The sequence below is a fragment of the Rutidosis leptorrhynchoides genome, chromosome 3 (assembly GCF_046630445.1).
Source record: "Rutidosis leptorrhynchoides isolate AG116_Rl617_1_P2 chromosome 3, CSIRO_AGI_Rlap_v1, whole genome shotgun sequence".
In the NCBI taxonomy this organism is placed as follows: domain Eukaryota; kingdom Viridiplantae; phylum Streptophyta; class Magnoliopsida; order Asterales; family Asteraceae; genus Rutidosis; species Rutidosis leptorrhynchoides.
Genome location: NC_092335.1, coordinates 185,758,159 through 185,830,247, shown reverse-complemented (window position 1 = coordinate 185,830,247; position 72,089 = coordinate 185,758,159). Strand labels below are relative to the sequence as shown.

Here is a 72,089-nt window from a genome sequence, read left to right as displayed (position 1 = left end):
CCCCGAAACCTTCAAATTTGTTCGCCTAGCCCTATCCTGTATGTGCCTTGGGAAAGTTCTCAAACAATGCCAATAAATGATGTCAGCTTCGCTGCCTGTATCCGTGTAGATACGGCTGATGAACTTGTTTGCAATTTTTGCTGATATAACCACTGGCTGGACGGATAAAATCCAATTTCGAACTGGTTGAAAAATGATTGGAGCATATCTCCAGCCTTCAACATTGTTGTCTGATTGCTCACCATCTTCATAGCAACTATCATTGAACCACACCATTTTGATTACCACTTTTGGAGTTGGTTCACGCTCTCCGTATTGATTTCTGTTTTCTCTTCCGACATGCTCTTCCCTTCTTCTATTCTCATCCCGACGTCCTCTTCGACCATCATTTTTCTGCCATGCAAATTTCTTTCTAGGATCATTTCTTCTGTATTGCTTTCCTGGTAACAAGTGATTTAAATCCCCTGCCTTAATCTTTGCAATGATTTCCCTCATCAAAGACTTTCAATTATCTGTGTCATGACCCCACGCCTCATGAAAGTCACACCATAGTTCACTTCTTGGGCCATCTCTTTCCTCCATAGGTGCTGGAGGATTGAAAGCGGACCGAATAGGTTCAGTGAAAAGAATCTCCTTAGGAGTTTTGGTTAACGCCATTATCAACGGATGTCTCTCTAAGGGCCTCCTGTTATGGTGAAAATCATTGGGATGATTGTTGCCTCTCCACCCGCCATTAGAATTATCATTTATCCTTTGGTTTCGATCAAAGTACCATCCTTCGTTGTGCGGTTTGGAACTATTGTTGTTATTATCAAACTTGCCTGATCCACGCTCGCCGGCTCGGACATGCTTTTGTGCAACTTCCAATGCTTGGTGCAGAGTTTTTGGCAGGTCATACCTTAACGTATGAACAAGTGCACTAAACCTTCATTGATCCAAACAGAAAATAAAACCAGATACTAGTTGGGACTCTGGACAGTCAAGTATTTTTTGTGCTTCAAGCGCGTATCTCTTCATGAAATTACTCAAGGATTCATTATGGTGCATCGTTATTTCATGTGCATCAAGATGTGTCAAAGTGCAGCTACGAAGATTTTGATATTGCATAACAAACTTTGCACGAAGGTCCAAATAACTTGTTATACTTCTTGACGGTAAACTAGCAAACCATTCCTTTGCCATTTTCTACAACACCATAGGAAACATATGACAAGCTACCTCATCATCCCAATGCTGCAACCTCATTGCACCTTCAAACATGGTAAGAAAATCTTCCGGATCTGTAGTACCATCATATACTCTAATTACCGGTATGCCAAGATTTCTGGGTAACGAATAGTTAGAAATTCGATCAATGAAGCACTGAGTGGATTCTGCCATAGCTGACGGCTTTGTAGCTTACTCTCCAGTAATTAAAGCGAAAAAATTATCTACAGTCACAGCTCGGACGGCGGGCTGTGCTAAGCGTTGCTTATATTGTGCCGGAGCTGTCTGCTTAAGGATTCCATTTAAAAGTAATGCTACTTTCTTCTCAGACATGAACTCCTCTTTCTCATCATTCTCTTCTTCAGAATCACTGCCAATATAGCTTAATTCATTATCATCTTCAGAATCATCAAGAAGACTGCCCAACTTGTCAAGTATTCTGGATAACTTGTACTTTGATATAGATTGCTTCTTCATGATTTGCTTGTCTTTACCATCCGTCGTCCGTCAAAAAGATGTAAATGGTATACATCGTCATGGTTGCATCAATGGTCATTTTTCTGGATTAAGAACGAAATTTTGACGCCTTTCTGCACTTTTGGTTGTGGTTTCCTCAATTATTGGCCTTTTCCCTGGATTAGTGGCCAAATGTTTAAGCCTTTCTGCGGTTTCAGTTACTGTTTCTTCAATTGTGCCTTCCGGTGGCTGAACAGGTGCATCTTCTTCAGGCATTGGCGGATAAGTTGTCATGCTTTCGGTTAATGGATTGTTGAATGTTTCGAGTACGCTTGTGGATGGGGCTTCGTTTATTTTTGTTCCTTTTTCGTTCCGCGTGTTCTTAACATTAGTAGATGGCGCCATTGTTGACACCTATTTCCTTAAAAGGTAAGGCTTAGTGTGTCAGCACAAATACTAGAAGTATCTAGCTAGAAGTGGGGGAATGTTGCCGATTGATATTTACCCTCAGAAAATAATCCCTGCAGACCTGGATCACAGATATAGAAATCTGTGGGGTGGCTTAATCAATCTTTGTCGCTGAGCGTTGAGCTACTAGCCGGATTACTTCTAGTGAGAGAAAATACTATGTGAGAGAGAAAGGTGAAATCTCTGGGTGTGTCTGAATGTGTAAAATGACGACCCAAGGGGTCTATTTATAGTGATAGATCCACCGGAGTACTCGGGGACACGTGTCAGATGATGCTGCGTTCTGTTATTCGTGATCCGATATTTATGCTGGATGTGACGCTCTTCGGTCAGGGCTTAAGCGCTAGGCGGCCTTCAGGGCTTACGCATGACGGAAGCAGCCTGCTCAGCGGAGAACGCTGGACGGACAGTTTCACAAAACTGTTGTTTCCAATGTTCCTGATGCTAATTTCATGCGAATATTATGCCTTTATGCGTGTATACAATAGGATACACTATTACCATCTATCTTATGCTTTCGAAAATTTTGAATAAAAGTTTTAAAAAAGACTAGCCTACCCTTAAAACAACTTCACCACCACTCCAAAATTCCTTTCCGTCATTGACAAATGACCTAGAAACTATGGTTACTACCGTTCTCACATTAGTAGCAAGGATTTGAGTCTTTCTCAAGCCTATGACGATGGGTGCTACATGACTGGCTATGAGTGAATTTATTTCTTAGATCTGTAGGGAACCCTAAACACTTGTGTAATTTGAGTGACCCGTGAAAGCTAGCCTAAGTCATGTAACCTCCTCGCATGGTTGCAGAGATAGTTTCAACTACAACATAGATAACTTACCTTACCTTTCACTCTTATAATAAAAAGCAAACCGCTTAGGCTATTAGAAAAGAAACTCTGAAAAGATTTCTTAAGGTAAAAATGAGAAGTTTGCTTAAGGACAAGCAAAGTCTAAGTATGGGATATTTGATATCGGCTAAAAAGTCACGTTTTCACCCCGGTATTGAGGCCCAAAAAAATAAAGTTCTAAACTTTATCTCCAAAATACCCGCTTCGACGGTTAAATTTGAAGATCAAGTGATTACAAAGACGGTACAAAAAGAATCAAGGTAATCGGAGCTAAAACGAAGATTCTAGAGCAAAAACGATGAAAGATAAGAAACCAAGCTACGATCAAGGAAATCAAGTTACGATCCAGTGAAATTAGCAAGTCAAACAGCCTGCCAAACGGCTTGCCATAATAGAAAATGGCCTGCCACACGACCAAGGCAAACGGGCACAAGAAACGGGCAACCTTGCAAATGGCCCCTGCAAACGGCCTGCCAAACGGTCTGCCAGCCGTTTGCGGGCCAATTTCACTTCTATTTAAAGGGTCTTTGTCATCCATTTTTACACACACTTAAATTCACTTCTTTATCTATCTTTCTACAATATTAGTTATACTTTCAAGGTCTTCGACTCCGTGTGGGAAACCTAGTACCCGGAGAAGAACGCTGAAGATTGTATTAGGAGCGGTCTGGAATTTGAAGTTGTCACTTTTGTATTCGGAACTCGTTTAATCTACTGGTACTTTGTCTTTATATAATGTTTTCCATTATTATGCTTTCTGATATTGTTGCCATGATTAGCGAGTAGTTATCTTTAGTGTATGCTATGATGTAGTCAGATATAATTCTGAAATAATATTATGGCTTGCGTGTGTTGTCAAGATGCTTTCTGATTATGCTTTAAACCCAATCGCTTTTCCAACTAATAGAACGTAGTTACTGGCTCTGTTATTGGGAAGTCGCGAACCCCAATTCAGAGTACACAATCTGTGTCACCCCTTGGTAAGAGAAGTCTATCGGATACAATGCAAGTTTGATTGAGGCACACCAGTAAGTCCACCGAGCCTTAGATTCCGACGGAGGACTCTTTCATAGTGAAACATCTTACTAGACCCCTAATACATTGTTGGTCCTAGACCATGCTAATGTAGTCACCAAGCATATAAACTTCATACGTGCACGCTCAAGCACAACGGTTGTTGTAAGCTGTACATCTGCTAAGTAAGGCCATGGAACCCGGTTAGTGCTGATTAGTACACTTCACCATTACGTGGTCTCAAGTATTGCACCCCGCTTGAGAGATTCTTGGTTAATTAAGGAACTGTTTGTTTAAACACGTAAAGGATTGGACCGTTAGGATAACCGAACGTGTTCATGGAAGTCAAAATCGACTTGGACATGGTGTTCTTTATGGTTGAACTCTTTTTAAGGGCCTATCTACCTTTTAAACCCAATCATTAATGAAAGCATCAAAGCACATCACGTCTCTTGGATACGGCATACTATTATGCTTAAGAAAGTTTAGACCTTTGTGGAATGTTAATACATCACCCAACCGAGTCGCTCAATTGGATGAGCCGTCTGAACGTGTATGCATGTAGTCAGACTGCACGAGCGTCGGGGGTAAGGGACGTTGCTGTCTATTCAGAATCTTCAAGCCTATCGCATTACCCAGTGACATGTCTTATGACAGGGGCGTTTAGGACCAGTGTAATGAATACAAATGAGCCAGCATTCCATAATCACGGCAAAGTAACTGGCGAAATCATAGTATGCGCTTGCTTTAACCTTATCTGAATTACAAACTTTATTGCATTTACTTTACTTGTCTTATAAAATAGAAAACCCAAAATTAGCTAACAAACCACTACTCCTTCACCTTATAATTATCTTAAGCTTTAACTATAGATTCGATTCTACTGATATCTTAAAAATACGACCCTAGGTCATACTTTTCTTACTCATAATAAGGAGTAGTACGATTTAGGCCCCGCTAAATATAAATTTAAAACCATTACTCCCTTTTGGTAACCGATTCTGACGTGTCCGTTTTCGCCATATCAGTTACCCGAAGAGCTTTCGGGGATCCGTAACACATTCCATGTTTTCTACCTTCGCAAGTCTCTTACGGATGTCTCAGCGTAGGTTTTGCTGAATGAAGTCACGGTAAATAACAAATTGGAGTACGTTGAGGAACTGATAACAATCCTTGATAAGAATGTTAAATAGATGCGTAATAGGCGGATTGGGACCTATAAGGTGCAATGGCGGCATCAAAAGGGGTCGGAGTTTACTTGGGAAACGGAAGAGTTTGTACTGATGTATCTTCCTTCGATACACCGCGATCCGGTCCAAATGTGGGAGATTTGTAACATTCTGATTTCAAAAACAGTACAACGGTGCGTCGCGCAGTTAGGCTGTACCAGGAAACAATCCACTTTTATAAAAAATGGTCAAGTTTTCGGTTATGGTTTCAAGTAGTTTCAGGTGTTTTGTAAAAGATTGTACAAATTGTTTTAAAGATCGTACATATAGTCATTGGAGTGTTTTATCATAAAGTTGTACATAATGCTTCAAATATTGTGTGTATAGTAATGGGGATGTTTTACAATAAGGTTGCAGATAATACTTCAAATGTACATATGGTCATGAGGGTGTTTTACCATAAGGTTGTACATAATGTTTTCCATATTGTACATTTGTTTAGCATGTTTTAATTTTTATTAAATATAATTAATTATTTTAATGAAATCGTCATGGATGTCTTAGAATTTTTTTTATTTTGAATTTTTTTTAAACTTAAAAAATGTTTTTAATGACATCATTACTGTTAACAAAAGACATAAAAAGTAGCATTGATACTTTATAATCCCTCTGTCCCAATTTAATAACCTTATTTTCCTTTTTAGAATGTCCAAGTTAATAGTACATTTTTAAAAATAAATAAAAATAACATAAGTTGCACCGTTAGTCCCTCAACTTTGTATCAAACAACACACATAATCTTTTTCTTTTTTTTACCTCGATGACCCTCATTAATTAATGTTTGACACGAATGACCCTGACACTAAGTTCTGATAGATTATGTCCGTTAAATTTGCTCACGTGACATGCATATGAGGGTAATTTTGTCAACTTATTATTATTTTAATCATGAACCCTCAACAAGTTTGTATTAAGCTGAACTAGACGTTACTTGTGCTCTAACAACCCTTCACACACTAAAAAAAGTGTTCACACAAAACCACCCTGAAACAAAAAGAACCTGCAATAGAAAAAGGTGAAACCTGAGCTTTCAATTTTCAGAATCTCATTTATATTTATTTTATATTTTATATATTTATAAATTGTAATAACGATTTATACAAATGTGTATATGTAGTTCAATCAGTCGTGCTTTTAAGATCTACTTCACATGACACACTCAATTTAAACTGTAAATTTATATTTGTTGTAACGCTGAGGCTTCCAATTAACCTCAGATTGGTTTTCTACCGGATCTATTTAGGATTTAAACCCGGTCTGCCTACCCCTCGAGATGGTTTAAGGATCGGGTTCCTACAATGCGATTCGGATTTTCTCTCGAAAGTGCGTGCGTGTGTAGCAAATGAGAATATTCGATGCCGACTGTTGCCTTTCAAGAAACATTACTTTACATTTGTTATTATGATAATTTTTATCTTTTGTGAAAGCTTATCTGATTTCACCTTTGCCAATTGTGATCTAGATTATTATTGCTGGTGTTTTAATTAATACACATGTATTATATTTGATATTGTAATTCGTTTGGTGATTTAGCTAAGATTAAAATCAAATGTTTGTTTTTTTATTTTGGATTGTGAAATTTAGATGTTGTTCTTTGTTCTTAGTTTTAATTTTTAAGATGAATTAGGAATTGGGTCTAGAAGAATAAATATAAAATAACGAAATTATCCTCACGTGCAATGTCATGTGCAAATTTAACGGACATAATTTAACAGAAGTTAGTGATGACGTCATTTGTGTCAAACATTGATAAATGAGGGTTATCAAGGTTTAAAAAAAATGAAAAATGTTACTTGTATTGTTTAATGTAAAATTAAAGGACCAACAATGTAATTTTGTCTAAAAATAATATGTTAAAAGGTTTCTTTTTACTCTTGCTTTATGTATGTAAAACAGAAAGTATGTATAAAGTAAATGGTATAACATGAAAGTGAATAAAAGTTACAAGGTGATAATAAAATTTTTTAAATTGTGTATTTTTTTATTACTATTAAATTAGAACGAAGAGAATAGAAGATAAAATAGTCCTATCAATTTGTTGTATGTTATTGAACCAATCATCACTAACTTGGAAGTAAGGAACCATCTACATCTAATTGACTACGATCAATTTATTTATGTTACAAAAAGTGGACAATTGTTTGAGAATTTAGGCATTTGTATCCACTTGAAGATTCTACAGTGTGTGAAAGATGAGATCCATGTATCCTATTTGATAGTGTATCTCCCCGTCAAGACACACGAAGCTACGCTAACGAAGGTATCACGCCTAAAGATGATAGATGACATAAGATTGGATCACAAGAACGCATATGTCAAATACAAACTAAAGGCGGGATATCCTTGAAATCAAATAATGGCGCTCAAAGGACAGAAGAAGAATGCCATCAAATAAGAATCCCAATATTCAGAGTTGGTACAAATCCACTTCCGTCATACGAAGCAATCGTAACGAAGGAACGTATTGACGAAGGGATCACGGTTACCAATGGACAGGGACCTCTCCTAAAGTCACGAGATCACCTAGACTGAAGGAGAGGAGTTAACGGGTTAACCAAACTCGTTACCAATAACATCCAAATGACAAAAGAGGAATGCTGCAGGCTAACTTTCTTGGACCAGCAGAGATGACAGTCAGCCGAAGGGAAAGTCCCCTTTGTCTCATCAGAGATTGCCTCGAAGACTGAATCTACCTAGAAAACTGATGACAAGGCTATTACCTAACTCTATATAAAGGGAACATGATCCCTAGACAAGGCATTCACACTCAGTCATAATCACTCATACATAAACACTCTCAATGAGTTACCTCCGTATCTTGGTGGCGTAAAGTACGATACCTTCGTACTACCTTCGGGGAATCGCCAACAAGCATACATCCACCATCATATCACCCCATATCATCCATTTAGTGATCAGATCCCAACTTCCTTGTTCAGCTAACAAGGTGTGCCAAGAATTGTACAAATAATTGGCGCCATCCGTGGGACACCACTTCAATACTTACTTTGTTTGAAAAACGCAAGATCATGGCGGAATCTGATCATCCACCGCCCGGTATCTCTCTACCATCTGAGGTAGATCAACCTGAAATCGGAACACGGACACCTATCACTCCTGCTATGCCAATAACTACAAACCAGAATGATTCCGAACCACCACCGCTAATCGACAAAACCTTCATACTCAACAACTATGATAACATACGTGCTGCTATCAAAAATTTGCGAGAAGAAGGGTAGTTACACAGTCGGCGAACACTGACGTATGACAGCGATGATGTCAACGAAGAAATAGAAATGGAGGCCAGGCCAGCAAGAAGTCTCCCTCTTACCAGCCAGCCTCAGATCTTACAACGGCAGTCCCTCTAAGTATCACTCTCCAGCCAATACCTTAACAGCCGACTCATTCAATGACCATCACCAGTGTCCCTCTGAGTCACTCAGGAGGACCAATTACGCAGCAGTATACCTTCGGGAGCCCATTTCCTGTTGCTCCACAGAACATACCTAACGCCAGCACTATCTTACCAACCAAGGGAATCATTCCCTTGATAACTCAGCCGAGCACTTCGTTGCCCCCAGGGTCACAATTATGGAATGGAAGTAATCCGTGGATCAGTTTGCCTCTTCAAGGTACGTACATCGGAGGTACCTCCGCAGTGAACAACCTCCACCATCCAGCTAGCGGAAATGCTGGTGGATATTTAGACCAACCTTGGAAGAGTCAGAAAACTCCTTTCGAAGAAAACGAGTATTAACCAACAGGACCGCAAATTTTTACCCGGATGCGATTTGACGCCTCTGATAGCTTGATTTGACGCAAATTATTTAGCCTGAGTGTGATTACCTTTCTGAAGCTTGATTATTTAGCCACATGATAGCTTGATTTGATGCCTCTGATCCTTGCAATTAATTACCCGGATGCGATTACCTTTCTGCCCCTACGAATTATTTATTGTTAAAATAGGGTTGAAGGGTGAAATGGTAATTTCCTGGTGCGGTTACCAAAGTAATTCTGTAATTGATGGGACGGTTGCTGCCCAAGGGTAATAAAGAGTTAATCTCTAATTTTCTCTTTCATTTTTTCCTTTTCCTTTTCTTTTGCCATTCTTCATCGTCTGATCATATTTCCTATTCCTTAAAAAAAAGGTATTGCTCCCATCTTGTTGTCTTTTTTGTTATTTTGTTATGGCTAAAGTAGGGCTTCGATCGATTTCTAGTGCCGTGACCCCCGAGCGTTATAAATGCCTCTGTAAAACCCTAGGTCTCAAAGGAGACAACATGATTTTGCCGGAATCTGGTAAGTTCGTGCTAGATTTCCTGGCGGATTACGTCGGAATGTACACGTAATTATTTACAGAGTGCAACCTTAGGTTTCCCATTTCATCATTCTTTCTTAGTGTTCTTGATTACTTCAAAGTCCATGTTTCGATTATCCACCCTCTCGCCGTTAAAAAGATCTTGGCTTTTGAATATATGTGCAAAGCTTATGGCGGTCAGCCCTCAGTTGACTTGTTTCGCTGTTTCTTTCAAACTGGTGACGCTCGGAATTGGGTTACCATTGCTAAGATCCGTAAAAAGAGGGGTAGCGTGACTGATACTCCAATGTGTTTTGCTTCTTCCATTCCTGATGTAAGGAATTGGAAGGATTCTATCGTTTATATCAAGAAATCTTTTTTCTTTCCGGATAAATATCCTAATGCCGTTGACATCAGATGGGCCACCGTTCTCAAGCAATATAGTGATCATATCCCTGAGGATGCTAAAGATGATCCTCTCTTTAGTATGATTTGTCGTCATCCTATAATTCCTTCAACTCTTCCGGATTCTCTTCTTTTTAAACTCGGCCTGGCACCTTCCTGAGAAAAAGGCGAAGCTATCCCTGTGTACTTTTGTGGGGAACGGGGTAGGTGTTATATGTCTTAGGTTTTAATCTTGTTTATGCTTTCTTGTGTTAATTTTTTCTAACCTTGCTCGCTTTTGCAGAGATGTCTTTGCGAAACGTTATCAAATCTTTTGGGGTGAAACAGATGACTGAAGCCGTCCATGCTAGTACTGTTGTAAAAGAGCTTGGCTCTCCCTCCTGTTCTGGTTTTATGGAGGTGGACATCAAACCGGAGAAAGTGGCTGAGTCAAGTGTCCCTAAGGTTCAACCCAGCGCTAAGGTGGAGTCAAGTGCCCCCAAGGTGTAACCCAGTGCTAAAGTTGCCTCAGAGCACGAACCTATTGATGTTGATGCGGAACCTGACGTATCTAAGAGCATTCCTGTTAGGGCCTCTAGGCGCCAAAAGGTTGTCAGGAAGATGAAAGAGGTTGTTTCTGGTTCACCCTTGAAGAAAGCTAAGTTTGCTCTCCATGACGAAGATACCGATGATGAAGCTCAAGTTGAAGGTTCCGATGACAACGTTCCCTTGGGTAAGCTTCTTATTTGTTAGCGTTTTTTTAATATATTAACTGCTCTTCTCGCTTGAACAAATTTATGTGCCTTTGTAGGTGATACTCCTGCTATACCTTCTTTAGAAGCTTGTTTCGATTTGTTCGATGAGATGATTCCTTATGAATTCGAAGATGCCTTTGTAGATACCTCTAAGCTCATTGATGTTTACACCACCCATAACTATCGTTCTGCTATCTATAATCATCTTGTCCTTTCTCGTTTGAAGCAGAAATTGGGCGATGTTATATGTTTAGAGAAGGAGGTGGAAGAGCTCAGGGATGTCAATGCATCTTCCAAGGAGTCTGTGAAGAAGTTACAGGAAAAATTGTTGTTGAACACATCTTGGGAAGAGGAGGTGAAATCAGCTAAGAGTGAGATTCTGAGCATGCAGGAGAAGCAGAAGCTGGATGAGAAGAGGATAGCTAACTTGGAAGAGGAGAATAAGGTTCTTCGTCAGGAAACAAAGTTACTGGCAGATCAGAAGATGAGGTTTGATAGTTTGAAGACAGATTATTCTGCTGTTATTACCCTGGTTATTCCACATGTTTGCAAGCAGGTTATCCGTAGCAAAGAGTTGAGCGCGTTGGTTGGTGATGTTGTCCTTGCTAGCAAACTTGAGGAGAGGTGTAAATTTTTGACTGAGTTGTCCCAGCAAGGCAAGCTCGAACTTAGCAGTTATCCAGAGTATACTGATCAGGCTCCAGACCTTGTTGATGCTGCGTGTGCTCACTTTGCCGATGCAGAACTTAACTATGTCACCTCTGTTGCTGCTCACTCTGATGCTAAGCCTGTAGAGCTTCTCGCCTTGGTTGCGGAGCAATGATCTTTGTAGTTTGTTTGTGTTATGACCCCCTTTTGATGTGATGATCTGTACTCTAATTACTTTATGTTAACATACTTTTACCAGGCCTGCGTGCCTATCGGTTTGGGGCTATGTTGCCCATAAACAATCTCTTTTTGGTACTATCTGGGTTATCGTACCCGTTGCTTGTTACTCTACTTATTATTTAAGCAGGTCACCTATTTTGGCGTTATGATTACCTTTTGTTTGTCTTAGTTTGGCCCTCCTTTATTCAAGCACAAGCACTTATTTATTTGTAGAATATGCCCTCTCGTATATTTCTTAAATTCGATAAGTGTTCCCTCCGGGGGTACTTTGCAATAGCTTCGGTAATCTCTTGGGTTACCTTTGGCTTATTGCTAAAGTTTTATGGGTATTCCTCTTGGGAATATCTTGCAATAGCTTCGGTATATCTCTTGGGTTACCTTTTGCTTATTGCTAAAGTTTTATAAGTATTCCTATTGGGAATATCTTGCAATAGCTTCGGTATACCTCTTGGGTTACCTCTTTCTTATTGCTAAAGTTTTAAAAGTATTCCTCTTGGGAATATCTTGCAATAGCTTCGGTATACCTCTTGGGTTACCTCTTGCTTATTGCTAAAGTTTTATAAGTATTCCTCTTGGGAATATCTTGCAATAGCTTCGGTATACCTCTTGGGTTACCTCTTGCTTATTGCTAAAGTTTTATAAGTATTCCTCTTGGGAATATCTTGCAATAGCTTCGGTATACCTCTTGGGTTACCTCTTGCTTATTGCTAAAGTTTTATAAGTATTCCTCTTGGGAATATCTTGCAATAGCTTCGGTATACCTCTTGGGTTACCTCTTGCTTATTGCTAAAGTTTTATAAGTATTCCAACACTTAAGATTGATGTTTCCATTATCCGAAACGATTTCTTGGGGTATGCCAAACCGACACACGATGTGTTCCCAAACAAACTTTTCTATTTGTTTCCCAGGCGTGGTGCTTAACGGTTTTTCTTCCGTCCACTTTGTGAAGTAGTCTATCACAACCACCAGCCATTTGTAACCTCCTGGTGCTTCTGTGAGTGGACCTATTAGATCAATGCCCCACTTTGAGAAAGGCCATGCTGATAACACTGATATCATGTCTTGCTTTGGCTGATTCTGAACTTTAGCGTGGATCTGACATGGCTCACAGGTTCATAAGAGCGTGACTGTATCTTCGTGCATGGTTGGCCAATAATACCCCATCCTTAGCATTTTTGCCACTATTAACCTTGGTCCGGAATGAAGTCCACAGATACCTTCATGCATTTCTCTGATGATCATCGAAGCTTGGTTTGGTCCGACATAGCGAAGCCACGGGGTGAGGAAAGATTTCCTGTACAAGGCTCCGTTCATTATCTTGTATGGCGGTGCTTTGATCCGGATCTTTCTTGCTTCTTTTTTATCCTCGGGTAAGATTCCGAGCTCCAAATATTCCCTTAATGGCTTCATCCACGTGTTTTCTTCTTTGATGATTAAGTCGTGGACTTCTTGAGCTTCGATAGATCTTTTTTCTAATACTTCGACCAACACTTCCTTCGCCAGGTGTGCGAAGGTGATAGAAGCTAATTTGCTCAGAGCATCTGCTTTCTTATTCTGACTTCTTCTTACATGCTCTATTGTGAAGCTTCTGAAGCTCTCTACAAGTTCCCTGACCTTTGACAGATAAAGTTGTATGATTGGCTGTCTTGCTTCGAAGATACCTAGGACTTGGTTCGCCACTAGTTGTGAGTCTACGAAGGCTTGTAAGTGCTCAATTTTTATCTCCTTTGCTATTCTGAGCCCGGCGAGCAGAGCTTCGTATTCTGCTTCGTTATTAGTTGTGCTGAACTCGAAACGAAGCGTGTAAGTAAACTCTTGTCCCTCTGGGTTGATTAACATAAGTCCTACGCCTGAGCCATCAGAGCTGGAAGCTCCATCAATGAACAGTTTCCATTCCTTCGTTTCAATAGTCGGGGTGATAATTTGCGCGAAGATGGAGTTATTTTCTTCGTCTGTCTTCTTTGTTTCTGACATGAAGTCTGCTAGTACTTGAGCTTTGATTGAATGGCGAGCTTGGAAATTGATGTCATGTTCCCCGAGCTCTGTTGCCCATTTGGCCATTCTGCCCGACTTTTCTGGCTTCATAAGAACCTGTCTAATTTGCTTGTTAGTTAACACAATGATAGGATAGGCTTGGAAGTACCTTCGTAGCTTCCTTGCGGTGTGGACTAGGGCAAGCGTGAGCTTTTCGAGCTCTGGGTAGTTGACTTCTGCACCCTGTAGAACTCGGCTTACGAAATATATCGGGACCTGTATCCTTTCACGTTCTGCCACTATCACCGCACTGATGCATTCCTTGGATGTTGCTAGGTAGAGATATAGTGTCTCTCCCATCTTTGGCGATGTCAGGGTTGGCAGATTAGCTATGTGTGCCTTCATTTCAATGAAAGCCTTTTCGGCCTCTTCAGTCCATGATATTTTCTTTGCTCCCAAGCATCCTTTCAGAACTTTGAGAAAAGGCAATTGCCTCTCAGCTCCCTTGGACAGGAAACGACTTAATGACGCTAGCTTCCCGTTTAAACTCTGCATTTCTTTGACCGTGGTTGGTGTTTTGAGTTGTTGGAGCTTGTCTACTTTCTCTGGGTTTGGTAAGATTCCTTTCTTAGTGATGTAATACCCAAGGAACTTTCCTTCCTCTACCCCGAATGAGCACTTTTTGGGGTTTAGCTTCATATTGACCGTCCGAAGAGTGTCGAAGGTTTCTTGAATGTCTTTCAGCAAGGTGCTTTCCTCCGGACTCTTGATTACCATGTCATCAACATAAGCTTCCAAATTTCTCCCTATTTGCTTGTGAAAGACTTTGTCCACCAACCTTTGGTATGTGGCTCCAGCATTCTTCAATCCGAAGGGCATTTTCTTATAGCAATATATCCCCTTTCTTGTGAAGAACGACGTCTTTTCCTCGTCTTCTTCGGCCATTTGGATCTGATGGTAGCCTTTGTAGGCATCAAGAAAACACTTATACTTGTACCCGGTTAGGGATTCCACCTTCCAATCGATCTCCGGCAGGGGGTAGCAATCCTTGGGGCAAGCTTTGTTGATATTCGTAAAATCGACGCACATCCTCCATCCTCCATCGGTTTTCTTCACCATGACGGGGTTTGCAACCCAGGTGGGGTATTTCGCTTCCCGGATTATGCCAGCCTGGAGTAGTTCTTCAACCTCTTTGCAAGCAGCCTCATCCCTTTCATTAGCGAAGTTTCTTTTCTTCTGATTGGCTCTAAGTGCTTGTATTCGTTGAGCTTGTGTTCCGTAGAGAAGGTAGTTCCGTCGATACTGAGCATTCGAGGAATGCCTGTCATATCTCCGTATTCCCAAGCGAAGATGTCGATGTTCGCCTGGAGTAGCTTGCGAAGCTTTTTCTTCGTTTTCGAAGGTAACGAACCTCCGATAATTACTTATTGATCGGGGAACAGAGGGTTGACGGAGATTTTGTCTTCGTTCGAGCCGTCTTCTCTGGTTTCGAGGATGCATTCACCTGGTCTTTCCTCCGTTTTCCTGAATGCCATGATAACCTTTTCTCGATCGTAGGTTGAAACTAGAGTGCCAATCCCTTCGGATGTGTAGAACTTCACCAATTGATGTACGGTAGACGTAATTATCCCCATTTTCATCATGGCTACTCTTCCTAGTAGGATGTTGTGCTGTGAGACGGCCCGAACCACTACAAAATCTAGCGTTTTGGTTCTGGTCAGTGGTGGCTCTCCGATGGTGAAGTCGAGGTCAACCTCTCCGATTGGCCAACATCTTTCTCCAGAGAACCCAATTAGCGGTACCCTCGGTGGGTTCAGGCGACCCTTAATGGTGGGGCTAAGCTGGTCAAAGCAATGTTCATACATGATATCGCATGCACTGCCACCATCCAAGTACACTCGGTGTACCTCTCTCTCGAAGATTCACCCATTGATTGTGACAAGTTTGTCGGAGGGAGTGATCGTGTCAAGTGCTGGGAAAGATATCTCTTCCCAATCTATTACTCCAATCTTTCTTTCCCTCTTGTAGGTTCTTAGCTTCTTAATTGCGAAGCCTTCTGCGACCGTAAGTATGGCGTTGTCCATATTCGGTTTCTTTTCTTTGGTTCTGGGCTCTTGCTTCGATGCCTTCGGGTTGCGTATGCCCTTTACTAAATGTGTTAGTTTCCCAGATCTGAATGCCTCTTCGATAGCTTGCCTTAAATGTATGCAGTCGTCTGTTTCGTGGCCGAAGTCATTATGAAAGTCACAAAATTTACTTGTGTCTCTCATTTTTCCTTTACTATTTAGCTTTGGTGGAGTTTTGAAGGCTTGGGCGGCCTTTTCGGTAGCTAGGATTTCTTTAGGTGACTTTACCAGGGTTCCGAGGATACCATGGGCAATTTCCCTTCTATAAGGGGAGAACCTATTTCGCTCATTTCTTCTTCCGGACTTCTCTTCACGGTGACTTGGTTTTTCTTTTCGCTTGAAGCCTTGAGTTTCTTCGTACACGAAGCTATTCGCAGTGTCTTTCGGGTCAAGCCAAATGTATGCTTTGTCTAGCAATGCTTCGTAAGTGTCAGGGAGATCCCGATTGAGATGTTCCACCAATGCTCGGGTCCTGCAACCGTATAAGAGTCCCGAGATCCTTTGTGACTAGGGGAGCCCTGGAGTCTGCTGGTTTCGTCCATATATCGAACGAGAAAAACCCTCGAAGCTTCACCATCTTTTTGCTTGAAACTGTGGGCAGCGACGTGATTCTTCTTGTATTTCTTTTGCTGGCTAAACTTCGACCTAAAAAGTCGATTAAGGTCCTCGAAGCTGGAGACGGAATCTTTTGCTAAAGAGTCGAACCAGATCCTTGCATCACTTTTGAGCACGTATGAGAACGCGTGACAAGCCACAGCTGTATCACATCTCGACATTCGAGCCGCACCTTCGAAGATATTTATAAAATCATCGGGGTCGTCTTTTCCTTCGTAATACCCCGGGTGGGATGGTATCTTCATCCCGATGGGTAGCAGGTGGTTTTGTATTAAAGATACGAAAGGAGTTTTCTAACTCTTCCAAGGTTGGTCTAAATATCCACCAGCATTTCTGCTAGCTCCGTGGTGGAGGTTGTTCATTGCGGAGGTACCTCTGATGTACGTACCTTGGAGAGGAAAACTGACCCACGGATTACTTCCGTTCCATAATTGTGACCCTGGGGGCAACGAAGCGCTCGGCTAAGTTACCAGGGGAATGATTCCCGCGGTTGGTAAGATAGTGCTGGCGTTAGGTATGTTCTGTGGAGCAACAGGAAATGGGCTCCCGAAGGTATACTGCTGCGTAATTGGTCCTCTTGAGTGACTCAGAGGGACACTGGTGGTGGTTATTGAATGAGTCGGCTGTGAAGGTATCGGCTGGAGAGAGATACTCGGAGGGACTGCCGTTGTAAGATCTGAGGCTGGCTGGTAAGAGGGAGACTTCTTGCTGGCCTGGCCTCCATTTCTATTTCTTTGTCGACATCATCGCTGTCATACGTCAGTGTTCCTCGACTGTGTAACTGCCCTTCTTCTCGAAAATTTTTGATAACAGCGCGTATGTTATCATAGTTGTTGAGTATAAAGGTTTTGTCGATTAACGATGGTGCTTCGGAATCATTCTGGTTTGTAGTTATTGGCATAGCAAGAGTGATAGGTGTCCGTGTTCCGGTTTCAGGTTGATCTACCTCAGATGGTAGAGAGAAACCAAGCAGCGGATGATCAGATTCCGCCATGATCTTGAGTTTTTCAAACAAAGTAAGTATTGAAGTGGGGTCCCACGGATGGCGCCAATTGTTTGTACAATTCTTGGCACACCTTGTTAGCTGAACAAGGAAGTTGGGATCTGATCACTAAATGGATGATATGGGGTGATATGATGGTGGATGTATGCTTGTTGGCGATTCCCCGAAGGTAGTACGAACGTATCGTACTTTACGCCACCAAGATACGGAGGTAACTCATTGAGAGTGTTTATGTATGAGTGATTATGACTGAGTGTGAATGCCTTGTCCAGGGATCATGTTCCCTTTATATAGAGTTAGGTAATAGCCTTGTCATTAGTTTTCTTGGTAGATTCAGTCTTCGAGGCAATCTCTGATGAGACAAAGGGGACTTTCCCTTCGGCTGACTGTCATCTCTGCTGGTCCAAGAAAGTTAGCCTACAGCATTCCTCTTTTGTCATTTGGATGTTAGTGGTAACGAGTTTGGTCAACCCGTTAACTCCTCTCCTTCAGTCTAGGTGGTCTCGTGACTTTAGGAGAGGTCCCTGTCCATTGGTAACCGTGATCCCTTCGTCAATACGTTCCTTCGTTACGATTGCTTCGTATGACGGAAGTGGATTTGTACCAACTCCGAATATTGGGATTCTTATTTGATGGCATTCTTCTTCTGTCCTTTGAGCGCCATTATTTGATTTCAAGGATATCCCGTCTTTAGTTTGTATTTGACATATGCGTTCTTGTGATCCAACCTTATGTCATCTATCATCGTTAGGCGTGATACCTTCGTTAGCGTAGCTTCGTGTGTCTTTACGGGAGGATACACTATCATAGGTGAAACAAAATTAGGTGTATGTGTGTGCTTATAGAATATACCCTAAAGCTATAATAACACCTCAAGAATGTCGTTGAGATGTGAAAAACACTTTGCTTAACCCAAAATAACAAATACGTGAGAGAGTTTTAGTATATTAGGAGTAATTAAATCCTTAATTACTTAGGGGACTCAACTTTGTTATGATATCTCGAGAATTTTTTTATAGTGATAATTTTTAATATTATATTTTATATGTATTAGAAAATTAACGTTTATAATGCTTTATTTAAATTTTAGCATGGCGTCTTCTAAATTTTCGGGAGAACCCTATATATAATGATGTATTATGTATTATATGCATTTAATAAGGTACATTTTGTGATGTGCATAAAAAATTTTAAGGTGTATAAATAAGAGTTTATCACCTATCTACATCATTCCTATATTTGTAATTGAACTGAAACTTAAATGGATACAACATCATATAATTATATATTTCGTCTCATATTAATAGTCATGTTTTAAATTTAGAGGTATTTTCTGTTCAACAATGACTTTAAATTATTTTTTGTATGTTATAGGACACTTGATAAACATTATACCGATAAAAATATATTCAACAACCAATCTAGTGCTGTAAATTTTATCGATTAATATTTAACACAAACAAAAATATTTAAAGTCAATGATGAAAATAAAAAACCTATAAAGTCAAAATATGACTATTAATATGAGATTGAGAGAGTATTGTATTTAGATTAATAATAATAATGATGATAATAATATTATAATTATAATCATATAAAAATAATAGTTATAATTAATTGTAACAATAATAAATATAATCATAATAATAATAATATAAGTTAACACATTTTAATTTGTACATTATTAATATTATACACCACTTCTTTCACTTCCATTTAGTGATTGCTACTGGTGATGATGAAGAAATTGAATCGACGACATCGAACCAAATTAAACATAAATGAAGAAGAAATTAAATCGACGACATCGAACCAAATTAAACATAAACGAAGGGGCATACCCTACCTCAAGCAACTAAACAAAGAACTCTAAGACACTTTCGGTGCTCTAAAATAAAGAAATTAACATGTGAAGATATAATAATAACAATTATCATAATAACGTTATTATTATTATTATTATTATTAATGCTATTATTATTAATGTTATTATTATTATTATTACTCCATTATACTAAAAGAAATGAAGTTCTTGGTCGTTTTGAGTACTCAAACGTAGGAGTGTTTACGATCCAGTTTGGTTCGGCTTTGACTAAATCGTAAACCAAAGTAACATCTACGGTTTTAACTAGGGATGACATCGGGTCGAGTTTGGACCGAGTTTAGGTAATCCAAGACCTGAACTCAATTAAGAAACGTTGTCCCAAACGAGAACTCATACCCGTCGGGTCCTCATTTACTTACTAACTGTCGGGTTATTCGGGTTTTCAGCGGGTAAACAAGGATCCCCATTTACTTACTAATTCTCGAGTTACCGGGTTTTTCATGGGTATTGAATATCTCCGTTGTTAGTCATTTTCAGTCTCCGTTCATCTATCTTTATTTCAATAATGCTATTAAAATGAGTAATAAATCTAAATGACTATATATAAATATTGAACAATAGTGTACTAGCACATTGTAGCTTATATTATTATTAATAACTAGGGGATGGTCTGGCCCAAATTTGGGCCTAATTACATGTTAGTTAATGGGACTTTTGCTATTATTAGTAATAGAAATTTCTATTGTTCTTATTAATGAAATTAAAATCTCCTTCTAGTAACGGATGCAGATTTATGGGTCAGGTATGCAGGTTTGTATCAAAACACATTGAAATCATGTACATACCCGGCCTACGCCCCAATACCCGGACCTGGACCCGACCTAAAGGTGTCGATTTTTGGGTTTATTCCTCGGGTATAAGTCTTTTTGCCATCCCTAGCTTTAACATATATCAAACCTATTCAGACCGAGTAAGCTCTCTTGATGGACAGTTTGGTCCGGTTTGATTTGACTCGTTTAACGATTCTAAGTTTTTTTTCCTTTCTTTTATTTTTCAAATAGATATAGATATATAATATAGATATTGATAGATATAGATACTTTGATTTGACTTCCATGCATTAATTAGTTGCAAGAAATATTTGTTGTAAACAAATCTTTTCATTTTTTCTTCCCCATACAATGACATAATAATCTTTGCAATTGTAATCCAACCAGTTAGCTCAAACTTAGTCTACAATAAATAAATAAACCCTTATTTCTTGAGAAAAAATTTAATTGCAAGTTCACAAATAACTACTCCCGCTGTTTCAATTATATTATCAACCATTCATATTTTGGATATATCAAATTAATTGTTTACATCCTAAAAGGAAAATAATAATGTGATAAAGTTCTTTTTCCCTACTTTATACATATAGATAAACAGTTAGGAATGGTTAATGGTTCAATCTAATTTTAACAGTTAGCTTTCTTTCTCTCAAAATGTAGCTGTGCCAAATAATCCGATTTGGCCAAAATTTAAACTGTCGGACTCAAGTTTAACAACTCAATTAGGCCAAACTGACCCAAATACCCCAGTTTGGCAGGTTTTAATAGTTCGATGAAAACCCCTACTTAAACAATACTTCACGTTTCTTTTTTTTTCTTTTTTTTCCTTTTTAAGCATTTTCAAAAGTATTATTTTATTTATTTATATATTTATTATATTTTTGTAACTTTTTATTTTTAACCTTTTAGGAATATATATATATATATATATATATATATATATATATATATATATATATATATATATATATATATATATATATATATAAATTTACACTTTTGTTCTTACTTTTCACTTAGTAAACGGTTTAGACCAATCGTCAATGTACATAATGTAATTATAATTTACTGAAACAATGTTACGGTATAGAGTGAAACTACTTACTGCAGTAACAGCCGAGCATCTCTCTGCTCTTAAATTTTTTAATTAAAACATTTCCTATACACACACAGACATATAAATATTTCTTATTTTCATTTAACAAAAAATTGTGACAATTGTCGATCTGTGTATCGATTTTTTTAATGTAATTAGTTTCAACCTTCTTTTATAAACTTTTTGTGGAGTATATATATATATATATATATATATATATATATATATATATATATATATATATATATATATATATATATCTTATTTTAACTTTTTATTTGATAAAATGTTTATACCAATAGTGGATGTGCATATTGTAGTTATACATTACTAAAATAATGTTATGGTGTAAGATCTTGATTTTTCTCAGTTGGTTGGGAAGCCGTCCAACCTGTGGGACGCCATCCAAGTTCAAAGGGCTGGACGCCGTCCAGTATTCTGGACGCCGTCCAGATGTACTGGCGGGCTAGCTGTTCTATTTTAGATATTTTAAAGGGGGTAACTTGGTAATTTCACATGGAGGATGACTTTAAGGCCCCAAAGATCAGTTGGTGGGTGCCTTTACTCCATTTCCATCTACATTATCCTCTTCCACTTCAAGTTAGAAAGAGAGAGAGAGAGAGAGAGAGAGAGAGAGAGATTCCTTGTGTGAGAAAGCTCAAATCGAGAAGGAAGGAGCTTGTTTCGGGTTTAAGCTCGAGTTTTAAAGTTGTTCCTCTTGTCACTAGCTACGTTGTGATTGTGTGGTAAGTCCTAATTTTAACTTCCTTACTTTAATTGGTTCAAGGGTTAGGGTTTGGGTTAGTGATGAACATAAAACCCATTTGATAACTATTTGGGGGTTTTTGGGTAAGTTTGGGTCATAAGGACTCAAAGATACCTAACCTAGGGTTTCAAGGTGTTCATTGGTGGTAATGAGTCCTAAATGGTTAGTTAATCACAAGCACACCTTGATATTTAGTAAGTGGGTGTTATTCGGGTTGTTGATGACCCAAATGGGTGTGTTGACCTTGAAATGGGTCAAGATGACCCTAGAATGGTGAGTGAGTTGGTTGACCAACTTGATTGTGTTGATTATATGCATAATGTAATAGGTACGTCGCGTTGAAGGTTGCGACCTTGATTAACTCACCAAAGGCGTTAAGGTGAGTGGAATAATTAGCGTATATGTATATGGCGTGTTTATTTATGAATGATATGGTTTGAACCACGAGCCGGTAGTACCATAGCATGTATGTGACGAGTGTTGTGATGTGAACCACGATCCGGTAGCATCAAGTTTGAACCACGAGCCGGTAGCACTATAAAATCATGATGTGAACCACGCGTCAGTAGCATCGAGTGTGAACCACGAGCCGGTAGCACTATAAAATGAGGTGTGAACCACGAGCCAGTAGTGCCAAAGTGTGAACCATGAGCCGGTAGCACTATAAACGAGTGAGACTCAAATGCGTAGTGGCGTGAACCACGAGCCGGTAGCATCATAGCATTACGTATGGTGTGAACCACGAGCCGGTAGCACCATAGCGTTTATGGTTAACCATATTATGTGTTGGATATTGTTTAGCATTATATATATATATATATATATATATATATATATATATATATATATATATATATATATATATATATATATATATATATATATATATATATATATTGTGTTGAGTATATGCTAATGTGGTGTTGTGATAGTGTACGAGTTGTTAGCATATTGAGTATGATGGCATGCTATTTGAGTTATATTTTCGTATGAGGTATTTGGTGGGTGCTATTGCAAATAGATAGGTTATATATGTGTATGTATAATTATTGTACTCACTAAGCTTTGCTTACCCTCTCGTTGTTTACTCTTTTTAGGTTCCGGTGTGGACAAGGGTAAGGGTGTTCGGTTGGATTAGTGGCCTCCCGCTTTGTTTTGATAGGGGACGCATTTGGAATGTTTAGCTTTTGAATTTTGGGCAAGATGTGGGTAGTTTAACCCCAAACACCATGCTCTAGGTGTCGTTTGGAACTTAAACTCTTATGGTCGAACTTGTATTTTTGAACGAAACTCGTAAAACGGCCGATGTGGGCCCGATGTTGTAAAACTTGGTTTTATGGTGGAAACTTCTTAGTTTAATTATGTTAACATGTTGTAAAAAGGGTTCCGTCTAAAAGTGTCGGGAAGCGGGTTTTCCGCTCACGTAAGTTGGACCCCGTGATCAGTCCCTGGTAGTTCATTGGGACGCCGTCCCAAAAGGCTGGACGTCGTCCTGGCCTTCAGATCTGGACGCCGTTCAGAATGCTGGACGCCGTTCAGAATGCTGGACGCCTTCCAGATGTACTGACCCAGAAAAAAAAATTAAGGCGTGTTTTTGGGTATAACGAGGGTTGGGTCGTTACAAGTGGTATCAGAGCATGGTCTAAGGGATTTAGGCGACTTGAGATAGGTGCCTAGACTTAGACTTTATTGAGTGTGCATTTTATGCGGGACTTGTAGGAGACGGGTCGGACCGGGGGATTGGTTAGTGCCTAGGTTTAGGTGGACTAACTATGCACTAATTGTTTTGTGTTGTGTTTTGCAATCATCAAGCAAGATAGACATTGTACTAGCGAGTTAATGCGACGTGCTGGCGTAACAATGATTAGCTACCATTGTTACGGGTTCAAATCGTGTCAAACAAGCAATGTACGACGATTGTTGAGCAAGTTGGGGTGGTGAGGTGAATATGTATTTGTGTCATGTCTTTTCGTTCGTTGTTTAATATTTTTCGTTTTATAGAATAAAGATGAGAAATGGACACGATACCAATGAGGGAGGCACGAGCGAGGACGTCGAACTCACAGCCAAGGTTGAGGCCATCTTTAAAAGCTAAAAGCGGAATTTCTCAACGATGTTCGAAAGGTTTTCCAAGAATCGGTTGATGGGCAAATAACCGAAATGATCAATGAACGAATGAATGCCTCGATCGAAGAGGCATTAGATGCTAGAAATATTTATCCTCATGGTGAAGGAGGTTATGGTAACGGTGGACATGGAAGGCGAGACTTCCACTACAAAAATTTCAAGGATGCTCAACCTCCTATGTTCAATGGGGTGAGGGATCCGTCGAAAAGCACATGTTGGATCTCCGACATCGAGGAGGCTTTTCGTACCGCCGAATGTCCTTCGGAGAAGAAGACGAGATACGGTTCTAGCATGTTACGTGAAGAGGCCAAGTTGTGGTGGGACGATAAAATTAAGTTTTATGGTGAACAGCAATGCATGAGTTTGACGTGGGAAGAGTTTAAAAAGGAATTTTTCAAAGAATACCGAACTCCTTCCGACCTTGATAAAATCCGGGACGAGTTGCACAATTTGTGACAAGGTTCAATGGACTTATTTACCCTCAAGTCGACCTTCTTGGCAAAGACTTGTTTTTGTCCGGAGTATGTTGGTGATGATCACAAGTTGATGTTAGATTTTTATCGTACACTAAGCGATGAGTTAAAGCGTAAGATTAGTCGGGGAATGGCTAAGTCTTTTGAGGAATTGTTTGAGTTAGCCCGGGGCTTCGAACCGGAAGTTCCAAAGCAAAGCGATTTCTCTTTCTCTAAGAGAAAATTTGAAGGTTCGAGTTATTTCAAACTTTTCAAACAAGAAGAGCAAGAAGGGTTCCGCTAGCGTTAATAGTGTGAAGAAAGGTGGTTCCTTGAGTTACGGACCCACGTGTTTTAATTGTAATCAAAGAGGGCACATGGCCTGTGATTGTACCAAGGCGTCGAACAAACTTACTTGTTACAATTGTGGTAAAGAAGGGCATCGAAGGACGGAGTGTCCCGATTTGAAGACCGATCATGTTAAACGGTTAGAAAAGGCGGCGGGTACGGCTAGGGGTCGCAATTATTTGATGACTAATGACGAAGCCAAGCAATCAAATGAAGTTGTCTCAGGTACTTTCATGGTTAACTCTAATCCGACAAGGATCCTATTTGATAGTGGTGCTAACTTATCGTTTGTTTCTCCAAGATTTGTGTCTAAGCTTGATAAACCGCTAGCTAAGTTATCTCATCCGGTAGAAGTTGAAATAGCGGATGGTAAGACGGTGCTAGGGGTTGATGTTTGTAATGATTGTGATATTATGTTTGGTTCCGAAACATCTAAAATTGATCTTATCTCGATGACCTTGGGTGAATTCGATATTGTCGTTAGTATGGATTGGCTCGATCGTTATAGAGCCGATATTGCATGCCATGAAAAATCTATTCGTGTGAAGACCCCAAGTGGGGGAGAGTTAATTATTCATGGCGAGAGATGGAGAAGACTTGTGCCATTATGTACTTACGCACGAGCACGTCGTTTCCTTGTTAGTGGTGGCATGGCTTTTCTTGCTCATGTAGTTGATACTCGTGAAGAGCCACCATCCATTCGTGAAATTCTGGTGGTTAGCGAATTCGAAGACGTTTTTCCAGACGAATTGCCGGGTGTTCCAGCGGAAAGACAAGTTGAATTTCGCATTGAGTTGGTTCCAGGGGCTACTCCCATTGCTAAAACTCCTTATCGTTTAGCACCGACGGAAATGCAAGAGTTGTTAAATCAAACCCAAGAGTTTCTTGAGAAGGGTTTTATTCGACCGAGTGCTTCGCCATGGGGCGCTCCAGTTTTATTCGTGAAAAAGAAGGATGGTAGTATGCGGATGTGCATCGATTATCGGGAGTTGAATAAAGTGACGATAAAGAATCGTTATCCATTGCCTCGGATTGATGATTTGTTTGATCAACTCCAAGGTGCAACTTATTTCTCTAAGATTGACTTACGGTCCGGCTATCACCAAATGCAGGTCCGTGAGGAAGATATTGAGAAAACAGCCTTTCGAACACGTTATGGGCATTTTGAGTTTGTAGGTATGCCCTTTGGTCTTACGAATGCACCGGCGGCATTCATGGATCTTATGAACCGAGTGTGCCAACCTATGTTGGACAAGTCGGTTATTGTGTTCATTGACGACATACTTGTCTATTCGAAGAGTATGAAGGAGCATGAACATCATTTGCGTGGTGTGTTGAAGACGTTGCGGAAGGAGAAGTTTTATGCAAAATTCTCCAAATGTGAATTTTGGCTAAGGGAAGTTCAATTCCTTGGCCATATTGTGAACAAAGATGGTATTCAAGTAGATCCGGGGAAGATTGAGACGGTGAAGAGTTGGGGATGACCGACTACGCCTACGAAAATCCGAAGTTTTCTCGGATTGACCGGTTATTATCGTCGGTTTATCCAAGACTTTTCCAAAATCGCTTCTCCTTTGACAAAGTTAACGAGAAAGGACGCTAGATTTAATTGGGAAAACGAGCAAGAAATTGCTTTCCAATTGTTAAAAGAGAAGTTATGTCAAGCTCCGGTTTTAGTGTTGCCGGAAGGTGTAGAAGACATGACGGTTTATTGTGATGCTTCTTTAAATGGGATCGGTTGTGTTCTAATGCAATGAGGTAAAGTCATCGCGTATGCCTCTCGACAATTAAAGGAACACGAAATAAGATATCCGACTCATGATCTTGAGTTGGCGGCGGTTGTTCATGCGTTGAAAATTTGGCGCCATTACTTGTATGGTGTCAAGTGTACGATTTATTCGGATCACAAGAGCTTAAAACATCTTTTTGATCAACGAGATTTGAATTATCGTCAACATAGATGGATGGATGTGGTGAAAGACTATGATTGTGAAATACTTTATCATCCGGGTAAGGCGAATGTGGTCACGAATGCGTTAAGTCGAAAGGGTCAACATCCGGCGATACGAGTAGGATCGTTACGCATGATTATTACTAACGATTTTCTTGTAAAGCTTGGCGAGACTCAAATCGAAGCTTTTGTTAACAATAAGCATGAGGAACGAATTGGGGGACAAACGAAGTTTATTACCTTAGGTCCGCATGGTTTGTTATCTTTTCAAGGAAGAGTGTGGGTGCCTAAAATGGGAGATCATCGACGAGTGCTACTTGATGAAGCACATAAGTCAAAGTATTCTATTCACCCGGGCGCGACGAAAATGTATCTTGATTTGAAGAAAGAGTATTGGTGGCCGGGCATGAAACGTGATGTTGTAAAGTATGTTGAACAATGTGTCACGTGTTTGCAAGTTAAGGCCGAGCACCAAAAGCCGTATGGTAAGTTACAACTGTTGAAAGTCCCGAAATGGAAATGGGAGCACATTACCATGGATTTCATTACAAAGCTACCAAAGACGGCGAGAACCCAATTTGATACGATTTGGGTGATAGTTGATCGGTTGACGAAAAGTGCCTTGTTTCTTCCCATTCGGGAAACGATATCGTCAGAGACTTTGGCTAAATTATTTATCAAGGAGGTGATATCGAGGCATGGGGTTCCTATATCTATTATCTCAGATCGAGACACTCGTTTCACATCTCGGTTTTGGAATAAGTTTCATGAAGATATGGGTACACAATTGAGAATGAGCACGGCGTACCATCCTCAAACGGACGGTCAAACCGAACGTACGAATCAAACTTTGGAGGATATGTTACGGGTGTGTATTATTGATTTCGGCGGTAGTTGGGATGAGCACTTACCATTGGTGGAATTCTCGTACAATAATAGTTATCATACTAGTATCGGGATGCCACCTTATGAGATGCTTTATGGGCGGAGGTGTCGAACTCCGATTTGTTGGGGTGAAGTGGGTCAAAGAGAAATCGAAGAGCTTGCGGGGATCCATAATACATTTCATGTTTCCCATCTCCGTAAGTGCCTTGCGAATGATTCTTCATGGATGCCATTAGACGAAATTGAACTAAACAACAAGTTAGAGTATGTTGAGGAGCCGATTGCGATACTCGACGAAAAGGTAAAAAGGTTGAGGAATAAAGAGGTGAGAACTTTTAAAGTTCAATGGCGTCGTAGTAAAGGTTCCAAGTTTACTTGGGAGCCCGAAGAGTTTGTGAATGTTTATCTTCCTTCTTGTCATGCGGCTTGGATTGCGAGGGCGCAATCCGGTTCAAGTGGGGGAGAGTTGTAAGATCCTGATTTTTCTCAGTTGGTTGGGACGCTGTCCAACCTGTGGGACACCGTCCAAGTTCGAAGGGCTGGACGCCGTCCGGTATTCTGGACGCCGTCCAGATGTACTGGCGGGCCAGCTGTTCTATTTTAGATATTCTAAAGGGGGTAACTTGGTAATTTCACATGGAGGACGACTTTAAGGCCCCAAAGATCAGTTGGTGGGTGCCTTTACTCCATTTCCATCTACCTTATCCTCTTCCACTTCAAGTTAGAGAGAGAGATAGAGAGATTCCTTGTGTGAGAAAGCTCAAATCGAGAAGGAAGGAGCTTGTTTCGGGTTTAAGCTTGAGTTTTAAAGTTGTTCCTCTTGTCACTAGCTGCGTCGTGATTGCGGTGGTAAGTCATAATCTTGACTTCCTTACTTTAATTGGTTGAAGGGTTAGGGTTTGGGTTAGTGATGAACATAAAACCCATTTGATAACTATTTGGGGGGTTTTTGGGTAAGTTTGGGTCATAAGGACTCAAAGATAACTAACCTAGGGTATCAAGGTGTTCATTGGTGGTAATGAGTCCTAAATGGTTAGTTAATCACAAGCACACCTTGATATTTAGTAAGTGGGTGTTATTCGGGTTGTTGATGACCCAAATGGGTGTGTTGACCTTGAAATGAGTCAAGATGACCCTAGAATGGTGAGTGAGTTGGTTGACCAACTTGATTGTGTGATTGATTATATGCATAATGTAATAGGCACGTCGTGTTGAAGGTTGCGAGCTTGATTAACTCACCAAAGGCATTAAGGTGAGTGGAATAATTATGTGTATATGTGTATGGAGTGTTTATTTGTGAATGTTATGGTATGAACCACGAGCCGGTAGTACCATAGTATGTATGTGACGAGTGTCGTGATGTGAACCACGAGCCGGTAGCATCAAGTGTGAACCACGAGCCGGTAGCACTATAAAATCATGATGTGAACCACGAGTCAGTAGCATCAAGTGTGAACCACGAGCCTGTAGCACTATAAAATGAGGTGTGAACCACGAGCCGGTAGCGCCAAAGTGTGAACCACGAGCCGATAGCACTATAAACGAGTGAGACTCAAATGCGTAGTGGTGTGAACCACGAGCCCGTAGCGTCATAGCATTACGTATGGTGTGAACCACGAGCCGGTAGCACCATAGCGTTTATGGTTAACTATATTATGTGTTGGATATTGTTTAGCATGCTATATATATATTGTGTTGAGTATATGCTAATGTGGTGTTGTGATAGTGTACGAGTTGTTAGCATATTGAGTATGACGGCATGCTATTTGTGTTATATTTTCGTATGAGGTTATATATGTGTATGTATAATTATTGTACTCACTAAGCTTTGCTTACCCTCTCGTTGTTTACTCTTTTTAGTTTCCGGCGTGGACAAGGGTAAGGGTGTTCGGTTGGATTAGTGGCCTCCCGCTTTGTTTTGATAGGGGACGCATTTAGAATGTTTAGCTTTTGAAGTTTGGCCGAGATGTGGGTAGTTTAACCCCAAACATCATGCTCTAGGTGTCGTTTGGAACTTAAACTCTTATGGTCGAACTTGTATTTTTGAATGAAACTAGTAAACGGCCGATGTGGACCCGATGTTGTAAAACTTGGTTTTATGGTGGAAACTTCTTAGTTTAATTATGTTAACATGTTGTAAAAAGGGTTTCGTCTAAAAGTGCCGGGAAGCGGGTTTTCCGCTCACGTAAGTTGGACCCCGTGATCAGTCCCTGGTAGTTCATTGGGACGCCGTCCCAAAAGGCTGGACGCCGTCCTGGCCTTCAGATCTGGACGCCATTCAGAATGCTGGACGCCGTCCAGATGTACTGACCCGGAATTTTTTTTTTTAAGGCGTGTTTTTGGGTATAACAAGGGTTGGGTCATTACATATGGGTATGGAGTGAAACTATGTCTCGCAGCAACGCACGATGATTCTCTACTCGTTATTATACATATACTAATAACTGCACAATTGTTTGTCGTGCTCAAACATACGGCAATGTCCTTTTTTTTTCCTAAAAACTCCTTTTGTTTGTTATTTATTTAAATTTTGTTAGAAAAAAATTTCATTCTTTTATCTACCTTATAAAATCAAATAGGGCACATGACCCGAAAATTAAGATAACACAAGTTATCCAAATTAACAACAAAGGAAGTATCACTTTTGATGATTCAAGAAAACGATTGCGTACTTACATTTAACCTGAAAAAATCGTGATATCAAAAAGTGTGAAATGAAGTAATATTGTCAAATTCACTAACGCTTTTATCATTCTCACATCATTTTCTGTAGTAATGTACGGACGGAGTGGTCCGTAGCTAGTTATTACTACGTCCGTCCCAATTATATAGTCCTGTTTTTCCATTTTTGGATGTCCCAAATTAATAGTCCACTTAAAGGAAAGAGTATATTTGATTGGTGGATCTGGAGAGAGAAAATATTTCATTGGTGGATAAATGAAGTTAGTTGGATTTCCTAAAATTGTGTGCCCTTTTATCTGTGGACTATTAAATTGGGACGGAGGGAGTATTAGTATTAGTATTAAAATTAGAATAGGATAAATGCAGATTATGGTGGGACTTGGGAGCATTGAGAGACATAATTGCTTGTACGGACAAAGCAAGTTTCCCAATTGCAACCAACTTTAACTTTACTAATGCCACTTCCCTATCTAAGCATGATAACAACTACCTTCATTTAATATTAAAAAATATTAGCTTAACATAAACAATATAATATCTAGCTAAACCCTTTATCCTCTTTAAGTATTGAATGCTCTTAACGAGAACTTTGAAATACCTATAGATTACTCTATCTTATAAGCAATGATGGAATGGAATGGAATGGAAATTGAAAAATATATTTTGGGGGCGAAATTCATTTTCGCATATAAGGGTGTTGTTTGTTTTCATGTCTGCAGACCTTATTATGTCTTATGTCTGCGCGTCTGCAGACGTGTTTACTGCAGACAGTTTGTTTTTCTGAATACATAAAATAAAAATTATGTCTTATTATGTCTGCAGCCTCGCAGACTTAGAAATGTGTTTCTAAATGCTGCAGACAAAATTAAGTTATATTGTATACCTAAAAACAAACAGTCTTCATTATTCAGCATACAGCATACAGACCTTCAGACCACATCTTCTTTACAGACATGGTCTGCAGATCTTCAGACAAAAACATCTTAAAAAACAAACAGCACCTAAATGTCCACTACTTTGGAAATAAAATAGAATTATAATTTTTAATTTTAAAAATAAGAGCATAGTTAGTACTACTTCGTTGTTATAAAAACGAATGATTAATCACCTTGATTGAAACTATATATATATATATATATATATATATATATATATATATATATATATATATATATATATATATATATATATATATATATATATATATATATATATATATAATAACAACAACAACAATACCTAATTTCGCGTATGCGAGGTATGATGAAGGTGAAATGTTGACAATCATTTATCTACCCTAAAATAAAAGAGAAGTTGTCTCTCTAACAACGAGTTGAGAAGAATTCTCCACCCACCGAAAGAGAAAATCATCCCCGTCTCTACTCCAGGGTAGAGAGATTGCTTCCGATAGGACGTCCGGCAAAAAAAGGTGAAATAAATAAAACTAAAAATAAAAAAAGACGCCATGAAAATGGTGGGATCAAATTTTCATGGGTTTTAAAACCTGTCTGGGATTCAATTTAGGCCCCACGCGGCAATGAAGTCGCAATAAATCGACGCTTGTTGGTGCCTCAATAAATAGAGCCAAAATTTGTTAAAAACATAACTCGAAATGCATGACATGTGAAAGTTGTTGCGCAAGCAAAGAGCCAATCACCGGTAACAAACCAAACACAACTCATGCACCTTTACGGTCGACATCTCCGAAATCACACAACTAAGTGAAAAGCAACCAAGCTCAGGGGAAAAGAGGGTCGTCCTCAGCAATAGTGGCCCCAAGATGCACCGAACGATGTGGGGCACCTAATCATTCATACATACATACATACATACATACATACATACATACATACATACATACATACGTCGATAAACATACCTGCATACATACATGAAACATACATACGTACATACAAACATATAACCATACATACATACCTACGTAGGCAAACCTAGATAAACAAAAACATCCATATACGTAGATACATACATAGTAATACATAAACCTATGAACAAAAACATAAATATATACCCCCTACAAACAAACAATATATATATATATATATATATATATATATATATATATATATATATATACATACATAGTAATACATAAACCTATGAACAAAAACATAAATATATACCCCCTACAAACAAACAATATATATATATATATATATATATATATATATATATATATATATATATATATATATATATATATATATATATATATATATAGTGAGGATCCAACGAGAACCTTTATAATAAGATAACTTTAAGAACTCACATTTCTACCAAAAGTTAGGGAGGGCACATATTTTAGGCTTATTTAGAACATGTTCGAATTCCTTCAATTTTGCTAGAACTGCTCGATTTTTGTTAGAACTACTCGAATTTTTTTTTTTTAACTCGATTAGAGTTTAAGGTTTAGGGTATATAAACTCTAAGCCCTAAATTCTAAATCGGACTAAATTTTGGAAAAAAAATAATTCAAGTAGTTGTAACAAAAACATAGTAGTTCTAACAAAATTTGAGGAATTCAAACATATTCTAAATAAGCTTAAAATGTGTGTCATCCCTAATTTTTATTAGAAGTGGGAAACCATCTCTTATTAAAAAAAAGTTCTCATTTAATCTTTGCAATATATATATATATATATATATATATATATATATATATATATATATATATATATATATATATATATATATATATATATATATATATATATATATATATATAACTTCTATTAAATCTCTAAAATGATGATGTCATCATTTCACAATCTAACTCTTTATTTTGCTAAAACTTGCCATTTATAAATGTATGGATGATGTCATTAATCTTAACTAATTTAGAATTAAAATATAAGTATTTACTAAAAATATATCTATAGTATCTGATAAATCACTATAATGATAATGTCATAACTAAAGATTATTCAAGCTTAAATAAAATTGAAAAATAAAGAGAAAAATTCTAAGACTCACTTGAAGATATTTTTAAAATAATTAATTATATTATATTTAATAATAATATTAATGTGTTAATTGTATAATACGTGAAGGATTATCTACAACCTTATGATAAAACACCTTCATAACCATATGTACAATATTTTAAACATTATGTACACTCTTATAATAAAACACCTCATGGTCATATGTACAATATTGGAAGCATTATATACAACTTTATGATAATACACTCTTATGATCTATGTACAAACTTTGTAACAAATTGAATAATCTTTTACAAAACACCTTATGAACATATGTACAAACTTTGAACAATATTGTACAACCTTTATATAATAGTTGTATTTTAATTTTTTCAATAATTTCAAGAGTCATTTGCTATTACTAATAATTATTATTAAAAATATAAATACTTCATTTTCAAGCAAACTTTATTATTATAATTATAACTATAATTATTATATTATCATTATTGAAATACAGGTTTTCTCTACGAGATTAATTACGGTATATATTTATGCGAAATACATGTTTCAATAAAAGGTTGTAATGTAGGCTTTTATGACAAAGAAAATAATAATTATAATTAATGAAAATTGGAAGAGAATGGTGGGAGAATAAATGTAGTTCATTTATCTTGACTAAATTAAGTACATCAGTCGAAATCCGTGGTTCCACGGGTCATTAAAGTAAATACCTTTAATATCTACATTCACTTAATACCTAAAACATATCATTAAACTATTTCGTTTAAACAATCCCGTGATTTCACGGGTCATTTCACTAGTATATATATATATATATATATATATATATATATATATATATATATATATATATATATATATATATATATATATATGGCTAATCAAGAAGGGCTATTGGTCTACACAAGACATTGAATAGTGTCTAAAGCAGTAGGTGAAAAAGAAGGAATTAAATTATTATTATTATTTTTTATTTTAAAAAAAAATTGTTAGTTATGAATGTTAAGATCATGTAAAAATTGTGAAGATTTAAAAAAACACATTTAGTGATGAATGTATTATTTTGACCATAAAATGTTCGAAGAGTAACATTTTTCGCGATGAATATTATACCTGACATCATCGGTAATCGGTAATAACATTTATAATGATGAATGTTATTCTTCGAGCGTTTTCTGGTAAAAAATAATAACATTCGTCACAAAATGTCATTTTTTATATGTTCCATATTTTCACCCGATTTTAACGTTTTTGAAACTTTTTTAAAAAGGTTAAAAAAATATGTTCCATATTTTTATTTTTTATACAGTATTTTTTTAAACGTTTATATTTTCATCTGATCTTAATATTTGTGGAAAAAAATTTAAAAATTAAGAAATAATTACTACATTAGTTTACTTTCTAAAATCTAATACACTCTTGATTAAAGAGTATATATGTGTGTTATCAAACGATTATCTCATATTAGTGTACAAATAAATTTTGGACACAATTTAGTTAGGTAATTTTCTCATACAGATATCTACTTGTGAGACGGAAAATATAAAATTTATAAATCTAAATCATTTAGTCAACTTAACCTTTTTTCTTCTAACAATGCTACTCGCTTTTACATACCTACCAGTTTTATACCTTTGTTACAGATAAGACTATTACTAACATAGCACTAATTTAAAAATACATATATACATACTGTATAAAAATGCGAAAAACATGAATTACTTGAATTAAAATTACTACATAAATGTTTCATCCTATATTTGTGTTCAGCTTTACATTCTACTCCGTATGTGATAAACTTACAGGCTTTAGTGCTTTACTTTCTGAAAATTAAAAATAAAAAAGCTTTAAACATAGCTTCCCTTCTGACATTTTCCGTCCTGCTTCTGCCCTTCTGCTTCTTCTGTATCTGCATATATTGATATATACATATATACATATACACATATAGACAATATATACAAGATATACATACACACCACTTGTATCTATATATATGTTTGTGTTTAGATATAGGTCTACAAAAGCCAAACTAGTCATTATTACTGCAATACATAAAACACCCTACCACATCTGTCACTCACACACACCATTACTATTTTCTCTTTCTAAAAAATATATACCATTCTCTTTCTAGATAACATTTTTTGTTTTTATTTTGTTATGATATGAAAGCTTGGTATGGATGTGGATGAAATTCAAAGACAGGTGTCTAAATTCCAAAGAGTTTCTTCAAATGGCAGTACAACCACTACTGATACTTCACAAAAATTAGCTACTAATTTTGACCTACAGAACACCGTCGATGACGGCAACGGCGGCGGAGGAGGAGGAGGTGGAAGAAGAGGAATTGACGTCGTTGTCGGCGGTGGTGGTGGTGGTGGCGGAGTTGCGAGGCTATGCGGTTGGCCAGCTTCTCGAATAGTTAGGGTTTCTAGGGCTTCCGGTGGAAAGGATCGACACAGTAAGGTTTTAACGTCGAAAGGACTCCGGGACCGCCGTGTACGGTTGTCGGTAAGTACGGCTATTCAATTTTATGATTTACAAGATCGATTAGGTTATGATCAACCGAGTAAGGCAGTTGAGTGGCTGTTAAAAGCTGCTTCGAGCTCGATCGATGAGCTGCCGTGTCTAGATCCTTCGTTTTCAGGCGTAATTTCAGATAATTATAATAATAATAATAATTACTTGGATCATCAAGCTGAAGAGAGGAAATTAGTTAAATCTATTGATTTTGAAGATCCGAATGATATTTCGAAATCGCCAGTAGAAAGTAGTACATCTGAAACGAGTAAAGGTTCGGGGCTATCGTTGTCTAGATCCGAAAACCGGATTAGAGCGAGAGAACGTGCGCGTGAATTAGCTTCGAAAAAGGATAAGGAGAAAGAAATCGTAATGAATCAAACGATGAACATCACGGAAGATTCGTCGTTCACGGATCTACTTACGTCCGGAATCAACTCCAACTCCAACACCGGTACGCATTGGATCAGAACGGCGGACGCGCATGTCCGCCGTTCTAATCCAGATTACCTTTTCACCCGCCCACAAAGTTACCCTAACCAATTTATCCAAATTCCTCAATTCAATATCACAAGTGACGACAACCACCACCAAAACCATAACCACCACCATAACCATAACCACCACAACAATCAACAACATCAATTCTCGTTTTTACAAGATAACTTTGCAACAACCACGTCAGGTGGTGGTGGTGGTGGTGGTGGTGGTGGTGAGGGAGAGAGTTATAACTTAAATTTCTCAATTACGTCATCAAGTGGTGGTGTTACAACAGCCCTTGCTCCGGGATTCAGTAGGGGGACCCTTCAGTCCAATTTACCTTCATCGATTTTGCCACATCATCAGCGGTTTCAAGCGTCGTCTATTGACGGATCAAACGCCACAAATCTGCCGTTTTTTATTGTGCCAAACAATGTCCCAGATCATATTCCGGGCGGTTATCATCTTAACTACGGCAACGGTGGAAAAAATAATAATAATAATCATCATAAAGAGAAAACAAAGAACTGAATGTTTGCATCAGTGGGCTGTTTCTTCATCTCCAAATCTGGTAACTTTCTTACCAAATTTTTCATTTCTTAATCTATATTTAGCTATTTTTTGCATACAATTACATATAAGTATTTTCACCTGGAAATTTAACTCACTTGACTATTAATAACCCCAACCAATCGGATGTTATTTTTGGGTAAAATTTACTCCATTTCTAAAAATTGCAATTTGGACATCTGTTTTTGTTAAGTTGGGTTCACCTTGTTTCTTGTAGTTAAGATAGTTTCTGAGTGTAAAATATGAAGTGTTTGAAGCTAGTAATTATTAATTGTTAATTATGTGTTTAATATACTAGTAGTAAATTATTAAGGGAACAAGCTATTTTTGCTTTCTGAATTGATACATGGATGGTATATTGTGATTTTGGATTTATAATGTGGATTGTTATTAAGAGAATTATTAAGAGTTGCATATATTTGTACTTTATCTTAAACTGAGTACATAAATTGCATATTTTTTTAATTAATTAATGAATTAGGAGAAATCAAAATAGGTACTGAACAATTTTTTTTGTTACTGTCGGAAACAAGTATGTTAACCTGCTCGTTGCAGTTGAATTTGAAAAAAGTTACCAGGATGAACTTGCAACATCACATTCATTATAGCAACAGGAAGCACCAAGCCAACAGCTAATTCATATTCAATTCACCTTTTCATTTCTTAAATATAATATAATAAATAATAAATATAATATATAAATATATTTTCAAGGGGCAAAGTCTCTTGTTTAATTTGTACTGTATAAATTTACTTATAAAGTTCACATCTAAAAAGATTCTAGTAAAGTACAAAATTCTTTTTGGGCATCTTGTGATGCATAAATTGTGCTTTTATAATTATTAAAAAATAAAAATAGTGTCCTTTATTTTGTTGCAACATTTTAAATGTAAACATTTATTAAATATTTATCAACCTTTGTTGCAGTTTTTACAACTTCAATAAATAACATATTTACACTCAATAATCAAACATGAACATCCCTTAAATCTTATGCCATACATTCTTCTAATTAAAATTTAAATCTATAAAAATCACATTAATAAAGATTATCGCTTAATAAATATAAAAAATACCACTAATAATCAGCCTGTGTGTAAATAATAAAATTTCCTTTAAGAGTGGCAACCTTTTATCTGTATATATTCCATAAAAAATTGCATGGATTAGTGTGGGTATTTTTAATTACTTTATTAATATGGTTAAACCTAGTTTGATTATGATAAGATAAAGATAACTTATGTTTGTTTTGCTGGGTTTATGGATTCATATAATGTATGTTACCTTTATTTCAAGCATGTCTTTATGAAAAGACAGGTGTTAACCATACACCTTATTATTCATAATCAATATCCACCCACTTCCAATTAAATTCCGACAGATTCCAGATATTTAAATCCTCTAATATTTTTAAATTGCCCATTGGCATTATGTTTCACTGAACCCGAAATTTATTTTTAGTTGCCGGGCTGGGCCGTTTTTGAGCAGTGGGAAATGGCACGCACCTCACCATTTTGCTTTAGGGTTGCTTTTTTTATAGGTGTGACCCACATGGCTTATATATTATTATATTCATGCACGTACGGATGGTTTCTGATTGGTCCAAAAGTAATATGATTTAATAACAAATTATTTTCACACTTTGCGTGCTTGTTTTTTTATTTGGTTTTCACTATCCCAATAATTGTTTTATTTGTAAGTTTCGTATGAATAAGGTATAAATGGATTACTGATTGTTTTATGTGTCGTTCTACATGAATATGAATTAAGTATAAAAGGACTTGGAGTTCTGATTTGTGTATTGTCGATATTTTTTTAGTAATATCAAACACACATTCTTTTTGTTCAAAACATGACTCGAAATTACAATTACTACGTATAAAGTTAGTTTCTTTGATATGCTAGACCATAAACACATTAGTTAAAAGTTACTCCTATAAGATTTAGTATGAAGGTCATAATTTCAATATTATTTTTCACAAATAAAGTTAATTTCTTTGATATGCTAGACCATAAACACATTAGTTAAAAGTTACTCCTATAAGATTTAGTATGAAGGTCATAATTTCAATATTATTTTTCACAAATAAATAGTAGTGTGTTTGGTCAAAAGTACTACTGCATATTATTGACTTTATTGTCCTTAAAGAAATACTTTTGGAGAGAATATATATATATATATATATATATATATATATATATATATATATATATATATATATATATATATATATATATATATATATATATATATATATATATATATATATAGGGGGCAGGATCAATGGGGAAGTAATTAATCGGGGGGAAACGGGGGGAAGCAAAAAAAAATCGTTTTTTTTTTGAAATTTTTTTTCAGGAATCAAGATCACGCGAAAATATGAACATTTAGAAAAGACACTTCGTGATGAATGTTATTATTTAGGCGGGAAAACGATCGACAAAAATAACATTCAAGGTAATATTGTTCGTGAAGAATGTTAACGTTTTTTTTTTTTTTTTTTTTTTGATGTTTTGTGAAGTAAAATTTAGCTCGATTTAGGGTTTAGGGTTTGGTGTTTTGGGTTTATTCCATAAACCCAAAACACCAAACCCTAAACCATAAACCCTAAACCCTAAACTCTAAACCGTTCGTGTTAAAAACTTAATCTAAATCCTAAATCTAAACCCTAAATCTAAACCCTAAACCCTAAATTTCTACACCCTAATATCTAAACCCTATAAACCCTAATATCTAAACCCTAACATCTAAAACCTCAACATACGCTCGAAAAACACGATAATTGTTATATATTAGTTCTTCGAGCGTTTTCCCACCAAAATAAAAATATTTATCATAAAGTGTCTTTATTAAATGTTCATATTTTCATCCAATCTATAACGTTCGTGAACAAAGTTTTTTCAAAAAAACGAAAAAAAAAAAGATTTTGCTTCCCCCCGCTTCCCCCCGATTGGTTACTTCCCTCTTGATCCTACCACTATATATATATATATATATATATATATATATATATATATATATATATATATATATAGTAGAGGGATCAAGTGAGAACTTTTTTTATGTAAGAACCCTGAGAACTCGAAATTCGAACAAAAATTTTTGGCGGACGAACAATTTGGGCTGAGGTCGAACAATTTTGTTAGATGCAACAAAATTGATTTATTCTACATTCACACCCATTATTAAAATCCATTCTATTTCATCTTTCTCGAATACTCCATGTACTCAGCTAAACATAATTCCATTTCTTACTCAAAATCAAACCATATCCACAAATCAATTTCTTTATTATTTTCGACAATAACCATGGTCTCAATTTGTGCCCTAACCCCCAATTTATTTACAATTCATCAAATATGTACTCAATTAGGAGTAATTTTCTGGAAGGAGATAGACTACTCAATTAATTGTAACAATACATACGAGTAAGTTTATTGTTTCGACTTTAAGATCTCCAATTTCTTCTGCAATTGCTACCAACCACAAGTAATTTAGTTACATTGATTCGTGTATCAAAGGAGATACCTTGTATACAGAGATTAAACATAAAAAGGTATTTGCTAACTGCTAATTAATGAAGAAATTGGTGAAGTGAATATAGGTTTGTTGTGGTTTTTAAGTTCCCTCAGGCCTCCAAGAAGAAATTGTTGTGGTAATTGATTTTGATTTTGTTATTTTTTAAAGATGCACAGAAGATGCATCTCTGTGCATCTATGTTTCTACATGAGGTCAAACAAAAAAATGTGTTGTTCAAACAAAAAATGCTTTTGTTCGAACAAAAAAAGATTAATTCGAACAATAAAAGCTCAATTCGAACAAAATTGGATGAAATCAAACATGTTCTATAACTTTTTGTTCTACAACTTGTTGTTCTAAAAAAAGGTGATTTCATATGCATCTATTTTTTTTGTTCGACTGTACTAAAAATTGCTCAATTCGAACAAAAATTGTTTGTAGAACAGGAGCGTAGAAGTGGAATGTAGAATAGAGGTGATTTCATATGCATATGCAATTTTGTTCGACCCATACTGAACATTGTTCGGCCTCCAAAAAATTTTGTTCGACCACCTAGTTCTCATGGTTCTCACGATTGTGGAGTTCTCACTAGATCCTCTCCATATATATATATATATATATATATATATATATATATATATATATATATATATATATATATATATATATATATATATATATATATATATATATATATATATATATATTCGATTGAGTGTTTTCATATATTAATATTATTTATAATTTATGTAATTGATAGTCAAATGCACTTAACTATTTTTTTTTTCATTATTTATATCTGCTTATTTAAGCAACTTAATGAATATTCATTATATAAAAATAAAAAAATAATGTAAATATCAACTTATAAATTATGTTAAATGAAATTGACATCAATACATAACGGCTTATACAATCAAAATTTAGTTTATTTTTGCTGAGTTTGTTTCCGCTATAGACTATTAAAAGCCAATATATTAACCACGCAGGGGGTGTGCCCAAAGGGTGCGCAAGGGTGCGCATAATGCGCAGTTCACTCGGTACCAAGTCTCGCGCTCAGATGGCTTGATTACCCGAAGATTTACCTTCTACGGATGAGCTAATGCGCTCTTTCATAGGAAGAGTTTCCTCTCTTACCAAAAAAATAAAAAGTAAAAAATAAGCCAATATATTAGTACAATTAAAAGTCATAGTGTTCTACTTGATATATGACTGGATAAATTGAGTATTTTTAAGGCATGTAAATACTTGATTGTCGTTGAGTAAACTCATACATGTTCTTTTCTCACCGTTCGAGTTACCTATTTTTAGGTAATATGATGACAATGATGATTACTTTGTGCTTTTGTGTTTTACTCCCTCCATACTAAATAGTTCTATTTTTTTTTTTCTTTTTAGGCTGTCTCAAATTGATAGTTCACTTTTATAAATAGATTAGCATATTAAAAAAGAGTTCTTCTATACCCCTATTTTATATACTTTATACACGTAAAACAAAAAAGTAGGTAAAATTAGGAGTAAAAATGTAAACTGAACAAAAAAATAGCTAAACGACATTATGTTTTGTTTACAATTGTAATAGGTGTTTCGTATGTAAAAGTGAATCTCTTAGGTTATGTTAAGCTTATTAATTTTAAATTTTTTTTTATTGAAAATATATAGTTAGATGCTACAAAAAAGTTTTATGTATACAACAGAGCGGTGGCACCCACAACGAGCGACTGACCATCATGCTTGTTAATATAATTTTATATTGGATGTTTAACTACACGAACGAGGAAAAAATTAACTGTTTACTACACTGTAAGGGCATTAATTCATGGTTAGTAGCAGCAATATATACAACCACATAATTGAGTGACGAGTTTATCTTTTCTTGAAGTTATCTTAAAATTTAATAAGCGGTGTCGTACCAGGATTAGTGAGAGTCGGGGCGGACCTATTATAGGTTGAGTGGTGGCACGGGACACCAGTATGCGATATAGTGGGAAACGTTTAAGTTTTTTACTAGTGACACCAGTTGATAGTGTTAATTTTTTTGAGTTACACCATTGAAATAGCCATTTAGTAGGAAAAAATTGAGTTTTTAACCACCGACACTATTAACTACCAGTCCTAGATCCGCCATTGAGTGAAAGTGATGCCAGATAGAATAATCAACTACCTAAATACGCTCTATGATAACTAGGGATGGCATATGGTTTGGGCCTAGTTTAGGCAACTCCAGATCCAAACTCGATTAAAATAAACTCGTCTCAAACCCGGACCCAGACACGTCCGTTCCTTATTTAGTTACTAATTATCGAGTAAATGAGTTTTCCACCGGTATTAGGGTCCCCATATACTTACGAACTATCGAATAAACGAATTTTCCCACGAGTATTTCTAGTATTTTTTCGGGTGTACGGCCGGGTAATCGGGTATACGGGTCGAATAATCGGGTATACGGGTCGAGTAATCTGGTTTATGGGTCAGGTATATGGATTCGGGTCTTTTTTCGGGTATACGGGCCGGATAATTGAGTTTGTGTCTAAAACCATTCCCGGAACCGGACCTGCAAAAAAGTTAAAAACAATTCTCATACCCGATCCTAGACCCATTTACCTGCCTAAACCCGGCATAAAAGATATTGAGTTTCGAATGTCCCCATCAAGTGCAGATTTTTTTGCGATCCCTAATGGCAACTATGACCAATTTGTCCTAACCCTTCCATGATCCGATTACTGAATAGAGTCGGGGTGGTGGCATTGGGGACCATGTATTTGCTGCACGGTGAAGAAACTTAGTCAATGCTCTAGAGTCATGATTTATTGTCCGTCAAAATTGGTTAAGGTTGAAGTTAGTTCAACTTTTTATTACATTATGATTTAATATTATGGTTCTAAATCCATAAAACAAATTGACCAATTATGTTTAAATTTCTAAACAATGATGTTTATGTTTATGTTTTTTATATATTTACAAATACAATTTTAAAATTAATTAGTTAGATATTAAAAATATTCAATTTAAATACTCTTCAACTCGGTCGAGGGCACCTCGTTGTTGGAATGAATATAGCCCAAACTCGATTCCCACACAAAAGCTTAAGAGTCACTTAGTACTGATAGAAAACTAATTGGTAGTTAACGTTCCGTAGATTTATATGCACGCATTTGTTTTTTTCCATATCTGATGTAGGAGTTTGGTTTGCACCTAACACTCGTATAGCTATTTGTACAACCTAGTTAACATCTGTTCTTGATTACAAACTATTGGGGTACTATGTTTACAAATACAAATTATTTTGTTTATAAAAATATTTAATCCTATAGTCTTGTTATGATTAAATTAAGTATGTGATATAACCATTAGCTATTATTTAGGTTTTCTTACAAGATATAGAGGATTATACAGGCTCATTTTATCTGAAAATATGAAACTTATAAGGCTCTTTTCAAGGGGATTTAGCATTTTGATCAAAATGACTAACTGAGGACCGTAACTAGCGAAAAGTTAGACAATATACTACCCCTGAGTTTTGCATTAGGACCATTGCAAATTTTTCATTCGTGTTGAGGGTCGCTTTGAATACATACCGTGCTATAGTTTTGTACTGAAATTTGTTGCATAGTTAATTTTCCCAATAGTTTATTTCCTTAATTAGGGGCTCGAGAAGACTATCTATTCTTTACTGAAAAATGTTATTGTACATAAGTAATTTTCCCAATAGTTTATTGCCTTGGGGGCTCAAGAAGACAGTATCCAAAGGGTTAAATTGTAACGTTGGGATAGTCTTTCTATAATGAATTGATGATTAAAGGTTTCTGATTTTATAACTCTATGTATGTATGTCCATTATATTTCATCCATATGTGGATAAAATTTTCCAAGTTATCATACTATTAACTAGGCCTGGATTAAGCCAAACCCTATGGACTTTGTTTGGTTTTAAGGGTATGAGAATGGGAAATGAGAATGCAAGTGTTTGTGTTGAGAGGGAATGGGTATCAAAGGTGATGAGTTATGTTAGATCATTTTAAAGAGTAAACATGTATAGGCAAAAGCAGTCAAAAACAAAAAGTGACATGATTGTACTTTACATGAGGACTATGTGGTGTTTCAGATTTTTATTTGACTATCATGCCAGAAGATATATATATATATATATATATATATATATATATATATATATATATATATATATATATATATATATATATATATATATATATATATATATATTGGTAGGATCAAGAGGGAAGTAACCATGCGGGGGGAAGCAAAAACTTTTTTTTTTTTTTTCGTTTTTTGAAAAAACTTTGTTCACGAACATTATAGATGAGATGAAAATATGAACATTTAGTAGAGACACTTTGTGATAAATGTTTTTATTTTGGCGGGAAAACGCTCGAAGAAGTAATATATAACAATTATCGTGTTTTTCGAGCGTATTTTGAGGTTTTAGCTATTGGGGTTTAGATATTAGGGTTTATAGGGTTTAGATATTAGGGTTTAGAAATTTAGGTTTTAGGGTTTAAATTTAGAGTTTAGATTTAGGATTTAGATTGAGTTTTTAACACGAACGGTTTAGTGTTTAGGGTTTCCCAAAACACCAAACCCTAAACCCTAAACTCTAAATCGGGCTAAATTTTACTTCACAAAACATGGAAAAAAAACGTTCATATTCTTCACGAACAATATTATCTTGAGTGTTATTTTTGTCGATTGTTTTCCCGCCTAAATAATAACATTCATCACGAAGTGTCTCTTCTAAATGTTCATATTTTCGTGTGATCTTGATGCCGGAAAAAAAAATTTCAAAAAAAACGAATTTTTTTTTTTTTGCTTCCCCCCGCTTCCCCCCGATTGGTTACTTCCCCATTGATCCTGCCCCTATATATATATATAGATAATGAATGGATATAGAGAGAATTAAGAGTGGAAGAGAACCCATAGATTAAGCTCAATCTACACACAGATTGAGTCAATTTGGCACAGATAGAATCAATCTGCACCCAAATTGAGCTCAATCTGCACCCAGATGATTTATATGCGAGATGGATAAACACATGAAGATGATTTATAGTGAAACAATATTACTCTTATCTAACATTTAGATTGTATTTTAGTCAAGCCGGTAAAACTCGATAGTCGTAGGCTAGTCGGTCAGGATCTTGTAGGGACATTAAGATTAGGGGTGTGTTTGGCACACCAGCTTCTTGGAGCTTATATGAGTTTGAGCATATAATTTTAACAAGCTCCAAGTCATAAGCTTTGTTTGGTAGAAATAAAGAGTAGAACTTATGAAAATCATAGCTCTTAAAAAAATAAGCTACTCATAGTAGCTTATGAGAAAATTAAAGTAGAGCTTATGAATTGAAAAATAAACTCCAACTAGTTTACCACACACTTATAAAAAACAATAAGCTCGACCTACCAACTTCAATAATAAGCTCCAGCTCCAGCAATAAACTCCCGCTCCAGTTAGTTTATTCAAACACACTCTAAGTTGGAGACTAGCACTACAAGAATATTGATAAATGGTCACAACACTTTCCCAGACGACACATGTCTTCCGGGAAATTAGGCTACACGACTATAGTCTTACATTGACCAACTTTGAATTTAACCTACTTTTACCTATTTTGATAGTATAAATCTAACTTTGACCCGTCTAAATGAATTGGACATTTTACAACGTTGACAAGTTAGATTGGCTAATTTGGCATGGTACTTCAATATCCTAGTTAGTCGGAGGACTTTTACGACCATGAATTTTTTTATTTTAGTTTGTTATTTTTTGTATGTCGTATGCAACATGCTCAATCTCTCTTGAAACCAAATGCTCCGTAATACTTTAGCAACTATTCGCCTCGCATTCTTATAAATATATTAGTTTTGTCGGTAGCTAGGTTTTCAAACGATTCACTAGCAGAACTTCATATATGGATGCATTTGTCATGTGTACATATATATAAAAATTGCAGTTTATGTATTATTAAAATAAAAACTAAATCTATGTAAAAACTTGATAAATTGTCCTGATCATGAAAATAATGTAACAGCTCCTCCATGTTAGATACCGAGAATTCTGGCTACTTTTTTGACACCTTCTCATGTATATATTGAGAGATAGTAGAACCAAAGAGTAATGACTGAAATTGCAGGCTCATTAATTTTACAATGTGTAGTCAATTTCATTCAGAAAATGGTTCATGCATGTTGCATCCAAACCTTATTATGCAGACAGTTTAATTACACAAGTATAACATTCAAAACTCATTGCCCAGTTTAATTTTTTGTTTCCATTTAGTTCATGAAAGCAATATGCCTTTGGTTATAATAATTCAGATTATTAAGAGATTTTGTCTAAAGTAATTGAAATTATATGGTGTTTTGCAATTTACAGGTACTGAAGATGGAGAAAGGGTGATTGCAGGTTCATGGCGTGCGATTAATCTATATATATGATGACAATAAATTTAATTTTTATTTAGGTGATGATGATGGTAAGTAAGTTGCAGTTGCATTTGCAGTGGAGGAAGGCAAACATTCTTCCTTAAGTTTGTAGTTTTAAACTTTTAATTATAATTGCTTGCAATGCAATGGCTTGCTTGTGTGTTTTTGTGAGATAAATGTGATGATCGAAATTCTTTTCTTAATATATTCTGTTTTATTATTTGCGTCATGACTCATGATATCAATCATCATGTATTAATCAAACCCGTTTTACGTTTTTATTTTTACTTAATTTTTCATTAAAGTCGTGTGATAGCAGTTGACTAGTTGCAGTTATTAACATAAATTGATGAGTACGCATGAAGCTTAGTTGGAGGTCCACATTTCACAAAGTTACACAAGTCTCCTGCTTGCATGGTCTGTTCCATTTCCCATGCTTCCATTTTATTGCAAGTAGTATTTAATAGAATATTAGTGACTTAGTCTACATTTCACGTAGAAGTTGTAAATTTTATTCCCTCCCTTCGTTTTTTAAAATAACTGTGTTCTGTTTGACTTACCAAAGTCTTTTTTTTCTTCTAAATTTTGACTTTAAATATTTTAATTTATACTTTATAATATTTGAAATTATATGAATTGATTCGATTTTAAAATCTTTTTTCATTGATATAATTTTCATCAAATATTATATAACACAAATTAACATATTTAAAGTCAAAGTTATTTAAGAATGACTCACAAAGTCAAAGTGGGACAATAATTATGAGACGGATGAACTATTTATCTAGTATAAATATTGTATGTTGGCTTTTGAATGGAATTAAGAAAAAGAAAAGTTGCTAGAAGCATAGTCTCTTCCCTCTCTATCTTTTTAAGTTTGCGGTCGACTTGAATAGGATGTATCATCTTGCATAAAGGGTAAACATGACATTTGACATTCATAAGAAAATAATCTTTATATAATTTACTTAAAATTGCGTGTTAGTCATGAATGAGACATTTTCATTGTCCACTAAGTTACTAATACTGCCGTTCCGCTGTTATGTTCATGCCTCACCCGTAGTCGAGTCTATTCGGGTGGATTCGATGTCGTTGTCGACGTGCGTTGACTTTGTCAACCATGGTAAATTGATGTTTTCTGAAGTAGTTCTCTCGGGATCCTTTTTTCCGCTCGAACGGGGATTTGATCTTACTTGACGAGCATGTAGTTCTCTGGTTAGGAGTATTATGTGGTTCTTCGGTGCGAGAGGTTATTTTGATTTGCAGGTCTCGGGTTAGGTGCTGCTGGAGTGTCCGGTGTTCATTTTGGTGTGCGGCTTTCGAGTTGTGTTGATCGCGATGTTGGATACGTGCCCGGTTTTATATAGTTTTAGATTTAGGTTTGGTGGTCATCCGCTTGTAATGTCATTTTCATTTTCAACGTGCTCGCTCTCTTTCAATCAATGTTCTCGTCCAATGTTTGTAGGACGATTAGAGCGAGCCCTTTCAATTTCAATCATTGTCGTTTGTATGTACTACCGGATCTTTACGATCTTTATATTTATATACTAATATTTTTGTCGTAAAAAAAAAGAAAAAAAAATTACTAATAGTGCATCACTGAAAACAAGCATTAGGGTAGTGATATCTACACAACCAATTTTTACAAATATACAACCAAACATGTTTTACAGTGTTGTACTGTACAACACTGTAAAGCATGTTTGGTTGTGTATTTGTAAAAATTGGTTGTGTAGATATCATCACCCCAAGCATTACCACCATATCTTAATAAATACTAATGTAAATATTTAGCATATGTTGAATTTTCTTGTCTGGAAAAACATTGGGATTATCACCAAAATGCCTAAATATTTTTCACCCCTTGCACTAGAGCCCAAAAAAAAAAAAACTTGACAAAATGCCCTCGCAAGGCGCAAGGTACCTTGCGACCTTGCGACTTTACGTCTTTTTCTAAAAAAATTACGGTTAAATGACATCTTTAAACCTGGCACTCCACACTTTCATCCGACTTCGCAAACACGCAAATAAACACTAACACGGGCGATCCGCAAAAACACAAGCACAAACGCAAACCCTATTCATCGCTTCGATTACTACTACCAGATTCTCCTCCTTCATCACCTCCATCACCACCTAACCCCTCTTGCCACCACCGTCACTTCTTATACTAGCCTACAAGGGTTTTCACGAAGTATTAGGGTTTTCACGCAAAAGAAATCGGGTTTTCACGAAGTAATCAACCAAATAACCAAGGAATCAACCTTGCAACGATGGCGAGCACCCATGTTAGTGATTACTTTGTTGTTTATGTGTGTTTTATCTGTTTATTTTGGGTTCGATGCGAATTGTATAAATGTACACACCAACTGCTCGATGAAATATCTGATTGAGGTGTATTTGTGTTTAATGAAGTACAACCGTTGTTTTATGACATGCAACTGTATTTTGGGTTATTTGTTCGAGTGAAACATACATTAACAGCTCGTAAAATTATGGAAATTGACCAGACGCAAGACCTTGTTTGCGTGCTTGCGTACGCAACGCTAGTGGACGCAAGGTGTAATGACCCGGACTTTTTCGATCAATTTATACTTATAAGATTAATATTTACATAAATTAAACCTTACCAACATGATAAGCATTCCAAATTGTTGAAACTTATGTTTTTGAAAAGAGTTTTACACAACGTTTGACCGTCTAGTTGACCGATGATATCATGAACTATATAACATATGATAATTATACTTTGTGTATATATATGTATATATACATATTTAACATGATTTATGGATGTTTTAATATCTCATTTTGTATTAATAACAATAAGTTATAAGTATATTTTGAAACTACTAACTTAAGTTTTCAAAACAATAACCATACGTAACGTTATTTGACATAAATACTTATGACCTATAATGTTTATACATATATCGTATAAGTAATGTATTTAATCACTTTTTAAGGATTTAAATACATAAAACAATATAAGTATATTCACAAAAGATAGCTATATTTGAATCCTCGTTCCGTTTTCACAAGATTTCTATACGTATATCTAGAGTATATGTACCCGTATCATACCTAGCTTCTATACGTATTTACTATTGGTACATACACATCAAATCACCACCAACCAGCCCTTGTTCATGCCTTATATATAAGGTAATTACTTTTGTATGATTGCTTGACTAATTACATAAAAATACAACATGAAAACTTGTCTTTGTCTCCCTTGATTCACGTTTTTAAGACCATGGGGGGGATCATCATTTGATTCAAATTCTATCTTCATTTCTTAGTTAAACACCCACACACTTATAAGCCTTAAACCCTTAATCAATTCAGCAAAGTTACCATGAAGATCTAGCTTCAAAAACATCACTTAATCACCATAAGAAAACCCTTACAAAAACACTTCAAGAATCCTTCCAAGAACACAAGTTTACTTTCAATCTTTCATCCAACTCCATCACTCTTTTGGTTCTAGATTTTTACTCCTCTTTTACAGCAATCTTGTCCAAGTAACTTGAGGTAGTAACTTTGTTCATAACCTTATTCGATTCATATATATATATAGCTATCTTATTTTATGGTATAAAATTTTAACAACAAGAACATAGTTTGAATGTTTTCAAACTTGTTTGCAAACTAAATAGATTCTTCTAACTTAACTTTTAAAATACTTCAAGACCTGTAATATATCATAAATATATGCTAACTTAACAAGGTAAAACTTGGTTTTTCAAAGAACACCTTAAAAAAACTGAATTTACGACGTCGGAGTGCAACCGGGGGCTGTTTTGGGTTGGATAATTAAAAACTATTTTGAACTTTGAATTGGAGGCTTATTTTCTGGAAAATTGATATTTACTATGAATATGTTAATACATAAAAATTTCATGATTTAACTCAAAGTATAAGTATTTTTAGAAAAATAATCATTTAAGGTTGTTTACATGATGGAAAATGATCAACTTCATGAGTTTCACTAAAGTTTGACCTATGACCTGTGATTTCGAATACAAACTAAGGTATTTACAGTTCATATTCTTAAAGAAGGACTCGATCCAAGGAAGTGGCAAGTTGAACCAACGAAAACGGAGTTGTAACGAAGAAACTATGACCAAAACAAGATCGGATATCCAAAACTAGTTTAGCCACGAATATAATTGGAGAAAAATTTAATAAATCACATCTTTTTAAAATAACATGATATTTTATATATATGTACTCATAATTTAATTTTATATATTTCAGGATCACCCGTAAACAATACGAGAATATTAATCATAAGATCCCATGATTGTACGCAACACGTCATTTGACAACACCGGTACCGTGGGTCAAGATTAATCCCGACCAATATGAATACAATGGGGTTTTATTTATTTCGATGGGGGTTTTATTTATTTACTAAACACCTAAATATGAACCATTAAAATTGAATTGCTAACTACGGAATAAGAAGACATTAAAAGTATTATAAGTATATATATGTGACGATTGTTTAAAATGAAAATATATTGATATATTATATATGGATAGGTTCGTGATATCAACCGGAGACCAAGTCAAAATATATATATCTTCAAGGCAAAGTGAGTATATAGTCCCACTTTTAAACTCTAAGTATTTCGGGATGAGAATACATGTATTTTATGTTTTACGTTATGGACACAAGTAACTGAAAAATATATTCTACGTTGAGTTGTACCACTGGCATACTTCCCTGTAGCTTGGTAACTATTATTTACAGCGGTATTGTAAACGCGAATCCTGTTGATAGATCTATCGGGCCTGACAACCCCAACCGGACTGGACGACCAGTATTCAACGGTTGCACAGTACTTCGTTTCGTGACTACACTTGGTACGGTGTAGTAAGATTTCATAATAAAGGGAATATGCGACGTGATTAAATGTTAAGTATGGTTACCAAGTGCTCAACCACTTAGAATATTTTTATTAAAATGTTTACATATGAAATCTTGTGGTCTATATTTATACCGCTGCTGGCATTAAACCTATATCTCACCAACTTTATGTTGACGTTTTAAACATGTCTATTCTCAGGTGATAACTAAAAGCTTCCGCTGCAACATGTTGAATTTAAGCAAGATCTTGAGTATGCATATTTGTGTCAAAAATAAAACTGCATATTCGAGAAATTGTAATGTAAAATATGCTAGAAATCGTATTGTTATCATCACATGTAAAGTTTGTAAGTCTAAGATTATCGCTAAACGATAATCATCTTTATATTGTCTAAAGCTTGTATTAACATAAGAGTTATGGTTTGTAATGTAAAATAAATGCAGTTGTTCTTTTAAAAATGTCGCATATAGAGGTCAATACCTCGCAATGAAATCATACGTTATCTAACTCGTTCTTATGGTTAAGGACGGGTTATGACATGTGGTATCAGAGCGGTGGTCTTAGCGAACCAGGTTTGCATTAGTGTGTCTAACTGATAAGTCGTTAGGATACATTAGTAAGTCTGGACTTTGACCGGGTCTGATTTAAAAACCATTGCTTATCATTGTTGGTTAAAATTTATATGTAAATATTATGTAGTACTAATGGGTTAGTTGTTGTGTGATAGATGCCGGGCTCAAAACTTGTTATCACATTCAGCGACTCCGAACCAGAATCTTCAGATGGTGTTCCAGTCATTAACCTATCCGATGACGAAAATAATATCTTTGGGGAAGACTCACAAATTCCGGATGAACCGACTATAGAGAACCCGGAAAGTGAACCCGAGGAGGAAAGTGAACCCGAGGAGGAAAGTGAACCCGAGGAGGAAAGTGAACCCGAGGAAGAAATACAGGAAATTACAAAAGACAAGTTCGAACTAGGAAAGAAACGAAAGGCTAATGAATTAGAAAATTCAAATCCCGAGTTTAGTAAGGATGATGTGGCACCAACTCCACTAGACACTACCACCCCTATTCCCGCTATTCCTATTCGTTCTATCCCGGCATCCAGTTCTTCAGTCCCACAGCCAAAATATAGGCAGACAGCTAGGATAAGCGTTAGGCGATTCATTGAACCTAAACGTCCTAGAAAATAGACCAAACGATGCGCTGCCGTATTAAACCATGAGATCATATAATATTTTGTATAATATTATTAGTGTGGTTTGCTTAATGTTCGATGTAAGATAAGCATATGTAAAATAGTGAAGTATGAAATGCAATAATTTTCCATGGTTAAGTATTATTTAGATGGTAGTAATTGGTTCTGTACTAAGCTATTAAGTATGGACATTAACGGGTAGGTACTACCCTAGATATAATTATAAAACGCTAATAAGAAGAAAAGGCTTTTATAATAATACCTGGTTCATATTATTAATAAGCTATAATGTACTGTAAATATACACTACATCTATAATATTCCATGTGAATAATTATTTTCTTTTCATTCTTATAGAAGAATATGGCACGATTGAATCGAATGACGGAACAAGAAGTCGAGGAATTCATCAACCAGCGAGTGAACGACAGAATGTTATGGGTCGAGGCTGCAAGAGCTGCTGCAGTTAACCCAAATCCTCGTGTAGGATGCACCTACAAAACTTTTCAAGCTTGCAAGCCCTCATCATTCAGTGGAACAGAAGGACCGATCGGTTTAACCCGATGGATAGAAAAGATGGAGACTGTGTTTAAAATCAGTGGTTGTGTTGAAAAGGACATGACCAAGTATGCATCGTGCACTTTACAAGATAGTGCACTCACGTGGTGGAAAAATTATGTGAAGGCTGTAGGAGGAGATGTAGCTTATGATACTCCATGGGAAGAATTCAAAATAATGTTAATCAACGAGTATTGTCCAAGGAATGAGGTTAGGAAGTTGGAAGATGAATTACGAAGCCTGAAGGTTGTTGGTACTGAAATCACCAACTACAATTAGCAATTCATGGAATTAGTTTTGCTATGTCCTGAATTGGTTCCAACCGAAGAACGGAAGATTGAAATGTACAAAGATGGTTTGCCCAAAAAGGTCAAGGCAAATGTTACAGCATCGAAACCTAAGACAATTCATGAAGCTATAACCATGGCAAACGAGCTAATGGATCAGGTCATCATGGATAAGAAAGTATCCAATACTGATGTGAAGGTATCAGGTAACAAAAGAAAGTGGAATGGAAATTATGATCGAGGTAACCAACAACAATCTTTTAAGAAACAAGAAATCACGCAATGTGCGGGTAGTGGTTTAAGCTTTGGTTATAAAGGACAAAATCCTTTATGCAACCGATGCCACAAACATCACTCTGGTTACTGTAATGTGGTATGCAACAAATGTAATCGAAAGGGTCATCTTGCTGAAGATTGTAGGGCTCTCGTTACAAATACAAATGGTACCAAGACTCCTGCCACTAATGCAAATAGAACTACTTTGGCTACTGTTACTTGTTATGGATGTGGGAAACAGGGTCATTATAAGAGCCAGTGCCAGAATCCAGAGAAGAATATCGGACCTGCACGTGGGAGAGCATTTGTTATTAATGCTAGAGAGGCGTGTGAAGACCCGGAGCTTGTTACGGGTACGTTTACCATTAATAACTTATCCGCATCTATTATATTTGATACTGGTGCTGATAGAAGTTATGTGTGTAGAGACTTTCACGCTAAATTGAATTGTTCATCATTACCTCTAGATGCTAAGTACATGATTGAGTTAGCTAATGGTAAACTAATTAAAGCCGATAAAATTTGCCGTGATTGTAAAATAAATTTAGCCGGAGAAACATTTAAGATTGATTTGATACCCGTAGAATTAGGAAGTTTTGATGTAATAGTCGGCATGGACTGGATGTCCAAAGTAGGAGCTGAAGTTGTGTGTGCCAAGAAGGCAATTCGCATTCCTTGTAAGGATAAAATGCCGGTGATGATTTATGGAGAGAAGGGTAACTCAAAGCTAAAACTCATTAACTATTTGAAAGCCAAGAAGTATTTAGAAAAGGGATGTTATGCTATTCTAGCACATGTTAATAAAGTCGAAAAGAAAGAAAAAGAGAAGTGCATCAACGACGTGCCTGTGGCAAGAGATTTTCCTGAAGTTTTTCCGGAAGAGTTGCCGGGATTACCTCCATTTAGATCTGTAGAATTTCAAATAGATTTAGTACCAGGAGCTGCACCAGTTGCCCGTGCTCCATATAGACTTGCACCGTCCGAGTTAAAAGAACTTCAGAGTCAGTTAAAAGAATTACTGGATCGTGGATTCATACGACCAAGTACTTCACCGTGGGGAGCTCCAATTTTGTTTGTTAAGAAGAAAGATGGATCTTTTAGGATGTGTATAGATTATCGTGAATTAAATAAGTTAACTATCAAGAATCGGTATCCACTATCGAGAATTGATGACTTATTTGATCAACTGCAAGGATCATGTGTTTATTCGAAAATCGACCTAAGATCGGGCTATCATCAATTACGTGTCAAAGAAGAAGATATACCGAAAACTGCTTTTCGGACACGTTACGGTCATTACGAATTTTTGGTTATGCCATTTGGATTGACGAATGCGCCAGCTGTATTCATGGACCTCATGAATCGAGTTTGTAGTCCATATTTAGATAAGTTTGTTATTGTTTTCATTGATGACATTCTTATCTATTCCAAGAGTGAGCAAGAACATGAGCAGCATTTAAGGTTGATATTAGGGTTGTTGAGAAAAGAACAGCTATATGCTAAATTTTATAAGTGTGCTTTTTGGTTGAAAGAAGTGCAATTTCTTGGCCACGTTGTTAGTAGCAAAGGAATTCAGGTTGATCCAGCAAAAATTGAAGCCATTGAAAAATGGGAGACTCCTAAGACACCAATGCAGATACGCCAATTTTTGGGTTTAGCCGGTTATTATAGAAGGTTTATTCAAGATTTTTCCCGAATAGCTAAGCCGTTGACAGCGTTAACGCAAAAAGGGAAGAAATATGAATGGACTTCTGAGCAGGAGAGTGCATTTCAATTACTGAAAAAGAAGTTGACTACGGCGCCTATTTTATCGTTACCAGAAGGGAACGATGATTTTGAAATATATTGTGACGCTTCGCGACAAGGTTTTGGTTGCGTTCTTATGCAACGGAAGAAAGTTATTGCATACGCATCCCGACAATTGAAGATTCACGAGCGGAATTATACGACGCATGATCTAGAACTGGGAGCAGTCGTGTTTGCATTGAAGATATGGAGACACTACTTGTATGGGGTTAAATGCACTGTGTTTACTGATCATAAAAGCCTTCAACATATTTTTGATCAGAAACAGATGAACATGAGGCAACGTAGGTGGGTCGAGTTAATAAACGACTATGATTGTGAAATTCGTTATCATCCCAGGAAAGCGAATGTGGTGGCTGACGCACTAAGCAGAAAGGAACGAGAACCAATTAGAGTACGAGCGATGAACATAAAAATTTGCATGAATCTCAACTCACAAATCAAAGAAGTTCAACGAGAAGCACTTACTAAAGAAAATATAGGAAATGAAATAATGAAGAAGTATGAGAAGCAACTCGTTATACGGGAAGATGGAATTCGATATTTTGTAAATCGTATTTGGGTACCAAAGTTGGGAGGATTAAGGAAGTTGATATTGAATGAGGCACATAAGACAAGATACTCGATACATCCTGGAGTTGGAAAGATGTATCAAGATCTTAAGACACATTATTGGTGGCCTAATTTAAAGACAGACGTTGCAACATATGTTGGGGAGTGTTTAACTTGTTCCAAAGTCAAAGCAGAACACCAGAAGCCGTCAGGGTTACTTCAACAACCAGAAATCCCAGAATGGAAATGGGATGGTATTACCATGGATTTCATCACGAAGTTACCAAAGACTGCCTGGGGATACGATACCATTTGGGTAATTGTTGATCGTCTTACCAAATCTGCACATTTCTTGCCTATAAAGGAAACGGATAGAATGGAGAAACTATTACGATTATATGTAAAGGAAATTGTTTCAAGGCATGGAATACCTATTTCCATTATATCTGATCGTGATAGTAGATTTACCTCAAAGTTCTGGCAATCACTACAGGAGGCACTAGGAACTCATTTGGATATGAGCACCGCATATCATCCGCAAACCGACGGGCAGAGTGAAAGAACGATTCAGACTCTTGAAGACATGCTCAGGGCATGTGTGATCGATTTTGGAAACGGATGGGATAAATATCTACCATTAGCAGAATTCTCGTATAATAATAGTTATCATGCGAGCATTAAAGCTGCACCATTCGAAGCATTGTACGGAAGGAAGTGTAGATCTCCTATTTGTTGGAATGAAGTAGGAGATCGACAATTAACTGGTCCCGAGATCATACACGAAACAACTGAGAAGATAGTACAAATCAAGGAGAGGTTGAAAACAGCCCGTAGTCACCAAAAGAGCTACACCGATGTCCGAAGGAAACCATTAGAGTTTCAGATCGGTGACATGGTTATGCTAAAGGTGTCACCTTGGAAAGGTGTAATACGTTTCGGTAAAAGAGGTAAACTGAACCCAAGATATGTAGGCCCGTTCAAGATCATCGAACGCATTGGACCGGTAGCTTATCGACTCGAGTTACCGCAACAACTCGCCGAAGTACATAATACCTTTCACGTCTCAAACCTTAAGAAGTGTCTTGCAAAGGAAGACCTCACCATTCCTCTTGAAGAAATCCAAGTTGACGAGAAATTACAATTCGTAGAAGAACCAGTCGAAATCATGGACCGTGAAGTTAAACAACTCAAGCAGAGCAACATACCGATCGTTAAGGTTCGTTGAAATGCTCGAAGAGGTCCTGAGTTTACTTGGGAATGAGAGGATCAGATGAAACAAAAGTATCCACACTTGTTTCCCGATGATGCAAAATAGGTACAATTTTAAAATTTCGGGACGAAATTTATTTAACGGGTAGGTACTGTAATGACCCGGACTTTTTCGATCAATTTATACTTATAAGATTAATATTTACATAAATTAAACCTTACCAACATGATAAGCAATCCAAATTGTTGAAACTTATGTTTTCGAAAAGAGTTTTACACAACGTTTGACCGTCTAGTTGACCGATGATATCACGAACTATATAACATATGATAATTATACGTTTGTGTATATATATGTATATATACATATTTAACATGATTTATAGATGTTTTAATATCTCATTTTGTATTAATAACAATAAGTTATAAGTATATTTTGAAACTACTAACTTAAGTTTTCAAAACAATAACCATACGTAACGTTATTTGACATAAATACTTATGACCTATAATGTTTATACATATATCGTATAAGTAATGTATTTAATCACTTTTTAAGGATTTAAATACATAAAACAATATAAGTATATTCACAAAAGATAGCTATATTTGAATCCTCGTTCCGTTTTCACAAGATTTCTATACGTATATCTAGAGTATATGTACCCGTATCATACCTAGCTTCTATACGTATTTACTATTGGTACATACACATCAAATCACCACCAACCAGCCCTTGTTCATGCCTTATGTATAAGGTAATTACTTTTGTATGATTGCTTGACTAATTACATAAAAATACAACATGAAAACTTGTCTTTGTCTCCCTTGATTCACGTTTTTAAGACCATGGGGGGGATCATCATTTGATTCAAATTCTATCTTCATTTCTTAGTTAAACACCCACACACTTATAAGCCTTAAACCCTTAATCAATTCAGCAAAGTTACCATGAAGATCTAGCTTCAAAAACATCACTTAATCACCATAAGAAAACCCTTACAAAAACACTTCAAGAATCCTTCCAAGAACACAAGTTTACTTTCAATCTTTCATCCAACTCCATCACTCTTTTGGTTCTAGATTTTTACTCCTCTTTTACAGCAATCTTGTCCAAGTAATTTGAGGTAGTAACTTTGTTCATAACCTTATTCGATTCATATATATATAGCTATCTTATTTTATGGTATAAAATTTTAACAACAAGAACATAGTTTGAATGTTTTCAAACTTGTTTGCAAACTAAATAGATCCTTCTAACTTAACTTTTAAAATACTTCAAGACCTGTAATATATCATAAATATATGCTAACTTAACAAGGTAAAACTTGGTTTTTCAAAGAACACCTTAAAAAAACTGAATTTACGACGTCGGAGTGCAACCGGGGGCTGTTTTGCGTTGGATAATTAAAAACTATTTTGAACTTTGAATTGGAGGCTTATTTTCTGGAAAATTGATATTTACTATGAATATGTTAACACATAAAAATTTCATGATTTAACTCAAAGTATAAGTATTTTTAGAAAAATAATCATTTAAGGTTGTTTACATGATGGAAAATGATCAACTTCATGAGTTTCACTAAAGTTTGACCTATGACCTGTGATTTCGAATACAAACTAAGGTATTTACAGTTCATATTCTTAAAGAAGGACTCGATCCAAGGAAGTGGCAAGTTGAACCAACGAAAACGGAGTTGTAACGAAGAAACTATGACCAAAACAAGATCGGATATCCAAAACTAGTTTAGCCACGAATATAATTGGAGAAAAATTTAATAAATCACATCTTTTTAACATAACATGATATTTTATATATATGTACTCATAATTTAATTTTATATATTTCAGGATCACCCGTAAACAATACGAGAAGATTAATCATAAGATCCCATGATTGTACGCAACACGTCATTTGACAACACCGGTACCGTGGGTCAAGATTAATCCCGACCAATATGAATACAATGGGGTTTTATTTATTTCGATGGGGGTTTTATTTATTTACTAAACACCTAAATATGAACCATTAAAATTGAATTGCTAACTACGGACTAAGAAGACATTAAAAGTATTATAAGTATATATATGTGACGATTGTTTAAAATGAAAATATATTGATATATTATATATGGATAGGTTCGTGATATCAACCGGAGACCAAGTCAAAATATATATATCTTCAAGGCAAAGTGAGTATATAGTCCCATTTTTAAACTCTAAGTATTTCGGGATGAGAATACATGTATTTTATGTTTTACGTTATGGACACAAGTAACTGAAAAATATATTCTACATTGAGTTGTACCACTGGCATACTTCCCTGTAGCTTGGTAACTATTATTTACAGCGGTATTGTAAACGCGAATCCTGTTGATAGATCTATCGGGCCTGACAACCCCAACCGGACTGGACGACCAGTATTCAACGGTTGCACAGTACTTCGTTTCGTGACTACACTTGGTATGGTGTAGTAAGATTTCATAATAAAGGGAATATGCGACGTGATTAAATGTTAAGTATGGTTACCAAGTGCTCAACCACTTAGAATATTTTTATTAAAATGTTTACATATGAAATCTTGTGGTCTATATTTATACCGCTGCCGGCATTAAACCTATATCTCACCAACTTTATGTTGACGTTTTAAACATGTCTATTCTCAGGTGATAACTAAAAGCTTCCGCTGCAACATGTTGAATTTAAGCAAGATCTTGAGTATGCATATTTGTGTCAAAAATAAAACTGCATATCCGAGGAATTGTAATGTAAAATATGCTAGAAATCGTATTGTTATCATCACATGTAAAGTTTGTAAGTCTAAGATTATCGCTAAACGATAATCATCTTTATATTGTCTAAAGCTTGTATTAACATAAGAGTTATGGTTTGTAATGTAAAATAAATGCAGTTGTTCTTTTAAAAATGTCGCATATAGAGGTCAATACCTCGCAATGAAATCATACGTTATCTAACTCGTTCTTATGGTTAAGGACGGGTTATGACACAAGGTTATCTTTGCGTCCTTGCGTGTTGCCCAGAAGCTTGTCTTTGCGACCTTGCGTTTGAAATGTCCCGTTCTTATTGATTAAAAACGTTCCATATTAATTGATTTCGTTGCGAGGTTTTGACCTCTATATGAGACGTTTTTCAAAGACTGCATTCATTTTTAAACAAACCATAACCTTTATTTCATCAATAAAGGTTTAAAAAGCTTTACGTAGATTATCAAATAATGATAATCTAAAATATCCTGTTTACACACGACCATTACATAATGGTTTACAATACAAATATGTTACAACAAAATAAGTTTCTTGAATGCAGTTTTTACACAATATCATACAAGCATGGACTCCAAATCTTGTCCTTATTTAAGTATGCGACAGCGGAAGCTCTTAATAATCACCTGAGAATAAACATGCTTAAAACGTCAACAAAAATGTTGGTGAGTTATAGGTTTAACCTATATATATCAAATCGTAACAATAGACCACAAGATTTCATATTTCAATACACATCCCATACATAGAGATAAAAATCATTCATATGGTGAACACCTGGTAACCGACAATAACAAGATGCATATATAAGAATATCCCCATCATTCCGGGACACCCTTCGGATATGATATAAATTTCGAAGTACTAAAGCATCCGGTACTTTGGATGGGGTTTGTTAGGCCCAATAGATCTATCTTTAGGATTCGCGTCAATTAGGGTGTCTGTTCCCTAATTCTTAGATTACCAGACTTAATAAAAAGGGGCATATTCGATTTCGATAATTCAACCATAGAATGTAGTTTCACGTACTTGTGTCTATTTTGTAAATCATTTATAAAACCTGCATGTATTCTCATCCCAAAAATATTAGATTTTAAAAGTGGGACTATAACTCACTTTCACAGATTTTTACTTCGTCGGGAAGTAAGACTTGGCCACTGGTTGATTCACGAACCTATAACAATATATACATATATATCAAAGTATGTTCAAAATATATTTACAACACTTTTAATATATTTTGATGTTTTAAGTTTATTAAGTCAGCTGTCCTCGTTAGTAACCTACAACTAGTTGTCCACAATTAGATGTACAGAAATAAATCGATAAATATTATCTTGAATCAATCCACGACCCAGTGTATACGTATCTCAGTATTGATCACAACTCAAACTATATATATTTTGGAATCAACCTCAACCCTGTATAGCTAACTCCAACATTCACATATAGAGTGTCTATGGTTGTTCCGAAATATATATAGATGTGTCGACATGATAGGTCGAAACATTGTATACGTGTCTATGGTATCTCAAGATTACATAATATATAATACAAGTTGATTAAGTTATGGTTGGAATAGATTTGTTACCAATTTTCACGTAGCTAAAATGAGAAAAATTATCCAATCTTGTTTTACCCATAACTTCTTCATTTTAAATCCGTTTTGAGTGAATCAAATTGCTATGGTTTCATATTGAACTCTATTTTATGAATATAAACAGAAAAAGTATAGGTTTATAGTCGTAAAAATAAGTTACAAGTCGTTTTTGTAAAAGTAGTCATTTCAGTCGAAAGAACGACGTCTAGATGACCATTTTAGAAAACATACTTCCACTTTGAGTTTAACCATAATTTTTGGATATAGTTTCATGTTCATAATAAAACTCATTTTCTCAGAATAACAACTTTTAAATCAAAGCTTATCATAGTTTTTAATTAACTAACCCAAAACAGCCCGCGGTGTTACTACGACGGCGTAAATCCGGTTTTACGGTGTTTTTCGTGTTTTCAGGTTTTAAATCATTAAGTTAGCATATCATATAGATATAGAACATGTGTTTAGTTGATTTTAAAAGTCAAGTTAGAAGGATTAACTTTTGTTTGCGAACAAGTTTAGAATTAACTAAACTATGTTCTAGTGATTACAAGTTTAAACCTTCGAATAAGATAGCTTTATACGTATGAATTGAATGATGTTATGAATATCATTACTACCTTAATTTCCTTGGATAAACCTACTGGAAAAGAGAAAAATGGATCTAGCTTCAACGGATCCTTGGATGGCTCAAAGTTCTTGAAGCAAAATCATGACACGAAAACAAGTTCAAGTAAGATCATCACTTGAAATAAGATTGTTATAGTTATAGAAATTGAACCAAAGTTTGAATATGATTATTACCTTGTATTAGAATGATAACCTACTGTAAGAAACAAAGATTTCTTGAGGTTGGATGATCACCTTACAAGATTGGAAGTGAGCTAGCAAACTTGAAAGTATTCTTGATTTTATGAAACTAGAACTTTTGGAATTTATGAAGAACACTTAGAACTTGAAGATAGAACTTGAGAGAGTTCAATTAGATGAAGAAAATTGAAGAATGAAAGTGTTTGTAGGTGTTTTTGGTCGTTGGTGTATGGATTAGATATAAAGGATATGTAATTTTGTTTTCATGTAAATAAGTCATGAATGATTACTCATATTTTTGTAATTTTATGAGATATTTCATGCTAGTTGCCAAATGATGGTTCCCACATGTGTTAGGTGACTCACATGGGCTGCTAAGAGCTGATCATTGGAGTGTATATACCAATAGTACATACATCTAAAAGCTGTGTATTGTACGAGTACGAATACGGGTGCATACGAGTAGAATTGTTGATGAAACTGAACGAGGATGTAATTGTAAGCATTTTTGTTAAGTAGAAGTATTTTGATAAGTGTATTGAAGTCTTTAAAAAGTGTATAAATACATATTAAAACACTACATGTATATACATTTTAACTGAGTCGTTAAGTCATCGTTAGTCGTTACATGTAAGTGTTGTTTTTAAACCTTTAGGTTAACGATCTTGCTAAATGTTGTTAACCCAATGTTTATAATATCAAATGAGATTTTAAATTATTATATTATCATGATATTATCATGTATGAATATCTCTTAATATGATATATATACATTAAATGTCTTTACAACGATAATCGTTACATATATGTCTCGTTTAAAAATTATTAAGTTAGTAGTCTTGTTTTTACATATGTAGTTCATTGTTAATATACTTAATGATATGTTTACTTATCATAGTATCATGTTAACTATATATATATCCATATATATGTCATCATATAGTTTTTACAAGTTTTAACGTTCGTGAATCACCGGTCAACTTGGGTGGTCAATTGTCTATATGAAACATATTTCAATTAGTCAAGTCTTAACAAGTTTGATTGCTTAACATGTTGGAAACATTTAATCATGTAAATATCAATCTCAATTAATATATATAAACATGGAAAAGTTCGGGTCACTACAGTACCTACCCGTTAAATAAATTTCGTCCCGAAATTTTAAGCTGTTGAAGGTGTTGACGAATCTTCTAGAAATAGATGCGGGTATTTCTTCTTCATCTGATCTTCACGCTCCCAGGTGAACTCGGGTCCTCTACGAGCATTCCATAGAACCTTAACAATTGGTATCTTGTTTTGCTTAAGTCTTTTAACCTCACGATCCATTATTTCGACGGGCTCTTCGATGAATTGGAGTTTTTCGTTGATTTGGATTTCATCTAACGGAATAGTGAGATCTTCTTTAGCAAAACATTTCTTCAAATTCGAGACGTGGAAAGTGTTATGTACAGCCGCGAGTTGTTGAGGTAACTCAAGTCGGTAAGCTACTGGTCCGACACGATCAATAATCTTGAATGGTCCAATATACCTTGGATTTAATTTCCCTCGTTTACCAAATCGAACAACGCCTTTCCAAGGTGCAACTTTAAGCATGACCATCTCTCCAATTTCAAATTCTATATCTTTTCTTTTAATGTCAGCGTAGCTCTTTTGTCGACTTTGGGCGGTTTTCAACCGTTGTTGAATTTGGATGATCTTCTCGGTAGTTTCTTGTATAATCTCCGGACCCGTAATCTGTCTATCCCCCACTTCACTCCAACAAATCGAAGACCTGCACTTTCTACCATAAAGTGCTTCAAATGGCGCCATCTCAATGCTTGAATGGTAGCTGTTGTTGTAGAAAAATTCTGCTAATGGTAGATGTCGATCCCAACTGTTTCCGAAATCAATAACACATGCTCGTAGCATGTCTTCAAGCGTTTGTATCGTCCTTTCGCTCTGCCCATCAGTTTGTGGATGATAGGCAGTACTCATGTCTAGACGAGTTCCTAATGCTTGCTGTAATGTCTGCCAGAATCTTGAAATAAATCTGCCATCCCTATCAGAGATAATAGAGATTGGTATTCCATGTCTGGAGACGACTTCCTTCAAATACAGTCGTGCTAACTTCTCCATCTTGTCATCTTCTCTTATTGGCAGGAAGTGTGCTGATTTGGTGAGTCGATCAACTATTACCCAAATAGTATCAAAACCACTTGCAGTCCTTGGCAATTTAGTGATGAAATCCATGGTAATGTTTTCCCATTTCCATTCCGGGATTTCGGGTTGTTGAAGTAGGCCTGATGGTTTTTGATGCTCAGCTTTGACCTTAGAATACGTCAAACATTCTCCTACGTATTTAGCAACATCGGCTTTCATACCCGGCCACCAAAAATGTTTCTTGAGATCCTTGTACATCTTCCCCGTTCCAGGATGTATTGAGTATCTGGTTTTATGAGCTTCTCTAAGTACCATTTCTCTCATATCTCCAAATTTTGGTACCCAAATCCTTTCAGCCCTATACCGGGTTCCGTCTTCCCGAATATTAAGATGCTTCTCCGATCCTTTGGGTATTTCATCCTTTAAATTTCCCTCTTTTAAAACTCCTTGTTGCGCCTCCTTTATTTGAGTAGTAATGTTATTATGAATCATTATATTCATAGATTTTACTCGAATGGGTTCTCTATCCTTCCTGCTTAAGGCATCGGCTACCACATTTGCCTTCCCCGGGTGGTAACGAATCTCAAAATCGTAATCATTCAATAATTCAATCCACCTACGCTGCCTCATATTCAGTTGTTTCTGATTAAATATGTGTTGAAGACTTTTGTGGTCGGTATATATAATACTTTTGACCCCATATAAGTAGTGCCTCCAAGTCTTTAATGCAAAAACAACCGCGCCTAATTCCAAATCATGCGTCGTATAATTTTGTTCGTGAATCTTCAATTGTCTAGACGCATAAGCAATCACCTTCGTTCGTTGCATTAATACACAACCGAGACCTTGCTTTGATGCGTCACAATAAATCACAAAATCATCATTCCCTTCAGGCAATGACAATATAGGTGCCGTAGTTAGCTTTTTCTTCAATAACTGAAACGCTTTCTCTTGTTCATCATTCCATTCAAATTTCTTCCCTTTATGCGTTAATGCAGTCAAGGGTTTTGCTATTCTGGAAAAGTCTTGGATGAACCTTCTGTAGTAACCAGCTAGTCCTAAAAACTGGCGTATGTGTTTCGGAGTTTTCGGGGTTTCCCACTTTTCAACAGTTTCTATCTTTGCCGGATCCACCTTAATACCTTCTTTGTTCACTATGTGACCGAGGAATTGAACTTCTTCCAACCAAAATGCACACTTTGAAAACTTAGCGTACAATTCTTCCTTCCTCAATACTTCTAACACCTTTCTCAAATGTTCACCGTGTTCTTGGTCATTCTTTGAGTAAATAAGTATGTCATCAATGAAAACAATGACAAACTTGTCAAGGTATGGTCCACACACTCGGTTCAAAAGGTCCATGAACACAGCTGGTGCATTAGTTAAACCAAACGGCATGACCATAAACTCGTAATGACCGTAACGTGTTCTGAAAGCAGTCTTTGGAATATCATCTTCTTTCACCCTCATTTGATGATACCCGGAACGTAAGTCAATCTTTGAATAAACAGACGAGCCTTGTAGTTGATCAAATAAGTCGTCGATTCTCGGTAGTGGGTAGCGGTTTTTGATGGTAAGTTTGTTCAACTCTCGGTAGTCGATACACAACCTGAAAGTACCATCTTTCTTCTTGACAAACAAAACAGGAGCTCCCCACGGTGATGTGCTTGGTCGAATGAAACCACGCTCTAAAAGTTCTTGTAATTGGCTTTGCAGTTCTTTCATCTCGCTGGGTGCGAGTCTGTAAGGAGCACGAGCTATTGGTGCAGCTCCTGGTACAAGATCTATTTGAAATTCAACGGATCGATGTGGGGGTAATCCCGGTAATTCTTTCGGAAATACATCGGGAAATTCTTTTGCAATGGGAACATCATTGATGCTCTTTTCTTCAGTTTGTACTTTCTCGACGTGTGCTAGAACAGCATAGCAACCTTTTCTTATTAGTTTTTGTGCCTTCAAATTACTAATAAGATGTAGCTTCGTGTTGCCCTTTTCTCCGTACACCATTAAGGGTTTTCCTTTTTCTCGTATAATGCGAATTGCATTTTTGTAACAAACGATCTCTGCTTTCACTTCTTTCAACCAGTCCATACCGATTATCACATCAAAACTCCCTAACTCTACTGGTATCAAATCAATCTTAAATGTTTCGCTAACCAGTTTAATTTCTCGATTCCGACATATATTATCTGCTGAAATTAATTTACCATTTGCTAATTCGAGTAAAAATTTACTATCCAAAGGCGTCAATGGACAACTTAATTTAGCACAAAAATCTCTACTCATATAGCTTCTATCCGCACCCGAATCAAATAAAACGTAAGCAGATTTATTGTCAATAAGAAACGTACCCGTAACAAGCTCCGGGTCTTCCTGTGCCTCTGCCGCATTAATATTGAAAACTCTTCCGCGGCCTTGTCCATTCGTGTTCTCCTGGTTCGGGCAATTTCTAATAATGTGGCCCGGTTTTCCACATTTATAACAAACTACATTGGCATAACTTGCTCCGACACTACTTGCTCCGCCATTACTCGTTCCGACACCATTTGTTCCTTTCGTTCTATTAACCCCTGGTCCGTAGACATCACACTTCGCCGCGCTATGACCATTTCTTTTACACTTGTTGCAAAATTTGGTGCAGAACCCCGAGTGATACTTTTCACACCTTTGGCATAGCGGCTTCTGATTGTTGTTGTTGTTGCGATTATTATTGTTGTTAAGATGATTGTTGTGGTTGCTGTTGTTGTTGTTGTTGTTGTTGGGCCGTTTGTTGTAGTTGCGATTGATGTTGCGATTGTTAGGATAGTTGTTGCGATTATTGTTATAATTGCTGTTGTTGTTGTATTGGTGATTCTTATCACCGTTTTCCTCCCACTTTCTTTTGACTTGCTTCACATTGGCCTCTTCAGTAGTCTGTTCTTTAATTCTTTCTTCAATCTGGTTCACTAGTTTGTGAGCCATTCTACATGCCTGTTGTATGGAGGCGGGCTCGTGTGAACTTATATCTTCTTGGATTCTTTCCGGTAATCCTTTCACAAACGCGTCGATCTTCTCTTCCTCATCTTCGAATGCTCCCGGACACAATAGGCACAATTCTGTGAATCGTCTTTCGTATGTGGTAATATCAAATCCTTGGGTTCGTAACCCTCTAAGTTCTGTCTTGAGCTTATTGACCTCGGTTCTGGGACGGTACTTCTCGTTCATCAAGTGCTTGAATGCTGACCACGGTAGTGCGTACGCATCATCTTGTCCCACTTGCTCTAGATAGGTATTCCACCATGTTAACGCAGAACCTGTGAAGGTATGCGTAGCGTACTTCACTTTGTCCTCTTCAGTACACTTACTTATGGCAAACACCGATTCAACCTTCTCGGTCCACCGTTTCAATCCGATCGGTCCTTCGGTTCCATCAAATTCCAAAGGTTTGCAGGCAGTGAATTCTTTGTAGGTGCATCCTACACGATTTCCTGTACTGCTAGATCCAAGGTTATTGTTGGTATGTAGCGCAGCCTGTACTGCGGCTATGTTTGAAGCTAGAAAAGTACGGAATTCCTCTTCATTCATATTCACGGTGTGTCGAGTAGTCGGTGCCATTTCCTTCAAAATAGTTAAATGGAACAAGTTAATCATACAGAATATTAAGAGTAGTTAATAGTATTTCGTAGCATAATATGAACTCATTTATAAAAGCTTTTTCTTCATATTAGCGTTTTATAAGTTTAAATTCGGGTAGTACCTACCCGTTAAGTTCATACTTAGTAGCTAATATACAATTCAACTACTACAATTCTATATGAAAAACTGATTATAATAATATTTCGCGTTCAAACTTTTATACAATATTTTACAAACTTACAATACCGCTTATTTTACATAAAGCATGAAATATAGCACACAATAACTTTGATACAAGATAGTTGTGAAGACAATTCTAGCTAGTACACAAGTCGTTCAGCAAAGGCAATAAAGACACGTAATTCATACGTCCAGAAACAAGTCATGCATTCTGGTTTTACTAGGACTACTTCCCATCCTTGGTCTTGTGCAACATAACCGTTATGGCCGTTGATAAGACAGCGTGTTGTAACGTCATCAAAGGGACGAGGGTTACGTAATGTCCAACAGTCCCGTAATAATCTAAAAACCTCATTTCTTACCCCAATTACCGACTCCGTCACTTGTGGAAACGTTTTGTTTAATAGTTGTAGCCCGATGTTCTTGTTCTCACTTTGGTGAGAAGCGAACATTAATAATCCGTAAGCATAACATGCTTCTTTATGTTGCATGTTAGCCGCTTTTTCTAAATCACGAAGTCCAATATTCGGATATATTGAGTCAAAATAATTTCTTAACCCGTTGCGTAAAATAGCATTTGGGTTCCCCGCAATATATGCGTCAAAGTAAACACATCGTAACTTATGGGTTTCCCAATGTGATATCCCCCATCTTTCAAACGAAAGTCTCTTATAAACCAAGACATTCTTGGAACGTTCTTCGAATGTCTTACAAACTGATCTCGCCTTAAATAGTTGTGCCGAAGAATTCTGGCCGACTCTAGACAAGATTTCATCAATCATGTCTCCGGGTAGGTCTCTTAAAATATTGGGTTGTCTATCCATTTTGTGTTTTTAAACTGTAAAATAGACAAGAGTTAGATTCATAAAAAAAATACTTATTAATACAAGCAATTTTTACATATATCATAAAGCATAAGAACACTATATTCCATATATTACACCACACGAATACAACTATCTTATTCCGACTCGCTCGTTTCTTCTTCTTCGGTTTTGGTTCGTTTTGCCAAGTTTCTAGGGATATATGATGTTCCCCTAATACGAGCCGTCGTTGTCCACATTGGTTTAGAAAAACCTGGTGGTTTAGAGGTTCCCGGGTCATTGTTACAACTTAAGGACTTCGGGGGTTGACGATACATATAAAGTTCATCGGGGTTGGAATTAGATTTCTCTATTTTTATGCCCTTTCCCTTATTATTTTCTTTTGCCTTTTTAAATTCAGTTGGGGTAATTTCTATAACATCATCGGAATTCTCATCGGAATCCGATTCATCGGAGAATTGGTAATCCTCCCAATATTTTGCTTCCTTGGCGGAAACACCATTGACCATAATTAACTTTGGTCGGTTGGTTGAGGATTTTCTTTTACTTAACCGTTTTATTATTTCCCCCACCGGTTCTATTTCTTCATCCGGTTCCGATTCTTCTTCCGGTTCCGATTCTTCTTCCAGTTCCGACTCTTCTTCCGGTTCCTCTTCGGGAACTTGTGAATCAGTCCACAAATCATTCCAATTTACATTTGACTCTTCATTATTATTAGGTGAGTCAATGGGACTTGTTCTAGAGGTAGACATCTATCACATAATATCAAACACGTTAAGAGATTAATATATCACATAATATTCATATGTTAAAAATATATAGTTTCCAACAAAAATGTTAAGCAATCATTTTTAAAGAAAACACGGTCGAAGTCCAGACTCACTAATGCATCCTAACAAACTCGATAAGACACACTAATGCAAATTTTCTGGTTCTCTAAGACCAACGCTCGGATACCAACTGAAATGTCCCGTTCTTATTGATTAAAAACGTTCCATATTAATTGATTTCGTTGCGAGGTTTTGACCTCTATATGAGACGTTTTTCAAAGACTGCATTCATTTTTAAACAAACCATAACCTTTATTTCATCAATAAAGGTTTAAAAAGCTTTACGTAGATTATCAAATAATGATAATCTAAAATATCCTGTTTACACACGACCATTACATAATGGTTTACAATACAAATATGTTACAACAAAATAAGTTTCTTGAATGCAGTTTTTACACAATATCATACAAGCATGGACTCCAAATCTTGTCCTTATTTAAGTATGCGACAGCGGAAGCTCTTAATAATCACCTGAGAATAAACATGCTTAAAACGTCAACAAAAATGTTGGTGAGTTATAGGTTTAACCTATATATATCAAATCGTAACAATAGACCACAAGATTTCATATTTCAATACACATCCCATACATAGAGATAAAAATCATTCATATGGTGAACACCTGGTAACCGACAATAACAAGATGCATATATAAGAATATCCCCATCATTCCGGGACACCCTTCGGATATGATATAAATTTCGAAGTACTAAAGCATCCGGTACTTTGGATGGGGTTTGTTAGGCCCAATAGATCTATCTTTAGGATTCGCGTCAATTAGGGTGTCTGTTCCCTAATTCTTAGATTACCAGACTTAATAAAAAGGGGCATATTCGATTTCGATAATTCAACCATAGAATGTAGTTTCACGTACTTGTGTCTATTTTGTAAATCATTTATAAAACCTGCATGTATTCTCATCCCAAAAATATTAGATTTTAAAAGTGGGACTATAACTCACTTTCACAGATTTTTACTTCGTCGGGAAGTAAGACTTGGCCACTGGTTGATTCACGAACCTATAACAATATATACATATATATCAAAGTATGTTCAAAATATATTTACAACACTTTTAATATATTTTGATGTTTTAAGTTTATTAAGTCAGCTGTCCTCGTTAGTAACCTACAACTAGTTGTCCACAATTAGATGTACAGAAATAAATCGATAAATATTATCTTGAATCAATCCACGACCCAGTGTATACGTATCTCAGTATTGATCACAACTCAAACTATATATATTTTGGAATCAACCTCAACCCTGTATAGCTAACTCCAACATTCACATATAGAGTGTCTATGGTTGTTCCGAAATATATATAGATGTGTCGACATGATAGGTCGAAACATTGTATACGTGTCTATGGTATCTCAAGATTACATAATATATAATACAAGTTGATTAAGTTATGGTTGGAATAGATTTGTTACCAATTTTCACGTAGCTAAAATGAGAAAAATTATCCAATCTTGTTTTACCCATAACTTCTTCATTTTAAATCCGTTTTGAGTGAATCAAATTGCTATGGTTTCATATTGAACTCTATTTTATGAATCTAAACAGAAAAAGTATAGGTTTATAGTCGTAAAAATAAGTTACAAGTCGTTTTTGTAAAAGTAGTCATTTCAGTCGAAAGAACGACGTCTAGATGACCATTTTAGAAAACATACTTCCACTTTGAGTTTAACCATAATTTTTGGATATAGTTTCATGTTCATAATAAAACTCATTTTCTCAGAATAACAACTTTTAAATCAAAGCTTATCATAGTTTTTAATTAACTAACCCAAAACAGCCCG

The 72,089-nt window shown here is 36.1% G+C and overlaps 2 protein-coding genes across 2 annotated transcripts; one reads left to right on the top strand and one right to left on the bottom strand.

Moving 5' to 3' along the window:
- Nucleotides 1-12,320: 12,320 nt before the first annotated feature.
- On the bottom strand, nucleotides 12,321-15,391 carry LOC139900685 (uncharacterized). The gene is made up of 3 exons (XM_071883445.1): nucleotides 15,031-15,391; nucleotides 12,732-14,914; nucleotides 12,321-12,647 (listed from the first exon to the last, which is right to left on the bottom strand). Exons 1-3 carry the CDS (start codon nucleotides 15,389-15,391, stop codon nucleotides 12,321-12,323), a joined length of 2,871 nt encoding a protein of 956 aa, XP_071739546.1.
- Nucleotides 15,392-35,240: 19,849 nt separating this feature from the next.
- LOC139897094 (transcription factor TCP2-like) lies at nucleotides 35,241-46,965 on the top strand. Its single transcript, XM_071879747.1, has 2 exons — nucleotides 35,241-36,775; nucleotides 46,686-46,965. Exon 1 carries the CDS (start codon nucleotides 35,383-35,385, stop codon nucleotides 36,733-36,735), a length of 1,353 nt encoding a protein of 450 aa, XP_071735848.1. The 5' UTR covers nucleotides 35,241-35,382; the 3' UTR covers nucleotides 36,736-36,775; nucleotides 46,686-46,965.
- Nucleotides 46,966-72,089: the final 25,124 nt, after the last annotated feature.

What these genes read in the sequence shown, in the direction of transcription:
- LOC139900685 (XM_071883445.1), bottom strand. Translation starts at nt 15,391, where the DNA reads ATGTATGAACATTGCTTTGACCAGCTTAGCCCCACCATTAAGGGTCGC. An exon ending in GAAAACGGAGGAAAGACCAG is followed by an intron (nt 14,915 to 15,030) that starts GTGAATGCATCC and finishes TCGAAAACGAAG; the next exon opens with AAAAAGCTTCGCAAGCTACT. An exon ending in CCGGACCAAGGTTAATAGTG is followed by an intron (nt 12,648 to 12,731) that starts GCAAAAATGCTA and finishes GAGCCATGTCAG; the next exon opens with ATCCACGCTAAAGTTCAGAA.
- LOC139897094 (XM_071879747.1), top strand. Translation starts at nt 35,383, where the DNA reads ATGGATGTGGATGAAATTCAAAGACAGGTGTCTAAATTCCAAAGAGTT.